The sequence below is a fragment of the Macaca nemestrina genome, chromosome 6 (assembly GCF_043159975.1).
Source record: "Macaca nemestrina isolate mMacNem1 chromosome 6, mMacNem.hap1, whole genome shotgun sequence".
Lineage (NCBI taxonomy): Eukaryota > Metazoa > Chordata > Mammalia > Primates > Cercopithecidae > Macaca > Macaca nemestrina.
This window is the reverse complement of record NC_092130.1, coordinates 30648753-30720096: the sequence shown is the minus strand read 5'-3', so window position 1 is coordinate 30720096 and position 71344 is coordinate 30648753. Positions and strand designations below refer to the sequence as shown.

Here is a 71344-nt window from a genome sequence, read left to right as displayed (position 1 = left end):
TCATTAAATACTTCAGTGTATATTTCCTAATAACAAGACTACATTTTCTTTATAACTGTAGTAATTTATCAAATTCAAGGAATTTAATATTGATACAATACTATTGTCTAATCCATAGTCCATATTCAGATTTCATTGATTGTCTGAATAATGATTTACATTTTTTACCAGTCCAGGATTCAATTCAGGATCAAACATTGTATTATTTCTTGTTGTCTTAATTTCCTTCCATCTGGAATTTTCAGCTTTTATGTTTCTTCACCTTGACATTTTTGAAAACTACAAACCAGTTTCTCTGTAAAACGTCCTTTAATTTGCATTTAGTTTGTTTGTACATGATAAGATTCAGGTTATGCTTTTTGGCAGGAATACCTCTGAAATAACATTGTGTCCTTTCCTTTGCATCACATCAAAAATTACATTATGCCAGCCCAGCATATCTCAGTATTGATAACATTAGCTTTTATCTTTTGGTTAAGGTGGTGTCCACAAAGTTATTCCACTACCATTTCCCTTTTGTTTGTTAATAAGTAATGTGTGGCAAGGTATTTTGAGACTACATAAATATGCTGTTCCACACTAAACTTTCACTGTGGCATCCGTTAAGTTTTTTCTAAATATACCACTCCTTCTATATTTATTAGTTGAATTTTATATTCTTCTTCATTTCTTTCTTTATACATCCAGTTATTTATATCAGTATGAACTTATGGATTATTATTTTACTTAATGGATTATAACCTGTTAATGTTTATTCTGATGGTTAAATTATGTCAGATTTGGTCAGTGAAAGCCCCTTCAAGCTGACTCCTGATCCTTTGGCTCCTATGTTATTTTAACATGTCCCCTTGATTCTTTGACACTTTCTTTTTGGCATAAATTGTTTCAGACCCTTCTTGCACTTTCTCTCCCTTAGCCATGGAATCAGCCATTTCTTTGAGGATCCCTGGTTCCTCTTAGTGGAGAATGGTAGTATTTTAGAAACTAAGATCTGGATGCCAAATGTGTTTATCTCTATTGGTTTGTCATTACTTCTAGGACCTCTTAGCAAACAGATATCTCTTCCTCTCTTTCTCTCTCTCATCAGTTTATATGCATCTAATTCCAGTCCAACTTCACAAGGTACATTCTAGTGTTGTTCTTTTGCACACACTTTTTCCCTCAACAGTCAGAAACCTGATTCTCATTATCTATCTATCTATCTATCTATCTATCTATCTATCTATCTATCTAATCTCTGGTTCAAGTTATCCTCCCACCTCAGGCTCCTGTGTAGCTGGGACTACAGGTGTGCACCACCACACCTGGGTAATTTTTTTATTTGTTTATTTTGTAGAGACAGGGTTTCACCATATCGCCTAGGCTGGTCTTGAATTCCTGTGCTCAAAGAGTACTCCTGCCTTGGCCTTCCAAAGTGCTGTGATCATAGGCATGAGCCGCCGAGCCTGGCCAATACACTTATGTAAGCCTAAAATGTACAGAAGATAGATTCGGAATTGCTAACCTGTACCTCTGAGAAAGCAAACCTAATTAAAATTCAGTATTTATTTATACAATGTTTTGAAGTAAAATTTACATACTGAGAAATATACAATGTTAGGTGTGCAATTCTCTGAGCTTTAACAAATGCATATACCTTGTATCCCACACTCCTATCAAGATACAGTACATTGGCCAGGCACGGTGACTTATGCCTGTAATCCCAGCATTTTGGTAGGCCGAGGTGGGCGGATCGCCTGAGGTCAGGAGTTTGAGACCAGCTTGGCCAACGTGGCGAAACCCCCGTCTCTACTAAAAATACAAAAATTAGCTGGGCATGGTGGCATGCGCCTGTAATCCCAGTTACTTGGGAGGCTGAGGCAGGGAGAATCGCTGAAACCCGGGAGGCAGAGGTTGCAGTGAGCTGAGATTGTGCCATTACTCTCCACTCTAGGCAACAGAGCGAGACTCCATCTCAAAAAAAAAAAAAAAAAAAAAAAAAGATACAATACATTACCATCACTCTAGAAAGTTCCTATAAGTCTTTTCCTAGTCAGTCACTTCCCCATTCAGAGATAACAACTGTTCTGATTTTTTTTTATCATAGATTTGTTTTCCCTGTTCTAAAAAATATGTGTGTGTATATTTATGTATATGAAGTCATATAGTATGTGCTCTTTGTGTGCAGCTTCTTTTGTTCAGCCTAATATATGTGAGATACATTCATGTTGTTGTATACATTAGTAGTTTGTTTCTTTTTGTTGTAAAGTAGTACTTTGTTTTTTGGATGTGACACAGTTTATCCTTTATACTATAAGTGGATACATAGGTTTTAAAATTTTGGCTATTATAAATAAAGAAGGTATATACATTTTTGTACATGACTTTCTGTGGGCACATGTTTTCATTTATTTTGGTCAAATACCTACTAGTTGAATTGCTGGGTCCTAATAAGAGAAACTTCTGTTTATTTTTGTTTATTTATTTTTATTTTTATTTATTTATTTTTGAGATGGAGTCTTACTCTGTCGCCCCAGGCTGGAATGCAGCGGTGCGATCTCTGCTCACTGCAACCTCTGCCTCCCAAGTTCGAGCGATTCTCCTGCCTTAGCCTCCCGAGTAGCTGGGACTACAGGCACCTGCAACCATGCCTGGCTAATTTTTGTATTTTTAGTAGAGGCGGGGTTTCACTATGTTGGCCAAACTGGTCTTGAACTCCTGACCTCAGGTGATCTGCCCACCTCGGCCTCCCAAAGTGCTGGGATTACAGGCGTGAGCTACCGCGCCCAGCCTTATTTATTTATTTTGAGACGGAGTCTTGCTCTGTCACCCCGGCTGGAGTGCAGTGGCTCGGTCTCAGCTTACTACAACCTCTGCCTCCCAAGTTCAAGCGATTCTCCAGCTTCAGCCTCCCTCCCAAGTAGCTGGGATTACAGGTGCGCACCACCACGCCCAGCTAATTTTTGTGTTTTTCATGGAGCAGGGGTTTCACCATGTTTGCTAGGCTGGCTCCAACTCCTGACCTCAGATGATCTTCCCACCTTGACCTCCCAAAGTGCTGGGATTACAAGTATGAGCCACCGCGCCTGACCATATGTTTAACTTTATTAGAACTGCTAAACTTTTTTTCCCAAGTAGGAGTACTGTATTATATTGGATGCTTTTAGTGTTTTTAATGTTTATTCATTCTAATGTGTATGCAGTAGTAATTCCCAGCCAGTACAATAATGCAAGAAAAGATATACAAAGCATAAAAATTAGACAGAATGAAGTAGAATTCTCTCTAATCACAGATGATATGATTTTGTACATAGGAAATCATGAATTTTTAAAACACCTACTAAAACTAATAAATGAATTTAGCAAGGTTTCCAGGTACAAGGTCAATATATCTAACTTAGTTATATATCTCTATGCTAGCAACAAACAATTGGAAAATTAAAATTAAAGTTTAACTTATATTACCAGGCGCAGTGGCTCACACCTGTAATCCCAGCACTTTGGGAGGCCGAGGCGGGTGGATCATCTGAGGTCAGGAGTTTGAGACCAGGCTGACCAACATGGCGAAACTCCATCTCTACTAAAAAAAAAAAAAAAAAAAAACAAAATTAGCTGGGCGTTGTGGTGGGCACCTGTAATACCAATTACTTGGGAGGCTGAGGCAGGAAAACCGCTTGAACCTGGGAGGCGGAGGTTGCAGTGAGCTGAGATCCTGCCATTGCACTCAAGCCTGGACAACAAGTGCGAAACTCCGTCTCAAAAAAAAAGACAAAAACAGTTTGGCCAGGCATGGTGGCTCATACCTCTAATCCCAGTACTTTGGGAGGCAGAGGCGAGTGGATCATGAGGTCAGGAGTTCAAGACCACCCTGGCCAATATGGTGAAACTCCATTTCTACTAAAATTACAAAACTTAGCCAGGCGCAGTGGTGCACACCTGCAGTCCCAGCTACTCAGGAGGCTGAGGCAGAAGAACTGCTTGAACCCAGGAGGCGGAGGTTGCAGTGAGCCGAGATCATGCCAGTGCACTCCAGTCTAGGCGACAGAGCGAGACTCTGTCTCAAAAAAAAAAGTTTAACTTACATTGTACACAAAAATAAAGATGTTTAATTGGCTAGATTTTGTTTTGTTTTTGTTTTTGTTTTTGTTTTTTTTTGAGATGGAGTTTCACTCTTGCTGCCTAGGCTGGAGTGCAATGACATAATCTTGGCTCACTGCAACCTCTGCCTCTCAGGTTCAAGTGATTCTCCTGCCTCAGCCTCCTAAGTAGCTGGGATTACAGGCATGCGCCACCATGCCCAGCTAATTTTTTGTAATTAGTAGAGATGGGGTTTCACCATGTTGTTCAGGCTGGTCTGCAACTCCTGATCTCAGGTGTTCCACCCACCTTAGCATCCCAAAGTGCTGGAATTACAGGCATGAGCCACCACGACTGGCCAAGTTTTGTTTTGTTTTGTTTTGAGACAGAGTCTCTTTCTGTCACCCAGGCTGGCATGCAGTGGCACAACCTCGGCTCACTGCAACCTCTGCCTCCTAGGTTCAAGCAATTCTTGTGCCTCAGCCTCCTGAGTAGCTGGATTACAGACAAAAATAAAATTTTATGGAATCAACAAAAGTTGAATATGACCTCTACACTGAAAACTACAAAACTTTGCTGAGAGAAATTAAAGAAGACCTACATAAATGGGGATACAGGGCATGTTTATTGATTGGAAGACTCAAAAAGTGTTAAGGTGCCACTTATCACCAAATTGATCCACAGATTAAATTCAGTCCTAATCAAAATCACAGTAGGCTATTTAAAAATAGAAATTGACAACCTGGGTCAGGCACGGTGGTGCACGCCTGTAATCCTAACACTTTGGGAGACCGAAGCAGGAGCACTACTTGAGCCCAGGAGTTTGAAACCAGCTTGGGCAACATAGCAAGACCCTGTCTTTATAAAAAATAAAAAGTTAGCTGGGTATGGTGGTGCGTGCTACTTAGGAGGCTGAGGTGGGAGGACTGCTTGAGCCCAAAAGGTCGAGGCTGCAGTGAGCTATAATCTCTCCACTGCACTCAGCCTGGGTGACAGAGTGAGACCCTGTCTCAAAAATAAAATAAAAAAAAGTTGACAAGCTGATTTTTAAAATTACATGAAAGTGCAAAAGACCTAGCATAGCCAAAACAACCCCGAAAAAATAAGAACAAACTTGGAGGTCTTACAATACCTGGCTTCAAGACTTCCCATTATATAAAGCTACTGTAATCAAAATAGTGTAATACTGGAATAGGAATAGATAAATTGATACATTGAACTGAATAGAGAGTCCAGAAATAGAACCATCCTTATATGGGCAATTGATTTGCAACCAAAGTATCAAAGCAATTCAATGGAGGAAAAGAAAGTCTTTTCAACCAGTGATGGTAGAAAAACTGGTTATCTATATGGAGTGAATATATAGATATATAGTTTGTTTCTTCTTTCTTTTATCCTCTTATGTAACATAGGGTATATTGACTTAATATCATAGTATGTAAATATCATTAACTTTACATGGTAGTATTTAAGTTACAGGCTATCAAGGAGACAGGTAAACATTACCCAAGGACTTTGCATTCTCTTCTGGGGAAAGGGTTGGTGCATTTTCAGTTGTATGCAGAACAGTGTGTAGTATCAGGTGGAAGTATGAACTTGTTATTGTTATTTGGAAGTATGGTTTACGGAGATGCATATGGGTACCAAGCTGACAAGTGATGGACTTATGAGGGTTAACATATCAACTTGGCTGGGCCTCAGTGTCCAGATATTTGGTCAAACATTATTCTGGATATTTCTGTGAAAGTGTTTTTGGATGAGATTAACCTTTACATCAGTGGACTTTGAGTAAAAAGTCCTCCATAATGTGGGTAAGCCTTATCCAATCAGTTAAAGGCCTTAAGAGAACAAAGACTGACCTCTTCCAAGCAAAAAGGAATTCTGCCAAACTGATTGTGTTTGGGCTGAAACTACAACTCTTCCCTGAATCTCCAGCCTGCCAGCCTACACTGCAGATTTTGGACTTACCAAGTATCTTAGTCCATTTTGTGTTGCTATGAAAGAACACCTAAGACTAGGTAATTTATTTAAAACAAAACAAAACAAAACAAAACAATTTATTTAGCTCACAATTCTGTAGGCTCGGAAGTTCAAAGGCATGGCCCTGGCTTCTGGCAAGGACTTCTGTGCTGTGTCATAATCTGGCAGAAAAGGTCAAAGCGGAAGTAGACACATGCAAAGAGAGAAAACCCAAAGGGCATCCTGGCTTTATAACAACTTACTCTCACAGGAACTAATCCATTCCTGCAAGAACTAATCCAGTCCCACCAGAGTAAGAATTTACTCACTACCTTGAGGATGGTACCAAGACACCCATGAGGGTAAAGCCTCCATATTCCACACACCTCTCATTAGGCCCCACCTCCCAACACCACCACATGGGGAACACATTTCAACATGAGTTTTGGTAGGGACAAACAAACTGTATCCAAACCATAGCATTCCAAGTCTCATAATCACATTAGCCAATTCCCCAAAATAAACCTCTCTGTGTGTGTATGTATACACACCCTGTTAGTTCTTTTTCTCTGGAGAACCCTAATACATTCCCTTACTTCATTCCAGTCACTGCTAAAATGTTCTCGCCATAGGAGCACTTTTCTTGACCAAATTATTTAAAATATCCCCTTACCCATACCCACTCAATACCCAGTTACTCTTCAACTTCTTACCTTGCTTTATTTTCCTTCATGTCATGTATTAGTATCTAAAATTGTGTGTGTGTGTGTGTTTGTGTGTGTGTGTTTACTGTTTTATTGACTTTACCTCCTTCACTAGAACATTAGCTCAATGAGACAGGAAGTTTTTCTGGCCTGTTTACTAATGTATCCCCAAAAGAGTGCCTGCTTCAATAATATCTGCTGAATGATTCAGTAGATTATACATGCACCATATATATTTACACATATATATAAATATATGGCCTACAACCTGTTTTGTAAAGTTCACAGTGTATCATATCTATAGCATAGATATCCTTACATGTCAATACTCATAGATTAACCTTGTTCTTATTGGCTGCATAGTATTCCACTGTGTGAATGAACATACTGGGATTTATTAACCAGTATCCTGTTGATAGTTATATGGACTATTTTTAACTTTCCACTTGGATGTTTTTTAAGTCGTAATAAACATCCTTATAAAAATATCTTTACACGCTTTGTGTGATAGATAAATTAATAGAAATGAAATATCTGAGTGAAAATGGCTGTATCAACTTGCATCCTTATAAATTATTTCTATCCTTGCCCACACAATGGCAGATCATTAAATCTGTAGCGACAAGACCTTGAGACTGTATTCCAAGGAACTGAATGCATGTTTCAGGAGAGGGAGTTTCCTTTTCACTAGACTTTTTTCTCATGCAGTTTCTAGCAGAGGTGCACTAACAGAGGGGACTTTCATCTAGAAACCAATAAATAAAAATTAAATATTACAATCATTCAGACAATACTTGGAAGGGTATTGATCCAGAATTTCAACTGTAATTTTATCTGATGGTATGGGACCAGACTGAAACACAGAAGTTGGAGGATATTGTCTATCCGGAAGTTCACTAAAAGGTGGGGTCTCCTCACAGGTCTATGTGACTGCTCCATCTCATTATTTGCTGGCTCCCCTTTCTTTGCCTGCCCCTTGGTTGTGTTCAACAGTCCTTTGGCCTTAGCCCTCTTCTTTTCATGCATTTACTGCTTTCCTAAGTGATCTCACTCATCTTATGGCTTCATGTACAATGGATATACCAGTGACCTCCTAGTCTATATTGCCAATCCAAACTTCCCTCTCTCAGTACCTTACGTCCATCTTCCCGTTGACACCTTCACTTGCATAGCACAGGAATCAGCTAGCCCAAAATTTATCTCATCCATCATCCATCTGACTATCCAAGACAGAAATCCCAGAGTCAGCCCAGGTACTCATCTCCTTACATCCCATAGGTCACCAAATTCTATAGATACTCCATCAACGTTTTACTGTTACTTTCTCCCCTTCTACCTCACTATCTCTGCAGCCTTAATCCTAGGCTTTGTCTCTCCCTTGGCTGAATACTACAACTTCCTAAATGATTTATCATGTCAGCCTTATGTCTTCTGGGATCCATTTTCCACTCTCTGGACAGATGATCTTTCTAGAATTAAATAATATTATGCTGTCCTCATTCTTCAATGGCTCCCCCATTACCTACAGATTGCATTTAAATTCTTGAGTATGGCACCCATGCCCTCCATGATCTGGTGCCTGCTTATGCCTCCAGTCTTGTCTATCACTGAACAATCCATGCAGATCATTCAATCCACTTATAATGAAGTGCCTGCAGTTTCTGGAAAACACAAGCTAGTTTCATATTGTTATGCCTTGTCTGTACTTTCTGTCTGATACAACTTTTCATTTTCCTGGTAAGAAATGTTTCTTTACAGACTCAGTAGGAAAGGTCACCTTACCTTTGGCTCCCTAATTTCACTGTAGAATTGCCAACTCCCTGTTGTAGCAGACACTGTTGGCTGCCTCCCTAAAAGCATTCCCCTTTTTCTTTCCTCTTACCCAACAAGATCCCAATTTTGTTAAGGCTACATGACTCCATGCTCAGGGGACTGACCCAATCTTGGGTCTTCATCCATCTAGGCCAGTGATTGGTTTAGGTATGCACACGGGATACTATCCTAAGCAATGAGACATGAGGAAGGGTCTGCTGGAGAGCTTCTTCAAGGGGCGTCCTCTCTTGAAGAGACACAAAGTAGAGATGGTCCTTTCCTCTATTGGACATTGCAGTTTTGGGATAAGTTGGATTTCCATCACTGCAACTAAAGGAGTATTTTTTTTTTTTTTTTTTTTGAGACAGGCTCTTGCCCTGTCGCCCAGGCTGGAGTGCAGTGATGCAATCTCAGCTCACTGCAACCTCTGCCTCCTGGGTTCAAGCAATTCTCATGCCTCAGCATCCTAAGTAGCTGGGCAGATTGCTTGAGCTGAGAGAATTCGAGACTAGCCTGGGCAACAAGGTGAACCCCTGCTCCCCATCCCCCAACAAAAAAATACAAAAAATTAGCTGGGCGTGTTGGCACCTGGCCAAGTGGTGGTTTTCAATAGAAAATGTGAAACAGGGCCAGACGAGGAGGCTCATGCCTTTAATCCCAGCACTTTGGGAGGCCGAGGTGGGCAGATCACCTGAAGTCAGGAGTTTGAGACCAGCCTGGCCAACATGGTGAAACCCCATCTTTACTGAAAATACAAAATTAGCTGGGCATGGTGGCACATGCTTGCAATCCCAGCTGCTCTGGAGGCCTAGGCATGAGAATCTCCTGAGCCCAGGAGGCAGAAGTTGCAGTGAGTCAACATCATGCCATTGCACTCCACCCTGAGTGACAAAGCGAGACTCTGTCTCAAAAGCAAACAAATAAACAAACAAACAAATTGTAAAATAGGGCCAGAGAGGGTATGAGACGCTGGAAGAAATGCAGCCTTTGAAGTCATACTACTGAGGTTTCAGCCCCAGTTCTGCCATTTCCTAGTAGCGAGGCCTGTGTGAGCTTCTGAATCTCTCGAATTTTCAGGTTTCTCATTTGTAAAAAGAAGATGGTAATACTTACCTTTTAGAATCATCTAGCACAATGCCTGGCTTATAGGCTCAATAAAGCAGACACTCTTGTTATAAAAATTATTGTACATTAGTAATGAGGCTGCTAAATTTGTTATGTGATAAATGTTTAATTCTGCTAAAGACACGGCAACCAATAATTTCTTTTCTTTTTATTATTAATTTTTTTAGACGGAGTCTCACTCTGTCACCAGGCTGGAGTGCACTGGCGCAATCTCGGCTCACTGCAACCTCCACCTCCCGGGTTCAAGAAATTCTCCTACCTCAGCCTCCTGAGTAGCTGGGACTACAAGTGTGCACCACCATGGCCAGCTAATTTTTGTATTTTTAGTAGAGACAGGGTTTCACCATGTTGGCCAGGATTGTCTCGATCTCTTGACCTTGTGATCCACCCACCTCTGCCTCCCAAAGTGCTGGCATTACAGGCGTGAGCCATCATGCCCGGCCAACCAATAATTTCTTGACTTGTCTTTCTTACAGATTGATATCGCAGAGCTGGGCATGGTGGCTCACACCTGTTATCCCAGCACTTCGGGAGGTGAGGCAGGTGGATCACCTGAGGTCAGGAGTTCAAGACCAGCCTGGATGACATGGTGAAAACCCATCTCTACTAAAAATACAAAAATTAGCCGGGCATGGTGGTGCATGCCTATAATCCCAGCTACTAGGGAGGCCAAGGCAGGAGAATCGCTTGAACCTGGGAGGCAGAGGTTGCAGTGAGCCGAGATCGTGCCACTGCACTTCAGACTGGGCAACAGAGTGAGAGACTCTGTCTCAAAAAAAAAAAAAAAAAAATTGGTATCTCAGGAGACAGAAGAAATAATTCTCGAAACTTATGTTCTAGACTTAGTAGAATACATTTTTCACATGGTTATAGAGATCTTTGCAGAAAGCAACCACATGAGAGACACTGTGGTATAGTAGTAGACTTGGCTTCATATCCCAGTCACCTATGAGCTATATAATCTTGGACAAGTTACTTAATCTTTCTGAGCCTCAATTTCATCATCTGTAAGATGTGAATAATATCTGTCATATAGGATGATTGTCAGGATTAGAACTAATCTATGAAACATTACTGACATGTATTAGGCACTCAATAAGTAGCACCTATTTTCATTATTACTATGGAAAGAATGGTAGATTTTACAAAGTAGAATAAAAAATTAGATATGATCCCAAGACTGAGACTCTAAAAGAGGTAGACAGCTTTTTAAAAATTTATCAGAAAAATATATTTACTTGACTCATAGCATTGCCCGTATTGTGGTGCTAAGTACACATTTGGCACAACTTACCTCTTTCTTCTCAACCTTCCTTTGCTTACCTCTGGGACTGCAAGTGATTCTAATGATTAAAAAAATGGTATGGGAAGAAAGTATTAGTGCTATAAAGAAGTTCTCTGATTAGCTAAAATTGTAAAAGGTTGAGAAACAAACATAGCACCAACTTGTCCAGGTTTTGAGAGTTCAGCTCAGTTGCTGTATTAAGCACATTACACAGATTATATTCTTCAATCCTTTTAGTTTGGGGCCTACAAATTATTAGAAGATGATTGCTATGTGGACATTTGTCATTTTCCTGGTTGCCCAGCCTCCATGTTACCATTATGCATTTGGGAAGCAGGACATTGTGTAAAGCAGGGCCCTGGATCTCATTCATGGAAGCCAAAAGAACTTGGTATCAGTTTTCTCTGATTATGATTCTGGAAAGAAGAGTGAAGAGAAGCAGGCAATGTGTAAAGTTCATTCAGTAAATTTTAGTGAATTTCAGTGGTGGTGACATTCAATATTCAGTACCAGTAACAGCAGCTAGGTCATCTATGGCATCCAGTCCCCAGGACCAGAGCCTGAATGGCAGGGCCAGTGGCATTGCCAGTGTCCAGCAGAAGCATCCTTCCTCTGGCATGGTCTCCTCTGTGGGTCTGGCCACCTGGCCTCCCATGGTGCCTGTCTATATTACTAATCCAGTTCTCTAACCTTTCTACTGATTCTTTCAGCTCCTCAATACTCTTTCAAGAAATTCCTTTTCTGCTTTGGTTAACCAGAATCAGCTTTTGTTGCTTGCAACCATGGACTCTGGCTAGTAGCTAGTCTTTAGGTAATGTGCAACCCTAAAGACTCCAGTGCTGCTTATTTTAGTAAAAATCCCTTAATAAAGTCATGGTCAAATTTGCAACTGGTCTAGGAGTTCTGTGAGGGCTCGCTTTAAGGCCCATACACCTCAGGCAAAAGAAGAAATACCAAGGAAAGGGGCTGTTGTCTCTTGACTCTCAAATATCTGCTGCCCCACCCTTATCCACCTCTTTCTTTGCCTCCTACAACGTCTTCACACTCACTCATCCACCCATTCAACAAACACTTATTCAGCACCTACTATGCACAAGGCATTATGCCAGGCAATAAGAGGAATCTAAAGATCAATAAGCTAACCCTGACAGTATACTTTTGAATTTTGAACCGGCAAATGTATTTTCTTTTCAAAATACATAAAATTTAAAAATGGATCACTCTGTCAAAGGTAGAAGTGAAAGGGAACCCTTTTGATTTGTGTCACTGAGGGCAAGGTGATGTTCATTTCTTTGTAAATGTTCTAGAAATCACATAGATTCCTTTGTTAGAGGTTTCCAGTCAAAAGCAAACCAACAGCTCTCCAGAGGATTGAGAAAATAATGCCCCTTCTAAAGTCAACAAGTAGATTGCTGCTCATCAAGATCCGTGTGACTCAGGTGAAAGATGGTGGAGTTAGTGGCAGTGCATTAGAAATGCCACTCAAAATAACTGAGTCCTAAAATAGAATCAAATAAACATCAGTTTCAAATGAAAAATATTATCCAGCTTATTTCGGTCTCCTTAAATTGCCAAATAAATACTTGGGATCCTATAATACAGCAGTTGCCCCGGGGAGTGTTGACACTTACATCTAAAACCACAGAATACTCAACACAAGCAAGGAAGATGGGCACACATTAGAAGTGCAAAGTATTCCATCACATACTTCTGAAAAAAAAAATGCAAAGTAAAACATGTAAAGCAGATTATTTCATACATTCAGGAAAAACTGGTCAGGCACATACTTTACAGGAGTGTGAACTGAGGCATTGAGCACTCACAAGACCCTCACCTGGAAACAATCAGGAAGTCTGATCTAGGAATCAGACTCAGCTTTGGGGTCAGCTCTTCACTTCCCAGCTGACTTTGGACAAGCCACTTAGCCACTCTAGGACTCGGTTAGTTTCTTTATCAGTAGGTTAGAATAGACAAAATATCAGCATTGAAGGGAACCTTAGCGATCACCTTAATCAATTTTTAACTTGCACCTGACTTTTCTTTGAAGCATCCCTAACAAGCTTCTCTACTTGAAATGTTTACTTTTAGTGACAGGATATGCTCTCCAGGCAACTGACGCTATTATTATTATGATTTTTGGGACAGTCTCGCTCTGTCGCCCAGGCTGGAGTGCAGTGGTGCAATCTTGGCTCACTGCAAGTGAAGGTTGCACTCCGTCTCCAGTGTTCAAGCAATTCTTATGTCTCAGCCTTCCGAGTAGCTGGGATTACAGGTGCCCACCACCATGCCCAGCTAATTTTTGTATTTTTAGTAGAGATGGAGTTTCAACATGTTGGCCAGGTTGGCCTCGAATGCCTGACCTCAAGTGATCTACCTTCTTTGGCCTCCCAAAGTGCTGGGATTACAGGGGTGAACCACCGTCCCCCGCCAACTGATGTGATTTTTGAAATACTCTAATTGTTAGAAAAGTTCTTCCTTACATATTAAATTGCAATGCATCTCCTTATAGTTTTCTGCATCCTGGAGGCCTCTAAGGTCATGTAGGTTAGGTCTAATCCATAGGACTACTTTTTTGAAAAGTCCTCAACTTCCCCTTCTCTTACTTTTCTTTTTTTTTCTTTTCTTTTCTTTTTTTTTTTTTTTTTTTTTGATGGAGTCTTGCTCTGTGGCCAAGCTGGAGTCCAGTGGCGCGATCTTGGCTCACTGTAACCTTTGCCTCCAGGGTTCAAGTGAGTCTCCTGCCTCAGCCTCCCAAGCAGCTGGGATTACAGGTGTGCACCACCACGCCCAGCTAATTTTTGTATTTTTAGTAGAGATGTGATTTCACTATGTTGGCCAGGATGGTCTCGATCTCTTGACCTCGTGATCTGCCCACCTCAGCTTCTCAAAGTCCTGGGATTACAGCTGTGAGTCACCGTGCCCGGCACCTTTGCTTTTTCTCTTCTGCAAGCTAAACCACCCCTCTCCCCTTCAGTTGCCCTCATCTGTCACATTCAAGAGAAGACACTATTCTTGTTTTCATGTTTTATGGGTGTAGAGTGGTGGTTAAGCACCCTGAACCCTCAGGTAGTCTGAATTCGAATACTGGCCCTGTCACTTAGTAGTTGTGTGTCATGGGCAAGTTATTTTCACCTCTGTAGCTCAAGTTTCTCTCTCTTGAAAATGAGGATAATAATGATACCCATCTCTTGGAGAAGTTGTGAATGAGATAATTGAGACAGTACAAGTAAAACATTTAGTATAGTGCCTGGCCCTTAGCAAGCAATACGACTACTACCAGCAGTAATAATAAATAATAAGCCCTAAATTAAGCCCTAAAAAAGCTTAAATAAGAATGAAATAAGAATAAAAGAAATGAAAATAAGAATAAAAGAACTGGCAGAATGAGAAAAGCTAATCTAGTCCATTCCTGACGCTACAAACAAGGTTTGGTTGCCCCGATATGAAAGTTTACATGCGTTTCATAGCAACTATCACTTTCAATGGTGGATTTAGTGTCTAGGACAAGAGCCCAAGAAGGCCAGGACTTTGTCTATCATGTTAACTGTTGAGTTCTCTGTGCCCAGAACAGTGTCTTGCTCCCAGTAGAGTGAAAGAATGGACCAACACCGTCATGTCATGTAAGAGACTGGCCGACCTGGCTAAGGTTGTGCAGGGCTCCCAGGAGAGCTGGGGCACGAACCAAGGGCTCCTCGGCAGCCAACACTCAGAATTAAATCGAGGCCCAGCCCTAAAGTTCGGTGATTCCGGCAGGAGCACAGGTATCCAATAATATCGGCGTCAGCATTCCCACCGGGTGGCCTAAATGCCGGCTCCTGTTTTCGGGATGACGGGCCAGCGGAGAAGGTGGCTTAACGAGAGGCCGCGGGAGGTTGGGTGCCGGCACGTAGCTAAACTCCGCCTGCAATGCTTCAGGTTGGCTGCCAGCCAGGGCACGGTTCCGATCCGGCCGGGACTGACTCCGGGAGCAGCGAACGGAAAACAACCTGGCTCCAGAAAGACAATTAACAAAGGCTGGGGACCAGCCACCCCCTCGCGGCGCACGCACGCAGGCAGCAGCGTGGGCATAGCTGCGCCCGCCAGCGCCCTCGGTGGGCAGAGCCGCGCGAAGCGGCGCGGTTGCGGGTAGCTGGGCGACGCACCCCTCCCGCCCCAGCTGCTCTGTCTCCCGGGCGGCCAAGCTCCGTGTGTGAGCGCCGGCAGGCACTTTGCGCGCGCGGGTGAGTCCGCCGGGCGACTGGGGCCTGGTCAAGCAGGATGGGGCTGGGGAGGGGTGGAGGAAACAGCTGCTGGTAGGATCAGAAAAGGGAGGTGGGTCAGAGAAAGGCAGGATGCGACGACCTCCTGGGTCCCAACTTGCTTGGTAACTAGCTTTGTGTCTTGAGCCTTATGGGAATGTAAGCCACCTGGTCCATGTGGCCTACCTTAGTCGTTTTACAGGTGGGAAACTGAGGCCCAGGGAGGTAAGCTGGCCAGGAAAAACATTATTATTCTTTGTTCCTGTTTCTGCCTTCTTCCGTGCGGGATTTGAGACAGCTTTCAGTAAGAATGCATACATTGTAACAGTGGAAAATTACAAACAATGGTAAAGAATCCTTGCCAAGCAAAATATAATTTTGAATAGACAGTCAAGGCCAGGAAAAAAGAGAACAGAAATCCGTGATCCATAGGTGAGGTGACTTGGCTAAGGTCCCTCAGAAAAGTGGTGACAAAGCTGGGACTAGAAGTCAGAACGTCCGGCTTCTGAACGCCAGAAACTTACAGTGGGGAAGCGGACAGCCTGCCCAGGCACTGGTTCTTAACCTTCTGGGGGTCCCTGACCCCTTAGAGATCTGTGTCCACTCCCCGTAGAAGGGTTCACAGAAGGCCTTGTACGCAGTTTGAGATTTGACATGAATTCCTGCAGGCTGGCACCCAGGCACGGTGGTTTCAGAGCACTTTCTTTGCTCCTTTGAAGGGAGGCAGCTGGTGGAGGAGTACTTGCCGTGCGTCCAGACAGCTAGCTGTGTAATCCAGGAAGCAAAGTTTAACCTCTTCAAGGCACAGTTTTATGTGTAGACTGGGGATAAGAGTATTTGCTTCATCCTCCAGGTTATTGTCAGACTTAAGAATGAAAGTAAAGGCCAGTGCCTGACATAATATATGCTCAATAAAAGTGCTGAAGATTATGGGGTGACTATAGTTTACAATAATCTGTTGTATATTTCAAAATAGCTGGAAGAGAATAATTTGAATGGTTCTAGCATAAAGAAAAGACAAATATTTAAAGTGATAGCTATCCCAAGTACACTGATTTGATCTTTATAAATATATTAAAGTATCACAGGTACCCTGAAACTATGTACATCTGTTATTAATTATTATTTATGCATTAATTTTTTAAAAAGTGATGACACACAAAACCCAGTGAATCAAAACTGTGCTAGTTAGGAAAGGGTAATGACCTGGAAGAAATTGGGTTGTATCTGAAATAAAATACAATTAAAAAAATTATAAACATGAAAAAGTAAAGTCAGCCCTATTATGACTTGTAGACCACACCACATACCTTCGTGATGGTATCCTAAATAAGGGTGCGGCAAGACACTACCCTCAATATTTGACTCCAAGTCAAAAGCTGAAAGTAGAAACTACCAGATACTATAACAAGGAGTGTTTATTGGGCTTCACTGGCCTCTTTCAAATGGGGTCAACACCTATAGAGTTTTGTTTTGTTTTGTTTTTAGACGGAGTCTCGCTCTGTCTCCCAGGCTGGAGTGCAATGGCATGATCTTGGCTCACTGCAAACTCCACCTCCCAGGTTCAAGCAGTTCTCCTGCCTCAGCCTCCCAAGTAGCTGGGACTACAGGCACACGCCACTACGCCTGGTTAATTTTTTGTATTTTAGTAGAGACGAGATTTCACCGTGTTGCCCTGGCTGGTTGCAAACTCCTAAGCTCAGGCAATCCACCCACCTTGGCCTCCCAAAGTGCTGGGATTACAGGCGTGAGCCACAGTGCCTGGCCTATAGAGTTTGTTTTTAAATGAGAAGAAAGAGGACGTAAACTGGGACCTGAGCAGCACCCACCCTTGCCCAGCAATAGAGCCTCAGCTGAATTTCTGCCAGGGAATAGGAGTTGCTGGCAGTTGGCTCACATCCCTCTTGGATCAGCAGATCACTGTGGTAAACAGTGCCTTGGTTGATTCTGCCCTAGATCAAATAAATGGCTTTTTATTTAACTAATGAGGTAGGGAATGTGTTTTCGTGTGCTGTAACAGAAGCAAAATGGCCTTTGTAGAGCTTGACGGTCCAAAGCCTATTGCTTGTTTATTGATAGGCTAAATAATTTGTTTATTTATTTGTTTATTTCGAGACAGGGCCTCCTTGCTCTGTCACCCAGGCTGAGTGCAGTGGTGCAGTCACAGCTCACTGCAGCCTCAACCGCCCAGGTTCAAGCAATCCTCCTGCCTCAGCCTTCTGAGTAGCTGGGACTACAGGCATATGCCACCATACCTGGCTAATTTTTTACATTTTGTAGACACAGGGTCTTGCTATATTGCCCACGCTGGTCATGAACTCCTGGATGCCAGTGATCCTCCCACCTCAGCCTCCCAAAGTGCTGGGATTACAGGTGCAAGCCACTGCACCCAGAGAATTTTATAATTCAAATAATTGTTATTATTTTCTTAATTCCCTAATACTGGAAGGCTCGAGAACTTTAAATCTATGGATCCAAACTTGTGATGACAGAGCCTGGGCAGGCCCACTTATCTGTAAAAATGACTGCTTTAAAAAAGATACTGTGTTGTCTCCCTCCTCTTTTGAAAGAACTTTTTAGACCTTCCAAACAGAGCTGGGGAAATAAGGCTAAGGACAAATAGTTGCTATTTGATTTGAGTTAAGACACATGTCCTCTCCATGTATTTATAAAGGGGAGGTTTTCCTCCAAGAAGGAGAGAGAGAGAATGTGTATGGGGCAAGGGGATGTCTGTTGCTCTCTTTCCGCCTCAATTGCAATCATTTATTTCTCAACACAGAAAAGTCCTTTTCTGTAAGCACAGTGACTTGGAAAATTCCTTCCCTTCTTGGCTCTGTGGCTCTATTTTGTTTCACAGTAGTTTCTAAAATATTAGAATGTTTTTTCTAATTTGACTATGAACTCTTCTTTATATGTTTCTTTTTCTTTTTTTTTTTTCTTTTCTTTTTTTTTTTGAGATGGAGTCTTGCTCTGTTGCGCAGACTGGAGTGCAATGGCATGATCTCTGCTCGTAATAACCTCCACCTCCTGGGTTCAAATGATTCTCCTGCCTCAGCCTCCTGAGTAGCTGGGATTGTAGCTGGGATTACAGGCATGTGCCACCACATCTGGCTAATTTTTGTATTTTTAGTAGAGACAGGGTTTCACCATGTTGGCCAGGCTGGTTTTGAACTCCTGATCTCAGGTGATCTGCCTGCCTTGGCCTCCCAAAGTGCTGGGATTACAGGCATGAGCCACCATGCCTGGTCTTCTTTACATGTTTCTATATTGTTTACCTAGATATATAATGAGCAAGAGCCTCTTTCATTGTTTAAACAATTTTTTAAAAATGTTGTCCAAAGAATATATATGGGTGGCAAATAACCACTTGAAAAGATATTCAAGATCATTACTCATTAGGGAAATGCACATTAAAACCACAGTGAAATATCACTTCATAACTATTAGGATGGATACAATGAAAAGATTGGCTCTACCAAATGTTGACCAGAAGGTAGAGGAACTGGAACTCTTATATACCACTGGTTGCAATGTAAAATGGTATAACCACTTTAAAAAAGACCTTAAATACAGGCTTAACTTATAAAGTTAAATATACACTTATCATGTTATCCAGAAACTTCACTCGTAGGTCCAGCTTTATTGTAGTAGTGAAACAGGAAACAAACAGGTGTTTATTCAGTGTATGAAGAGACAAATTGTGGTATATCCATATAACAGAATTTTGCTAAGCAATGGAAAGTAATGATATATTGATACATGCTTCCATGTGAATGGTTCTCAAAATAATTTTTCTGAGAGAAAGAAGCCCCAGGCAAAAAACACCACAGTGTGTACTACTACATAGTACATACTGTATTATTTATTTAGAGATGGAGTCTTGCTCTGTTGCCTAGGCTGGAGTACAGTGGCGTGATCTCGGCTCACTACAACCTCCACCCCATGGGTTCTAGCGAGTCTCCTGCCTCAGCCTCCCAAGTAGCTGGGGTTACAGGCGTGTGCCACTATGCCCAGCTAATTTTTGTATTTTTAGTAGAGACAGGGTTTCACCATGTTGACCTGGCTGGTCTCGAACTCCTGACCTCAAGTGATCCGCTTGCCTTGGCCTTCCAAAGTGCTGGAATTACAAGTGTGAGCCACTGTGCCTGGCCTGTATTTTTCATTTTATATAAAATTCAAAGGGAGTTGATATTCCATACCTGACCTCAAACTTTTTGATGGCTTGCAAGAAGAACCAAGAGTCATGTACAATCATATCAGTCTAACTCCAGTTGCAACAATGTCATTGACAATATGATCTTTATTCTGCCAGTGTTTGCCCATGTCATTCATTCATTAATTCAATTAATTGAGCACCAACTATATGCTAGATCTACAGTGAACACTAGGTAATGCACATGATCCCTGCCCTCATGGAGTTTACATTATATTGAATGAAACTCTGAGTAATAAAACAAATAGAATAAACAAAACAATTATCACGGGAAAGGAGTGGTTCTTTGAAGGATGATGAAAGTCAGGGGTAGACTTGTCTGGGTTTCAAGCAGAGAAGTAAAGTGACCAATTTCATGTTTTTTTGTTTTTTGTTTTTGTTTTTGAAATGGAGTCTTGCTCTGTTGCTCAGGCTGTGCAGTGGCACTATCTCAGCTCACTACAACTTCCGCCTCCCAGGTTCAAGTGATTCTCCTGCCTCAGCCTCCCGAACTGGGACTATAGGCATGCACCACCATGCCTGGCTAATTTTTTTCTTTAATCTTCAGTAGAGATGGGTTTTTGCCGGTGTTGGCCGGGTTGGTCTCGAACTCCGGACCTCAGGTGATCTGCCCACCTCGGCCTCCCAAAGTGCCGGGATTACAGGTGTGATCCACCATGCCCGGCCCAATTTTATGTTTTTGAAAGACCACTCCACTCTGATGCTGTGTATCCAGTCAGGAAGCTGTTGTACCAGTCCAGGAGAAAGGTGGTGGAGGTTTAGACCCAGATGGTCTCAGAGATGGAAAGAACAAATTAGTAGACACCTTTAATAAAATAAAACAGAGCCCAGAGGTGGACACTGATCAACACTCTTTGAATTTAGTAGTTTTATCAGATTTTAGTCCTTATTACTGTCCTGTCTCTGCCCTCTATGCCAGCCTCCACCACTCCCTCTTATTCCATATGTATAAGTATGTCACAAGAGACTGACAACACCTTCCTGGATCAGATACACTGGACTACAGCATTCCTTTGATCTACTGATCTAGTTGACTGTCAGTAAGAGAATGAGGAAACTCTGGCATGACCAGTGTTTATTAAATTAACCTATGCTGACTCCAAGTGATCTCTGTTTCCCTTTCTAAGGGCTAATGAACTGTTTGTTTTAATCAAGTGGCAGAAATCCAGCTCCGAGTGGCTTAGGCAAAAGGAGGATGAGGAATAAAAATGTATTGGCTCATATGAAAGAGGGAATCTGTCTCTATCATGGCTGAAATGAATCATGCCATCATTTCAGTCTCTCTCTCAGTCTCTCAGTTCTATTTCTATGGTATTAGCGTTATTCTCAGTAAGGCTCTGATATATAGTTCTTATTATGACGATTAGCTGTTCATGGCACCTGCTTAAATATTATGCATCTAGATCAGCCACGTTCTTTAGACAACTTCATACATCTGATCAATGGTAATGCTACCCTTTCCAGTAATAGAAGCACAAAACCATGGCTGCTATAATTGAGAGTTTACCATGTATCAAGCACTCTATTAAATATTTTACTTGAATTATCTTAAGAAATCTTATAACAACCCAGTAAGAAAGGTTATGTAAAAATCCTAGGAAAGCCAGCTAATGAATTGCAGAATCAGCATTTGAAATGAGGTTTTTCTGGCTCCAGGGCCTGGGCTCCTAACCTTCACCGTACCTCTCACACTCAATCTTTAGGACTAAGAAGAGGAAAACACTGCCACCAAATAGTGTGCGTCTCTCTTACTTTTTCTGAACATCAGTCTTAAAATATGCTTGGCAGTGATAGTAGGGATGGGACTTCAGAAGTTATCCTTCTAATTCTGTTGATTCCAGCTCTTTCGGGGGTTTGAGAGTTCTGGAAGCTCTTTGTACAGGATCCTCCCTTCTGACTATGATTTCTATCTTTATAAACCACACTCAGTAGCCAGGGTCCCTATGTGCACATTCTTGTTTCTGTAGGTGTTCCCTCCCTTTATTTATTTATTTTTTTGGAGACAAAGTCTCACTCTGTTGCCCAGGCTGGAATGCAGTGACATGATCTCGCTCACTGCAACCTCTGCCTCCTGGGTTCAAGCGATTCTCCTGCCTCAGCCTCCTGAGTAGCTGGGATTACAGGCGTGTGCCACCATGCCCGGCTAATTTTTTTATATTGTTAGTAGAGACAGGGTTTCACCATGTTGGTCAGGCTGGTCTTGAACTCCTGACCCTGTGATCCACCTGCCTTGGCCTCCCAAAGTGCTGGGATTACAGGCGTGAGCCACCACGCCCGGCCTGTTTTGTTTTGTTGTTGTTGTTGTTGTTTTCAGTTGTCGTTTGTTTGTTGTTTGAGACAGAGTCTTGCTCTGTCACCCAGACCGGAGTGCAATGGCGTGATCTCAGCTCACAGCAACCTCTGCGTCCAAACTTCAAGCAATTCTTGTGTCTCAGCCACCCAAGTAGCTGAGATTACAGGTGTGTACTACCATGCCTGGCTAAGTTTTTGTATTTTTTAGTAGAGATGGGGTTTTGCCATGTTGGCCAAGCTGGTCTTGAACTCCTGGCCTCATGTGATCTGCCCGCCTGACCTTCCAAAGTGCTGGGATTATGGGCATGAGCCACCATGCCTGGCCCCTTTATTCTTCAACAAGGTCCTTTGCTCTCATGATGTCTGAACTTCACCTTTGACAGCTTTCTATGAATCATTTCTGGAGTCTGAGACCAGATGGTTTTCCTTTTTTTCCCCTTCCTTAAATGTTTAAATTGGCTCCTCCCGGGAGTAAGAAAGGGAAAGAAAAAAAAATTTTTTTTTAAAATATAAAATGGCTCCCCTTTAAAGCCTTGGGTAGGCAGCTGATGGATCCTCAACTTTCCCTGCCCTGACATTTTATCTTCTGAAAGAACTTTTAAATGATAGTTTCACTTTCTCCAGCGATCTGCTTAGTTCCATTTTTCCATTCAGTTCCTCCAATTGGTCAAAACTAGGCCAGGCTCAGTGGCTCATGCCTGTTATCCCAGTGCATTGGGAGGCCAAGAGGAGAGGATCACTTGAGTCTAGGAAGAGACCAGCCTCAGAAACAAGTGAGACCCTGTCTCTACAAAAAATTAGAAAATTAGCTGGGCATGGTGGCACATGTCTGTAGTCCCCGCTACGTGGGAGGATTGCTTGAGCCCAGGATTGCATCACTGTACTCCAGCCCTGGGTGACAGAGTGAGATCCTGTCTCTTAAAAAAAAAGGTTTGGAGTATCGTTTCCTCTTGTTACTTCTTCTCTCTTGAAAGGAATTAAATAATCAGGATGTCCATATCATTTTTTAAAAGTTTTATTATGTTTTTAATTGACATATAATGTTTTATTAATTAATTAATTAATTAATTTATAAGACAGGGTCTCACTCTGTTGTCCAGGCTGGAGCGCAATGGTATGATCACTGCCCACCATAGCCTCAACTTCTGGAGTTCAAGCGATCTTCCCACCTCAGCATCCCAAGTAGCTGGGACTACAGGCATGCACCACCATGCCTGGCTGATTTTCTTTTTCTTTTTTTTTTTTTTTTTTGAGACAGAGTTTCCCTCTTGCTGCCCAGGCTGGAGTGCAGTGGCAAGATCTCAGCTTGCTGCAACCTCTACCTCCCAGGTTCAAGTGATTCTCCTACTTCAGCCTCCCAAGTAGCTGGGATTACAGGAACTCACCATCACGCCCGACTAATTTTTGTATTTTTAGTAGAGACAGAGTTTCACCATGTTGGCCAGGCTAGTCTCGAACTCCTGAGCTTGGGTGATCCTCCCGTCTTGGCCTCCCAAAGTGCTGGGATTACAGGTGTGAGCCACCACGCCCGGCCGCCTGGCTAATTTAATTTTTTTTTTTTTAGTGGAGGTGGGGTGTCACTGTGTTTCCCAGGCTGGTCTCCACCTCCTGAGCTCAAGCAGTCCTCCCACCTTAGCCTCACAAACTGTTGGGATTACAGGTGTGATCCACTGTGCCCAACCTACGTCATGTTTTAATTTAAATAGTTTCTCTGCTTTTAGTGGAGTGAAACCTGGAACAAATAACCAGATATTTTAAATACCGTATCCTAATTGTAGACCCACTTTTTCCTGATCTTTGTATTTCTGGAATCCTGCAAAATGCTTGTCATGTAGTAGCTGCTCCAAATACTTGTTGAATGAATGTGTGAATGCCCAAATCCCTCTGTGCCAGTGTGAACAGAAGATAGAGAAGAGAATTAACTCAGTTTTATTCTATTCTAGAGTCAGAAGCAGCAGCTTGCTGCATAAGTATTAACTGCAGATCATTCAACTTTTTTTTTTTTTTTTTTTTTTGAGCCTGTAGCCCAGGCTGGAGTGCAGTGACACAATCTTCGCTCACAGCAATCTCCACCTCCCAGGTTCAAGTAATTCTCCTACCTCAGCCCCCTGAGTGGCTGGGATTTACACCACCATGCCTGGCTAATTGTTGTATTTTTAGTAGAGATGGGGTTTCACCATGTTGGTCAGGCTGGTCTCAAACTCCTGACCTCAAGATCCACCCACCTTGGCCTCCCAAAGTGTTGGGATTACAGGTGTGAGGCACCACATCTGGCCTGGCTATTTTATTCTTGTTGCCCAGGCTGGAGTGCAGTGGTGTTATCTTGGCTCTTGGCTTACTGCAACCTCTGCCTCCCAGGTGGAGAATGGCTCCCACCTCAGACTCCAGAGTAGCTGGGACTACAGATGTGTACCACCATACCCGGCTAATTTTTTTTTGTATTTTTTATAGAGGTGGGGTTTCTCCATGTTGCCCAGTATGATCTCAAACTTCTGAGCTAAAGTGATCCTCCTGCTTCGTCCTCCCAAAGTTTTGGGGTTATGGTTGTGTTCTGTAATTTAATTGAGGTGGTGGCTACACAAATCTACACGTAATAAAATGGAATAGAACAATCAAACACAAACATGTGTTATACCAATGCCCATTTCCTGGTTTTGATGTTGTGCTATATTTAAATAAGATGTAACCACTGGGGAAACATGGGTGAATGGTACAGAAGACCTCTTTTAGTTCTTTTTTTCTTTTTTGAGACAGTGTCTCTCTCTGATGCCCAGGCTGCAGTGGCACAATCATGGCCATGCCGTGCATGGCTCTCTGTGGCCTCAACCTCCTGGGCTCAAAACAATCCTCTTGCCTCAGCCTCCTGAGGAGCTAGGACCTTTGTATTCCATGTCAAAAAAAAAAAAAAAAAAAAAAAGTTGAATGTTCTAGAGTTAATACTTCTTCAGCAAGCTACTGCATCTGCCCAGGCTGGTCTCAAACTCCTGAGCTCAGTCAGTCCCCCCACCTTGGCCTCCCAAAGTGTGAGGATTACAGGCGTGAGCCGCCGTGCTCGGCCAGCCTTTGTCTTTTTTTAAGAGATGGGGTCTCTCTCTGTTGCCCAGGCTGGAGTGCAGTAGTGGCTTCATAGCTCATTGCAGCCTTGAACTCCTGGACTCAAGTGATCCTCCCTCCTCAGCTTCCTGAGTAGCTGGAATGATAGTTGTGAGACCATTTGCCTGGCTTCTCCCAGGCTTTTAAGCTGCATTTGTCCTGAGACTATTTCTAAGATATTGGATAACTTAAGCTATACAGACAGTCCCCGACTTATGATGATTCAACTTTATGAATTTTTGACTGTAAAATGGTGCAAAAGTGATACACATTCAATAGAAACCGTACTTTGAGTACCCATGCAACTATTCTATGTTTCACTTTCAATACTGTATTCAATTAATTACTCTAGATATTGAACACTTTGTTATAAAACAGATTTTTGTATTAGATGATTTTGGGCAACTGTAGGCTAACATAAGTGTTCTAAGCACGTTTGAAGTAATCTAGGCTAAGCTATGATGTTCACGAGGCGTCAGGTATATTCTATGCATTTTTTACTTATATAATTTTCAACTTATAATGGGTTTATCAGGACATAACCTCATTGTAAGTTGAAGAGCATCTGTATAATATTTTGCTTTTAAATTTTTATTTTGAAATAATTCTAGATCAAGGTGAGGTTGCAACAGTAGCACAGGGAGGTCCTCTGTACTGTTCATACTGTTCACCCATATTTCCCCAATGGTTACATCTTATTTAAATATAGCACAACATCAAAACCAGGAAATGGGCATTGGTATAATATGTGTGTTTGTGTTTGATTGTTCTATTCCATTTTATCATGTGTAGATTTGTGTAATCACCACCTCAAATTAAATTACAGAATATTCTGTTGTAGGCAATAGCACTGTCACCACAAAGTTCTCTCTGTTGCTGTTCTTTTATACTCACACCCACCTGCTGTCCATCAGCATCTCTAACCAGACAGCCACGCATCTGTTCTCTATCTATACAATTTTCTTTGTTACTAAATGGAATCACACAGTATGTGACCTTTAAAGATTGGCTTTTTTTCACATAGCATCATGCCCTCTAGAGCCATCCAAGTTGTTGTTGTATCAGCAGTTCGTTCCTTTTCATTTCTGAGTATTCAGTGGCATGCATGTACCACTGTTTGTTTAACCATCATCTATTAAATGAAATTTTGGTTGTTTCCAGTTTTTGAAAATTACAAATAAAGTTTCTATGAACACTTACATACAGGTTTTTGTACATAAGTTCTCTTGCTGTGGGTTAGATGTCCAGACGTGCAATTGCTGAGTTGTACAGAAAATGTATGTTTTGTTTTTGAAGAAACTGACAAACTGTTTTCCAGAGTGGCTGTACCATTTTACATTTTCTTGTTTTTTTTGTTTGTTTATTTTTGTTTTTGTTTTTTTGAGGTGGAGTCTCGCTCTGTCATCCAGGCTGGAGTGTAGTGGCACAATCTCAGCTTACCACAACCCCTGCCTCCCAGGTTCAAGCAATTCTTCTGCCTCAGCCTCCCAAGTAGCTGGGATTACAGGCGTCCACCACCAAGCCTGGCTAACTTTTATATTTTTAGTAGAGATGGAGTTTTGCCATGTTGGTCAGGCTGGTCTCGAACTGCTGACCTCAGGGGATCCACCCGCCTCAGCTTTCCAAAGTGCTGGGATTACAGGCGTGAGCCACTGTACCCAGGCATTTTATATTTTCACCAGCAGTGTATGAGAGATCCAATTTCTCCATATTCTTGCCAGCATTTGATATTCTATAAAATTGTTTTAGTAACAGCTTTATTGAGCTATAATTCATGTCATATAATTTGCCCATTTAAATCAAATGTACAAATCAATGGTTTCTAGTATATTCACAGACTTGTGCAACCATCTCCACAATCAGTTTAGAACATTTTCATCATTTCCCCAGAAAACCTTGCACCCTTCAGCTCCAAACTCCCAATTCTCCATCCCCTCAGCCTTAGGCAACTGCCAATCTTTCTATCTGTTTCTATAGATTTGCTTATTCTGGTCATTTCGTATAAATGCAATAATAAAATACTTGGCCCTTTGTGATTGCCTTTTTTCACTAAGCATAATGTTTTTAAGATTCATTTATGTTGTAGGACATATCGATACAATTGATCCTTGAGCAACATGGGGGTTGGGGTACCAACCTGTGCAGTGGAAAATCCACCTATAACTTCTGACTCACCAAAAACTTAACTACTGATGGCCCACTGTTCACTGGAAGCCTTACTGATAATATAAACAGTTGATTCACACATATTTTATATGTTATCTGTATTATATACTATATTCTTAAAGTAAGCTAGAGAAAAGAAAATGTTATTTAAAAAATCATGGAGAAGAGAAAATATGTTTACTATTGACTAAGTGGAAGTGCATCATCATAAAAGTTTTCATCCTTGTGGGCTTTGTGTTGAGTAGGTTGAGGAGGAGGAGGGGTCGGCCTTGCTGTCTCAGGGTTGGCAGAGGCAGGAGAAATTCTGTGTGTAAGTGAATCCATGCGGTCAAACCCATGCTGTTCAAGGGTCGATTGTACTTCATTTCTTTTATTGCTGAATAATATAGATATTTTTCCTTTAAACAATTATTAGTTTATTTTTCATGCTATTTTAAATGGATATATAATAGTTGGGGAGTATACGTGGTATTTTGATACCTGTATACAATGTGTAGTGATCAAATAAGGGTATGATGTTTTTAAAGAAATAACAATGTGGTTTTTTCCATTACACAGGCTATAATCTAAGGGATAACACATGCTGCTACAGAGAGGTTTGGCCAGGCCTGCTAGGAGGTCTAGACTACAATTAACCTAAGTGCAAATTAATGCTATTTTAAGTCTTTAGTAGTTCTCTGTAAAGTATTTCTCATAATTTTATTTATTTAGCAACAGTTTTGAGTTGTGGCACCTGAATAGCTTTCCTGAAATTCTATGGGGATCTTTCTAGAGAAGCTGCACAGGTAGTGAATGTTGCAGTTCAAGCCAGGGACAAATCAGCAGATTACGGGGTGTGTTCAGGAGCTAGAATAGAGCTGTGCATCAGACAGATTTGTTCCAGGATCTTTCTGGGCCTTTGCCCTCTGTACATCCCTACCCTCCCCAAACACCCATTTATGTACTCTCCAATCCATGGGACAATGCTTTCGGCCTGAGACAGAAACTTCAACAACTACTAATACAGCCACAGGAACCTTTTATGTAGCAAATAGTGTTAATCACTGGCATAGTGAGGCACAGAGGAGAATACAAGATGAATAGGTGCTCATCTTGCCTCCAAGAGCTTAGTGTCTAGCCGGGAAAATGAGCACCCTGAATATAAGGTTACACAGGATCTGTGCCATTTTAAATATTATGAAGTATTTTAACCATCCAGAAAATAACAAAGCACAAAACAACAAATACCCATGTACTTACCTCCTAGCTTTAACATTTTTGCCATGTTTCCTTTGTACTTTTTTTTTAAACAAATAAAGCATCTCAGCTACTCAGCAATAAAAAGGAACTACAACTATTGATACCCACAATATACATGAATCTCCAGGGAATTATGCTGATTGAATAAAGCCAATCCTAAAAGATTACATACTGTGTGATTCCATTTACATGCATTTCGGGAAAGGACACAATTATAGAAATGGAGAACAGATTTGTGGTTGCCAAGGGTGAGGATGGGATGGAGACTGGAGCGAATTAGGTGAAAAGGCAACATGAGGGACGTTGTGTAACAATTGTGTATCTTACTGTATTCACAGTTTTTTGTTTTTTGTTTTTTTGAGACAGGGTCTCGCTCTGTCACCCAAGCTAGAGGGCAGTGGGGCAATCTTGGCTTACTGCAACTTCCACCTCCTGGGCTCAAGCAATCCTCCTACCTCGGCCTCCTGAGTAGCTGGGACCACAGGCATGTACCACCATGCCTGCCTAATGAAAAAAAATTTTTTTTTTGTTAGATGAAGTCTCACTATGTTGCCCAGGCTGGTCTTGAACTCCTGGGCTCAAATAAGCCTCTCGCCTTGGCCTCCCAAAGTTCTGGGATTACAGACATGAGCCACTGTGCCCAGGCATATTTGGTACTTGTAAAACATTATACAGGTCTCTATTTTTTGTCCTAGTGCTTTCGTCTTTCCCCATTTCTGTTTTGGCCTGTGAGTGACTGGTTGGTTATCTGATACTCTTGGGGTCTACTCCTGCTCTTGTTGTTTCTGCTGGTTCTCAGTCACAGGGGCATTCTTACAATTTTGTATTGTAAACTCATCTTCAGGACATGGTTATCTGTGGCCTAGGTTCAAGACGGGTCCTTCTGGAAACATTTTATTTTGTTATGGCCACTCAGAATCCAGGATTTCTTTTTGTATAAATTTCTTAGCTTTGGACCACCTGGACCACATGTATACCATTGATTTGGACTTAAACCCAGTGAAGGCAGATGTGTTGTTATGAATTTATGTTATGGAGACCTTTTCTCCTCACCCAGAATCCAATTCCTCACCCAGAACTGGGATGAACTGTCTTTGTCATCTTCTGTGTGGATGGCTGCATGTTGTTGGGTTTTTTTTTTTCCTGATCCACCATTTCACAGAAGTCCTTGTGGTAGGGGGTCTCAGTTCTGTGACGGAGCTTGTCTCCTGTTCCTACCTGGCCCTAATGCCCAAGTCTCTGGTTCACTGAGTTTCAAATGATGTCTTCCCTACCCACCCCTCTACTTTGGGCCACAGCTGCATCAGGTCAGCTGCTCCCCATCCTGGTTTTCAACTCCCTGTTTGAGGGCCCTAGTGATTTCTTTTCGTCTCTTACATGATCTGTCATGCAGTTAAAAAGTTTATTTAAAAGTTTATTATAGCTGATCTAGCATTCCTAAGTGTTTTGTGGTAGGAAAGTTTTTCAGATCATCTTGTCCATGGTATTGCCCTTGACACATTATTATTATTATTATTATTATTATTATTTTGAGATGGAGTCTTGCTCTGTCACCCAGGCTAGAGTGCAGTGGTGCAATCTCAGCTCACTGCAACCTCCACCTCCTGGGTTCAAGCGATTCTCTTGCCTCAGCCTCCCGAGTAGCTGGGATTACAGGTGTGCATCACCACACCCGGCTAATTTTTGTATTTTGAGTAGAGATGCATTTTTACCATGTTGGCCAGGCTGGTCTCTAACTCCCGACCTCAGGTGATTCGCCCACGTTGGCCTCCCAAAGTGCTGGGATTACAGGCATGAGCCACTGCACCTTGGCCCTTGATACTTTAAAAGTGAGAGAGAAAGGACTGTAGGAGTTTCAGAGAAGAAAAGTGCAGCTGGTGGGAGTGAGAAATGAGGGGAGGATCAAGAGTGGCTTTAGAGAAATGAATATTGGGGGATAGGAACACAGGAGGGAGCATGGCAGGTACAAAAGCAGGAAATGCCAATGCAAGTATGGAGAAGAGCGCTCAACTCTCTTTCCACTGCAGTACCACCTGTGAAGAGGAAATATAGTTAGAGCCTGGAGTGCAGTCTGTGAAGGGGAAATGAGGTTGGAATCAGACCACTGAGCAGCAGGAAGCTACTAAAGTCTTACAGCAGGGCACACCATGTTCACACGTGTTGTTTCAGGGAGTTTAACCTGGAAGCGAGTCCAGAAAGAATGGGTGTGGTGGTGGCAGGAGAGGAGTGTGGATTAGGAAGGATGACTCTGGGGGCTGTAGAAATAGCCCAGGCGATGGGTAGTAAGGCCTGAATGGGGTAGCTGGTAGGATGGGGTGTAGGGGGACCACTGGGAGAGGGTGAAAGAGATTAAACTGCACTAGATAAAGAAATCTAGGTCAAGAGCTGAATTGGAAATAGAAGAAAAGCCAGGCAAGCACATTGTCTGAGTCCTGGGAAATGAATTTAAAATGTCAAGAATTATCTATTTTGAAACTTTTTTTTTGAAACAGAGTCTTGCCCTGTTGCCCAGGCTGGAGTGCAGTGGTGTGATCTTGGCTCACTGCAACCTCTGCCTCCCGGGTTCAAGTGATTCTTCTGCCTCAGCATATCTGAGTAGCTGCGACTACAGGTGCGCCTGCCACCACACCTGGCTAATTTTTATATTTTTAATAGGGACGGGGTTTCACCATGTTGGCCAGGCTGGTCTTGAACTCCTGACCTCAGGTGATCTGCCCACCTTGGCCTCCCAAAGTGCTGGGATGACAGGCGTGAGCCACTGCCTAAAATGTCAAGAATTATCAAAGCTGTTATATACCTTTCAATATTGTGCAAGTACTGCCTACAAATGCTAATAAACAGTTCATCTGGACTCTGTTTGCAGCTTAAGATGTTTTTAGGCCTCTTGATGAGAAATTGTCATTGAATTAGAGACAGCATGTCCCAATAGTTCTTCCCGGAAGTGAGTGGGGATGGTTTTGCTTTTCCCAGAACCTGCTGACATGGCCAAGCATGGAGCCGATGAGCCGTCCTGCAGGTCAGGGAGTCTGGATGGGGAAGGTAGGGCCTCCGAGGACAGATCGCTGCTTCGTCAGAGGTTGGCTGTCCAGGAGCTCATCGACACTGAGGTCTCCTACTTGCACATGCTCCAGCTCTGTGCCTCTGACATCAGGAGCCGCCTCCAGCAGGTACTTGGGTGGGGTCACATACAACCTGTCTCTATGGGGGCAAATGTGGGTCCCAGCTTCTGAGATTTCCCATCCATTCCTGGGGCAAGCTTGATAGAAGGGAAGCATTGTGGATGTGAAGTACAGACCTGGATGTAAGCCCCAGTGCTTCCATTTATTGGCTGTGCAACCTTCAGCAAGGTCTTGCATGGCTTAGAATCTTAGCGTATTCCTCGGCTAACTGGGGAGCGGAATAATCACTGGGAGAACTATGTGAGCTAATGAACAAGCCCTTTTCAAGTTTGCAACAGATTGCTTAAACTGACTCTTCTTTTCTTCTTCTTCTTCTTCTTCCTCTTCCTCTTCCTCTTCTTCTCCTTCTTCTCCTTCTCCTTCTCCTCCTTCTCCTTCTCCTCCTCCTCCTTCTCCTCCTTCTCCTTCTCCTCCTTCTCCTTCTCCTCCTTCTCCTTCTCCTTCTCCTCCTTCTCCTTCTCCTTCTCCTCCTCCTCCTTCTCCTCCTCCTCCTTCTCCTCCTCCTCCTCCTTCTCCTCCTCCTCCTCCTCCTCCCCCCCTCCTCCTCCTCCCCCTCCTCCTCCTCCCCCTCCTCCTCCTCCCCCTCCTCCTCCTCCCCTTCCTCCTCCTCCTCCCCCTCCTCCTCCTTCCCCTCCTCCTCCTTCCCCTCCTCCTCCTTCCCCTCCTCCTCCTTCCTCTCCTCCTCCTTCCTTCCTCCTTCCTCCTCCTTCTTCTTCTTCCTCTTCTTCCTCCTCTTCCTCCTCTTCCTCCCCTTCTTCTTCCTCTTCTTCCTCTTCTTCTCCTTCTTCCTCTTCTCCTTCTTCCTCTTCTCCTTCTTCCTCTTCTTCTCCTCCTCCTCCTCCTCCTCCTTCTTCTTCTTTCTTCTTTCTTCTTCTTCCTTTTCCTGCTTTCCCTTCAAGGGTCTCTTTATTCGATCTGCAAAGTCACTGTCAGCAACTTGGCCTGCCCCTCTATGGCTTCCAACAAGGAAATGCTTAAAAGTCAGGAAATGCATTTGGTGCCTTTCCTAGTACCAAAAATTGACTACAGCCTCTTTGGGCACCCTGAGATAAATCAATAGCATTTGCTTTTTCTTTACTTTTCTAACAGAATTCCGGAAGAAAATAGATCATATTTATATTTATATTTATATTTATATTTATATATACACATTCATATATAGAGAGACCCTTCAACCAAGAAGAGGCAAAGAACCCAGCATACCTCTGAGGTACCTCTTGGCCTGGTGCAGGAAGGCCAGGAGGCACCAACAATCTTGGGAATCACCTCTAGATGTGCAGTGCTGAGCTGGTGTGGCATGGATGGGGGGTCTGCAACAGCCCTCTCCCTCTAAGGAAGGTGGAGCTATGACAAACCAGGGGAGCCCTCACTCAAGCTTTCCACCCATCCTGAGATGCGAACTGTACCTGATGGAGCTTTGAAGCTAAAACCCAAAGTGTAGATACAAAAGGATTCCCTAATAGACCTCTAGGGGACTGACTCCTACCCACAGCCCCCAGGTCCCCCAAAGGCAGGTGTCATGGACACAGAGGCCTGCTCAGCCACAGGAGAGGGGCTGGGCTCTGTCCCCTCCTCAGGTCTCCAACCACAGCTCCTGCAGGCCCTCAGGCAGGGGAACCCAAAAGGCCAGAGCAAGACTCGGGCTCGGATCACCCAGGAAAGTCCAAGGTAAACTTTTTTTTTTTTTTTTTTAAGAGACAGGGTCTCACTACATTGCCCAGACTGGTCTCAAACTCCCAGGCTCAAGTGATCCTCCCATCTCACCCTCCCAAGTCAGCCTTCTGATTAGCTAGGATTACAAGCTCGTGCCACCACACCCAGTCATGACCTACATTCTAACTGTCTCATTTGCAGGGTGGTGACATGGAGAAATTATCACTGTGAGAGTTACTATTATAGTGCTTATTTTTTACATTTTCTTTTTCTGGTTTCAGAAATAATGCAGGCTCTTGCTTGCTACATTTCAAGCATCCCCTCGCATTTGAGGTCCATAAGGGCAAAGATTTTGTTTAGTTGAGTATATCCCAGTCTTGACAGATAAATACTGGACTTAAAAATAGTTTTTCTTCATTGAATGAAATACCAAAGTAGATAATGTAGAAAGTGAAGTGCTTCTTTTATTTTACCCTCCAGAAATTAGGATTTTTCTCTGTAGACATTAAACAAGCAAATACAGTCATGTGTCACTTAACACCAGGGATATGTGTTGAGAAATGCATAGTTAGGCAATTTCATCATGTGCAAACACCATAGAGTGCACTTATACAAACCTAGATAGGATAGCCTACTACACACATAGACTGGACGGTATGGCCTATTGTTCCTAGGCTATAAATCTGTTCAGCATGTCACTGTCCTGAATACTACAGGCAACTGCAAGACAATAGTATTTATGTATCTAAACACAGAAAAGGCACAGTAAAAATACAGTATTATAATTCTATGAGATCACCCTAGTATATACAATCCATCATTGATTAAAATGTTATTATGCAGTGCATGACTCTGTATGTTGTTATTTATTTTAACAACAACAAGAGCAGACTCTAGATATTGTTCTGCAGTTAGCTTTCCCACTTGAGTGTGTGTCCAGCACATCCTTCACTGCTTGTGCATTTATATAGATGTCCTGCATCTTTTTAAACAGCGGTATAGCTTGGTTAATAGGGTCCAGAGAATGCATCTTGAGGTCATGGTGGTAGGTGCCAAGTATGTCAGAGCTGGAAAGAAGTCTAACTTCTCACCCTTAAATGACAGATGGGGAAACTGAGAGAAGACAGCTGGCAGCAGACCTAGGCTAAAACCCTGATTCAGCTTTCCTTCCACACTGAGTACTCCATCTGTTCCTCTCTTCTCGTAGAGTAATGAAAATACTCAATTTTTAACGTTTCAAAATCCTTGCAGAATGTCACTGGGGCAGCCAGTCTTCTCAAGAGTGATGGGAATGGTGTGAGTGTTCTGTCCTAATCTCGAAAGTCTGCAAATACACTCTGTGGAACTCTTAACCACCTCCCATGGCTTCTTTGTTCCTTCCAGTTGCCACAGGGAGATCTGGATGTCCTGTTCTCAAACATTGATGATATCATCAAGGTGAACAGCAGATTCCTTCATGATCTGCAGGAGACAGCCTCCAAGAAAGAGGAACAAGTGCAGCTAGTTGGTAAGCAAAAAACCTAAGGAGCTGTCAGCCTTAGATTCTTGTGCAATTGTTCTCAGTGAGTGGTCACTGCTTAACTGTCTCCAGAGTTCCAGGGAAATGTAGCTCAATGGCAGTCTGTTTTGGGGATCTCCAAAACACAACCTATCAGAGCCAGCAGGGCCCTCAAATAACAACTAGTCCAGTCCCATTGCTTTACAGAGACTGAGCCCCAGAGACAGAGAGGAACATCCTCACAGTCACAGAATTGTTAGTGATGCAGCTAAATGTTTAGTCTATGTCTGTTTCACATTCTTTCATCCAACAGTTATTTACTGAGCATCTGCAGTGTGCAGGCAAAGCATCAGCAAGAGAGTCTGAGCTTCTATTCTCATGGAATTGACAAGTTAGTGACAGAGACAAGTTAGTGACAGAGACAGACAAACAACAGAATTGTAGGTAATAATTTATAATTTTTTTTTTTTTTTTTTTTTTTTTTTTTTGAGACGGAGTCTCGCTCTGTCGCCCAGGCTGAAGTGCAGTGGCCGGATCTCGGCTCACTACAAGCTCCGCCTCCTGGGTTTACGCCATTCTCCTGCCTCAGCCTCCCGAGTAGCTGGGACTACAGGCGCCCGCCACCTCGCCCGGCTAGTTTTTTGTACTTTTTAGTAGAGACGGGGTTTCACCGTGTTAGCCAGGATGGTCTCGATCTCCTGACCTCGTGATCCGCCCGTCTCGGCCTCCCAAAGTGCTGGGATTACAGGCTTGAGCCACCGCGCCCGGCCCAATAATTTGTAATTTGAAGGCGATAAATAGTTGTGGTAACTTCTGGGTGTGAGGGAAGGCCTCTGGAGGAGTGAATATATGACCTGAGATCTGAGTATCAGGAAGGAACTAGCCTTGAGAATATCTGAAGGGAGAGTAGAGAGCATAGTTGTGCAAAGGCCCCGAGGCAAGGATGAGTCCATAACGTTTAAAGGACAGACGGAAGGTTGATGTGGCTCCAGGGAAATTAATGAGGGGAGACTGTCAGGGGATAAGATAGAAGAGGCGCACAAGGACCAGATCATGCACAATTTTATAGGTCATGGCAAGGAGTTTGAAGTTTATTCTAACTGTGATGGGGAGCCATTGGACAGTTTTGAGTGGGGAAGTGACATGGTTTGATTTATGTTTTTCTTTTCCTTTTTTTTTTGAAACGGAGTCTTGCTCTGTCGCCCAGGCTAGAGTGCAGTGGTGCAATCTTGGCTCACTGCAATCTCTGCCTCCTGGGTTCAAGTGATTCTCTTGCCTCAGCCTCCCAAGTAGCTGGGACAACAGGTGCCCGCCACCATGCCTGGCTACTTTTTGTATTGTTAGTAGAGATAGGGTTTCACCATGTTGGTCAGGCTGGCCTTGAACTCCTGACCTCTTGATCTGCCTGCCTTGGCCTTCCAAAGTGCTGGGATTACGGGCGTGAGCCACCACACCTGGCTGATTTATGTTTTTCAAAGATCTCTTTGGCTGTTGTGGACAATGGATTATGAGGGGGTGGTGAGAGTGGAAGCAGCGAGATCAGTTGTGGCCCAGATGAGAAATGAGGATAGTCTCCTTTGGTTTAATTCTTTTTTTTTTTTGAGATGGGATCTCACTCTATTGCCCAGGCTAGAGTGCAATGGAGCAATCATGACTCACTTGCAGCCTCCACCTTCCAGCCTCAAGGATCCTCCTGCCTCAGCCTCCTAAGGAGGATAGTCTTCTTATTCTGAAATGGTTAGGATAACCACAGCAGAAAGAAAGGAGGAGTGGGTGCAAACCTCATACCTGTCTCCTTCTGTCTCATCCCATCTGCTGCCAGGATTCCCATGGTGAGGGGTTTCCTAGTGGAGTCAGGAGATATAGGGGAATGGGTGGGTGCCAGATTCACTACAGTGGCAGAAAGGAGGAGGAGATGAAGGTACCCAGTGCTGTGGCCACCCAAATGCCCCTGGCTTTTATACCACCAATCTTCTAACCTTTCCCGAACATGAATGATGAGGATGGGGATTAAAAACAACAAACATGCAAAAAAAGCTTTGTGGGTTTTTTTTGTTTTTTTTGAGATGGAGTCTTGCTCTGTCACCCAGGTTGGAGTGCAATGGCATGATCTCGGCTTACTGCAACCTCTGCCTCCCAGGTTCAAGCGATTCTCCTGCCTCAGCCTCCTGAGTAGCTGGGATTACAGGTGCCCGCCACCACACCTGGTTAATTTTTGTATTTTTAGTAGAGATGGGGTTTCACCATGTTGGCCAGGCTAGTCTCGAGCTCCTGACCTCCGGTGATCTGCCCGCCTTGGCCTCCCAAAGTGCTGGGATTACAGGCGTGAGCCACCGTGCCTGACCTAAATACACAAACAAATCTTAAAAACCTACTTTCTGAGTGTTTACAAAAGGCTAAGCACTGTTCTTATATACATATATTAATTCACTTCATCTCAAAATAACCCTGAAATGTAGATACCATTATCTCATTTTACAGTTGAGGAATCTTGGGCACAGAGAGAGGCAATAACCTGCTTAGTCATGCAGCTAGGGGCAGAGCCAGAATTTGAATGCAGGTAGTTGGCCCTGAGAGTCAGAGCTCTCAACTGCTACACTGAATTGCTTCTGCATGGTAGCAGGTGAGACTAAAGCCTGTGTATTGTGTGTTTATCATTCCTTTGAAAATATAGTTCTTTACTAAAATAGCAATGTGAGTGAGTTACTATTCCCTATAAATGATAAGGGAATGCAACATTAAAGAACGAGATTTTTAAAAGTATCTGTAGGCCGGGCATGGTAACTCATACCTATAATCCCAGCACTTTGGGAAGCTAAGGCGGGTGAATCACCTGAGGTCAAGAGTTCAAGACCACCCTGGCCAACATGGTGAAACCCCATCTCTACTAAAAATACAAAAATTAGCCAGGTGTGGTGGCACACACTGGTAATCCCAGCTACGTGAGAGGCTGAGACACGAGAATTGCTTGAACCCGGGAGGCAGAGGTTGCAGGGAGCTGAGATCCTGCCAGTGCACTCCAGCCTGGGTGACAGAGTGAGACTCTGTCTCAAAAATAAAAAAATTTAAAAAGTACCTATAGATGTTCTCACAGGTACTTTCTCTTTTATCATTTGATCATTATTTCTGTTAATAATTAACACTTATTTGAATGGAAATTGATATAGCCCCAGGCTGAAAACAGTCTAAGGTCTAAGGACTTTGAGCTCGGGCTCTTCTATAGCTACATGTTTGAGATCTGATGAGGTTCCTTGTAAAGGTCTTCATTTCTCAATCTGCCTTCCTGCTGGACCCACAGAGCCAAAAGGCTACTTGTCTCCTGATCACACCTGGTGACATGTCCATGAGCTGCCCTCACTGCTTCACTGTAGGGTTTCCAGTTAAGATATGGGACATGCTTATGCTAAAAAATTATTCATTGTTTATCTAAAATTCAGATTTAACAGAATTAATCTGCAAATTTGGCAGTCCTGTTCCCTGGCCTTTACAGAGTCTGCAGAAAATACCCCTCTCATCCCTTGTCTCTTGTGGTTGCCAAAAAGAGGCCCAAATAACCCACATGGCTTTTCTTCTCAGTGCAACTATGTGCTAGGTCAGGCTGCTCTGGCTCCTGCCCACTGTCTCTCTATTCCCCTTCTAGCTCCTAGGCCTTCCTATGCAAGGAGAGCCCTTTTCCCAGTAGGGCAGCAACAGCATTTTTTTTTTTTTTTTTTTTTTTGAGACAGAGTCTCTCTCTGTCGCCCAGGCTGGAGTACAGTGGCGTGATCTTGGCTCGCTGCAACCTCTGCCTCCTGGGTTCGAGCGATTCTCATGTCTCAGCCTACCAGGTAGCTGGGATTACAGGCGTGTGCCACCATGCCCAGCTAATTTTTGTATTTTCAGTAGAGACTGGGTTTCACCATGTTAGTCAGCCTGGTTGCAAACTCTTGGCCTAGCAACAGCATTTTGAAAGATTTTGGGGAGGCTGGGCATGGTGGCTCACGCCTACAATCCCAGCACTTTGGGAGACTGAGGCAGATAAATCACCTGAGGTCAGGAGTTCGAGATCAGCCTGGCCAACACAGTGAAACTCCATCTCTACTAAAAATACAAAAATTAGTTGGGCATGTTGGTGGGCACCTGTAATCCCAGCTACTTGGGAGGCTGTGGCAGGAGAATTGCTTGAATCCAGGAGGTGGAGGTTGCAGTGAGCCGAGATTGTGTCACTGCACTCCAGCCTGGGCAACAGAGCAAGACTGCATCTCAAAAAAAAAAAAAGAGAGAGAGAGAGAAATATAATGTTAGCTACAAATATTTAAAATTTTCAAGTAGCTACATTAAGAAAATTAAAGAAGCAACTGAAATTAATTTTAATGATATATTTTATTTAACTTAATAGATCCAAAATAATATTTCAACATGTAATCAGTATAAGCATTCATCATTCATTACTTTTGTTTTGTATGAAGTCTTTGAAATCCAGTATCTTTTACACTGACAGCACATCACATTTGGGGTTCACCATATTTCAAATGCCTAATAGCCACGTGTGGCTGGTGACTACTGTATTTGAGCACTGCAGGTTTAGTGGTTATAGCAGAAGCTTTGGAATCCGACTAACAAGGTCCTGCCACCCACAAGCTCTTTCCTTTCTGAGTCCCAGTTACTGCCACCTTAAAATGAGCTTGAAAACAGTATCCATCTCTGTTCTAACAATGATGCCAAGTACTTAACCTGATGCTCTTTGAATTCTCATGGCACCATTACTTGTTGATTATTATTAATAACCTCCATTTTACCAAAAACATCTCTGAGGCTCAGAGAGGCTAAGTAACTTTCCCAAGGTCACACAGCTTGACCAGGCAGTTAGTATTTGAACCCAGCTCTTCTAGAGCCCTAGGTCTTGACCATGCTGCTTCCCTTTCTCTCCTTTCCAACTAATCCCAGCTAGAGATAAAGTGCCCCCTTTGACGCTAGGAATAAATTGTTTGCTAATCTGTGACTGGAGAAGGACAAGCAGGGAGGAAATAAGCCTTTCCTTTGGTGTAATTGGCATTCTTGCCTCTTTGGACCACTCTGTTCTCTGGGAGTTCACTTTCCTCCATCCTTTAGTTACTGAAACACCCTTGCCCCCGGCCACACTGGTATGACAGTTTCCTTGGCATGTCTGTCTCATTCCTGAGGACACACCCATGTTGAGGAGAGTGTGGGAACTGGCCTAGCTTTCAAGGCCACACCCAACCTATCTCCTAGCAGGGCGGTCTCTGCAGTTGGCTGATCTCTCTCTCACACAGCTTCTTCCTGGCTGCAGTTTCGGGTGGTCATGTTCTGTCCGGCTCTAGGGGCTTCTCCTGGGAGTTCTTGCTAGGCATCAGCTGAACCGACACTGGGAAAGGGTAGGTCCAGGGATGGCGATCTCCCCATGGGGATCTTTGCTGAGAACTTGCACCTCTGGCCACCAACTGATGTGTCCCAACACAGACCTTGTCTAGGTCAAAGGTCTAGCCCGTGGCTTTGGCAGGCAGTAGGGTCAGCTGGGCTTCCTGTGGTCCCTGGTTCCCCACCTGCCTTCTTGTGGTTAATATATTTTTCTTCACCCTCACTACTTCCTCTCAAGTGCGTCCACCTTCTCTAGGTCACTAATCTCATCAGTTTCTGTTTTGAAAATATGGAATGCTTAGCAAATTTGCATGTCATTTTTGCAGAGGCGCCATGCTAATCTCTATATTGTTCCAACTTTAGTGTATATGATGCTGAAACTGAGCACCAGCGTCATCCTTTTAAGCAGAAATCAGATCCTGTCACCGCTGCTCAAAGCCCGCCAGTTGCTTCCTGCCACCATTAGAATAAAACCTGAATCCCTTACTGCACTTCACTGACTTTGAGACCCTACATGATCTGGCTTCTGTTGCCTGCTTATTTCCTCTACTTTATTTTTATTTTTAAAAATTAATTAATTTATTTTTTGAGACAGTCTTGCTCTGTCACCCAGGCTGGAGTGCAGTGGCACAATCTCAGCTCACTGCAACCTCCACCTCCAGAGTTCAAGCAGTTCTCCTGCCTCAGCCTCCTGAGTAGCTGGGATTACAGGCACCCGCCACCACGCCTGGCTAACTTTTGTATTTTTTTAGTAGAGACGGGGTTTTGCTATGTTGGCCAGGCTGGTCTCAAACTCCTGGCCTCAAGTGATCCACCCGCCTTGGCCTCCCAGAATGCTGGGATTTCAGGTGTGAGCCACAGCACCCAACCTATTTTATTTTTTGACACTATCCACCTGGAGATTAATTTCCTCTACTTTATGCCCTTGTTCACCCGCTCCAGCCACACTTGCCTTCTTGCTATTGCGCTTGTGGCCAGCACTTTCCTGCCTCAGGGCCTCTGCAGGTGTCCTTCCCTAATACTGGGTGCTGCTCTTCCCTTGCTTGTTCCCAGGGCTGGTTACCTCTGCCTCTGTGGCAGACATTTACATCTTGTGAGAGGCCTTCCTCAGGTACATCCCCCAGCCTTTTCTAACTCTTTATTTGGCTTCGTTTTAATTCATGGCACTTATCATATGTATATAATAAATATATTACATATGTAATATGACATATGAGGATGGGGATTAAAAATAACAAGTATGCAAACAATTTTTTTTTGTTTTGTTTTGAGATGGAATCTTGCTCTGTTGTGCAGGCTGGAGTGCAGTGGTGCGATCTTGGCTTACTGCAACCTCCGCTTCCCAGGTTCAAGTAATTCTCCCTCAGCCTCCCAAGAGTAGCTGGGACTACAGGAACACACCATCATACCTGGCTAATTTTTGTATTTTCAGTAGAGACAGGGTTTTACCATGTGGGCCAGGCTGGTCTGGAACTCCCGACCTTGTGATCCACCCTTCTCGACCTCCCAAAGTGCTGGGATTATAGGCGTGACCCACCACACCCAGCCATAAGTACTGTTTCTATTTGCATTCCATAGATGAGAAAACAGAGAGCCAGAGGAGTGAAACGCTTGCCTCAGGTTACAACTGGGAAAGGATTGCTGGAGATCTGGCCCTAGTTCCCTCGAATCCAAGCCCATACCATAACCAGTTGTGTTATGCTGCAGCATGTCTTTGTAAATTGGGGATTTATTGTTGTGCTTGTCACACGTTTTGTCTTTAATTGTAAAGATAAAATGAGCGGCTGGGCGTGGTGGCTCATACCTGTAATCCCAGCACTTTGGCAGGCCGAGGGAAGTGGATCACCTGAGGTCAGGAATTCAAGACCAGCCTGGGCAACATGGTAAAACCCCGTCTCCACTAAAAATACAAAACTTAGCCGGGCATGGTAACATGTGCCTGTAACCCCAGCTACTCAGGATGCTGAGACAGGAGAATCGCTTGAACCCAGGAGGTGGAGGTTGCTGTGAGTCAAGATTGCGCCACTGCACTCCAACCTGGGCGACAAGAGCAAGACTCCGTCTCAAAAAAAAAAAGAGCTGGCCGGGCGCGGTGGCTCAAGCCTGTAATCCCAGCACTTTGGGAGGCCGAGACGGGCGGATCACGAGGTCAGGAGATCAAGACCATCCTGGCTAACACAGTGAAACCCCCTCTCTACTAAAAAAATACAAAAAACTAGCCGGGCGAGGTGGCGGGCGCCTGTAGTCCCAGCTACTCGGGAGGCTGAGGCAGGAGAATGGCGTAAACCCGGGAGGCGGAGCTTGCAGTGAGCGGAGATCCAGCCACTGCACTCCAGCCTGGGCAACACAGCGAGACTCCATCTCAAAAAAAAAAAAAAAAAAAAAAAAGATGAAAAAACCCAGAAAGTCAGGAAGATGAGGTCATTTACCCATGGTAACATGCTGGTAAACCCAGCAATCTCACTGGAGAGCTGAAGGGGTTTACTTACTGCCTCTATGTTCGAAGCTAGGGGACACACAGACATGCCCTTGATGATTCTTTGTTGCGTCTTCACCCTCAGGTAACTTATTTCTGGAATTCCAAGAGGAGTTGGAGCAAGTCTATAAGGTCTACTGTGCCAGCTACGACCAGGCCTTGCTACTGGTGGACACGTACAGGAAGGAGCCGGAGCTGCAGCGGCACATCCAGGGCATCATTGAGGCGGTGGTGTGAGTAGAACGGCCAGTGAGCGCTCATTCCTGCCCCACTGACCCAGGTCAGGGGCAGCTATGGTCTCACCCCTTTTTCATGCCATTCATGCTGCTTCAGGAGTGTTGCTCTGTCAGCGCCTGTGTTAGTCAGGATAGGGCAGGCTGTGCTGCAGAGACAAACAGCTCCCACATCTCAGTGGTTTCAAACAACAAAGGTTTATGTCTTCCTTTTGCTCCATTGAAGGCTGACTTGGGGTTCTGCTCTTTGTCATCCTCACTCCAGGACCCACACAGCAGCCACTGTCTGGAATGTTGCCAGTAACTGTGGCTTAAGAAAAAAGAGCTCTGGAGAGTCTAATGCTGGCAATTGAATGCTCTGGCCCAGAAATAATATTAATCACTTCTTGTAATTCATTGGCCAGGACTCATCATAGCTTCATTCAACAACCAGGAGGCAGGGTGTGCCATCCTACCACATGTCCAGAGTTGGAGAAGTAGAAACATTTGGGAACAGTGCTCATGACTAGCACAGGAAAGGGCAGTAAGATGAGGGTCCCATGTGTTCCCATAGTGATGAGAAGCAGGTGGATGTCACCTGAGGATCCCTCTCTACCGGTGGCTGACGTCCTACCACATGGAAAAGGGACAGAATCACCAGTCCCTGGTGGACTCATAGCCTAGAATTAACACCAATGGGTAGAAGCCCCAGGTAGAAAAATGTAGAGAGTATGTCTTCAAATTTAAATTTTCGAATGGGTAACATGATTACATGATTCAAAAACTTTAAAACATCAAAATTTTTACAGTAAAAAATATCTGGCTGGGCTCGGTGGCTCACGCCTAAAGTCTCCTTTTCAAGAACCCATGTCCTAGTCCCTCTCTGCTTCCAAAAAAACTGTACTTATTTTCTCCTTTTATTCATCCTTCATGGGTCTTACAAACAGGCTTCTGCAAGGGTCACTAAATATATTTCTATAGTTTACAGATATAAAGGGAAGCAAGGTGCCAGAGATGAGACAAAAGGGAGAAGTGGAGGCTACGCAAACTAGAGACAACGGACCCCGTGTAGCATGCAGCTGCAGCACAGCTTAGCTGATTGTTGCTCTATCAAGTGGCTTTTGCTAGATAACAACCCTCAAAATGTAGTGGCTTAAAACAAACATTTATTTAGCTCACACTTCTGCATGTTAGCAATTTAGGTGTACTCAGTAAATGATTCTCCTGGAGTCATTAGCAGCCTCAAATATCTGCAGTCACCTGCAGGTCAGCTTTGCTGATCCTGGCTGGGTTTTTTCATGTATCTGGGACACAAGAGCTGCCTCACCTGTGGTTCCATGGTCTCTCCTCTTCCCGCAGCTAGCTTATTCACATCGTGGTCTAAGGTTCTAAGGGCAGTGGGGGAGGGCTTGGCATCTAGAGGTCTGAGCTGGGAACTGGCACATCGTCATTCAAATGAAGTCCTAAGGCCAGCCCATACTTAAGGGGTGGGGAAATAAACTCCATTTCTTGGTAGTAGGAGCTTCAAAGTGACAAAGGCTTGTAGGGATTAGGAGAGGAATAATTGCAGTGATTTTTTTGCAAACCATCTGCCGCAGCTGCCAGGTAGAAATGAGGGTCTGTTGTGGCCAGAGCCTCCGATTTTTTGAGAGACGCCAGAGACTGAGATGTAACATCTCTCAAGAGTTCAGTGCTGGCATCTAGCTCAGACATTTAATAAACATGGTGTGCGGGAGCCCCGGTTGCTCAGAAGCTGCTGTTTACTACATCCTATGCGCTTTGGTCTTTTCTAGCCAGGTCATCTGCGTTTTGCTCATGGGCTCTGGAGCTGGGCTACATGGTGGTGGATGTGGCTTGGCCTCTGGACATGAGAGAGCCATTTTATGTCTCAAGACCTAGTTTCCTTATGTGTAGGGCGGGAGGAATAACAGCCCTGCATGGGGCATTGATTCATTGCACATGAGTGACACTCAATGAATCCCATGTATTATAGTTATCTCGGCTAGGCAGGGATTCTATTTTCTCTGAGACCACACTGTAGTTCTCAATTTTATCAGTGCCATGCTCCCTTGTTATAACAAATATTACATAAATTTACTATCCTGAGACATATCCTGAAATATATGTATAAATAAATATATCTCTCCTACCTATATGTGTAACTGAAAAAAATCAATATAATGACTTCACTATAAAGAAGAAATAAAAGGAAAATCATTCCAATACAATGCTATGTAGTTCAGTGTGCATATGCTTGGACACCACTACTAAAAGATATAAGAAAGCCATCAGATGCTTGCAGTGACTTATAATAAATAAGTCTGGATTTAAAGAAAGAGATATCTGAAGCTGTTCTGTACAAAAAGTACAAAAAAAATGAAAGAGCACAGAATGACAGTGACAATAAACCTGACTTCCTTGTTTATGATAAGAGAAAGAACGAAATAACATCGTTGAAATGGGGATTTATAAAAGGTAGTGTCCTAGTAATTCCCAGTATTATGATATATGACTGGATGGAATCCAAGAGTGATAAACATATTTAGGGTTTTAGAAGCGTAGCACATTTCAGGGCCTTTGTTCAGTCTCTGAATGTTCAGGGGGACACGTGAGACATGGAACAATTCTCTGTAGTTCAGGACTGTCCTTGCAAGACATCCAGTGTACCTGGTCCCTGCCTGTTAAATGCCAGGCATTACTTTCCAGAGCCTGGCCAATAAGAATCACCACGCCAGCCATAACTAGTTCTTTCTCAGTCTGCTAGGATAGATGGCACCAGGTTATTAGATTCCTTGGGATTCCAAAATGCACGCTGACCCCACCCTTTATTTGGGTGGGATATTCATTCTGTCTTTTAAGGCAACCCTTCCCATCTAAGAGCCAAGGGAATAAAAAACTCGCCTTGGCAGTGGGCAGGAAGCTCTGCCCCAGGTAGGACTGTCCTAGTGGTAGAGCCCTCAGGGTGGAAAAGGCAGCCTTGCAGAGATGGGCCTGTCCAGCACAGAGCACTGCGGGCTGTCCAGCACAGAGCACTGCAGTTCCGGAATGATGGCGGAGGCAGCAGAGTTTGCAGAAGGCAAATAATCTTTGCTTTCTTTTTTTTTTTTTTTTTTTTTTTTTTTGAGACGGAGTCTCGCTCTGTCGCCCAGGCTGGAGTGCAGTGGCGCGATCTCAGCTCACTGCAAGCTCCGCCTCCCGGGTTCCCGCCATTCTCCTGCCTCAGCCTCCTGAGTAGCTGGGACCACAGGCGCCGCCACCTCGCCCGGCTAATTTTTTGTGTTTTTAGTAGAGACGGGGTTTCGCCGTGTTAGCCAGGATGGTCTCGATCTCCTGACCTTGTGATCCGCCCGTCTTGGCCTCCCAAAGTGCTGGGATTACAGGCGTGAGCCACCGCGCCCGGCCTTCTTTGCTTTCCTTTATCAGCTAGGTGTGTGTTTTTTTTGTTTTTTGTTTTTTTTTGAGACGGAGTCTCGCTCTGCCGCCCAGGCTGGAGTGCAGTGGCGTGATCTTGGCTCACTGCAAGCTCCGCCTCCCGGGTTCACGCCATTCTCCTGCCTCAGCCTCCCGAGTAGCTGGGACTACGGGCGCCCGCCACCTCGCCCGGCTAGTTTTTTTTGTATTTTTTAGTAGAGACGGGGTTTCACCGTGTTAGCCAGGATGGTCTCGATCTCCTGACCTCGTGATCCGCCCGTCTCGGCCTCCCAAAGTGCTGGGATTACAGGCTTGAGCCACCGCGCCCGGCCAGTTTGTTTTAAATATATAAGCAACATACGCTTATTGAACAAAAGGAACGTTCCAACAACACACAAGTATATAAAGTAAAAACGTAAAAGTCCATTCCCCTAGTAATGTTTTCCATCCAAATTTTCTACTGTATATTTATAGATAGAGAGAGAGATAGATGAACAGACAGATAGATGGTTAGATAGATAGATGTAATTTTTTTTTTTTTTTTTTTTTGAGACAGAGTTTTGCTCTGTCTCCCAGGCTGGAGTGCAGTGGTGCAATCTAAGCTCACTGCAACCTCTGTCTCCCGGGTTCAAGCAGTTCTCCTGCCTCAGCCTCCCAAGTAGCTGGGACTATAGGAGTGCGCCACCACGCCCAGCTAATTTTTGTATTTTTAGCAGAGACAGGGTTTCACCATGTCAGCCAGGATTGTCTCGATTTCTTGACTTCATGATCTGCCATTCTTGACCTCCCAAAGTGCTGGGATTACAGGCGTGAGCCACAGCTCCCGTCTGACAGATAGAATTTTTATGAGGCTTCTTCTGTACATGCTGTTCTAGAACTTACATTTATGCTTAACCATAGTAATGAATATCTTTTCGGGATAGCATGGATATTTCTACAGTGTTCTTTTCTTTCTTTCTTTTTTTCTTTTTTTTTTTTTTGAGACGGTCTCACTCTGTCACCCAGGCTGGAGTACAGTGGTGTGATCTCAGCTCACTGCAGCCTTGACCTCCCAGGCTCAGGTGATCCTCCTACCTCAGCCTCCTGAATAGTTTGGACTACGGGTGTGTGCCACCACACCTGACTCGTTTTTGTAGAGATGGGGTTTCACTATGTTGCCCAGGCTGGTCTCAAACTCCTGGACTCAAGCAATCTGCCCACCTTAGCTTCCCAAAGTGCTAGGATTATAAGCATGAGCCACTGTGCCCAGCACAGTGTTTTTTTAATGGCTGCAGAGTTTCTTTCCTGGACTGCTCTTAGACTATGGCTTATTTGGCCATTCCTCTATTGAAGGATATTTGGGTTGTTTCCAATTATTTACTAACTCAAATAGAGTCGCTGAACAACTTGTACCTTTATCCTTGCTCACTTGAGTTTGGATTTCTGTGGGTATATTTCTAGGATGGGATTGATGGAAGAAAGAGTTTGTACCCTTTACAAATTGCCGAACTCCTCTGCCTCTCCAAGGTCTTGCCAGTTGATACTCCCACCGAGAGAATACACGAAGGCCTGTTTTTCCACCCTTACCCAGCTCTGTGTATCATCTTTCAATTTCTGTTGCCTATCTGAAAAGCTGCATAAAAAAGTATTGTCCAAATTACCTTAGAAAGTCTGTAAATGTGAGCGGATGCTCTCATTCTTTGGTAATCCCCTCATGGTTGTGAGGAAAATACGCAATCATCTCTTTCAGGACCGCTTGCACTCTAATTTGTGAGTTGACAGTTGTCCCTGGGAGACAGTTGGCTCTTTCCCATGGAAAGGAAGTCCAGAGGATGGAGTTTTGCAAATACCTGGCAGTGGTTTCCACCTCCCCTGCCCACAGTCAGCCAAGCCCCTGGACACCCTTGGTGAGAGCAGATGGCCAGCGTAGGCGTCTCCTGATGGGTAATCCCGCCCCCTGCAGCTTCTGAGGGGCTCCCACCTGCTGTGCCTGTTCTTAGCTTCATGGCTGATCTTTCCTGGACATTTGGTCTGGAGATTTTCCTAAGGAAGGAGAGCCAGAGGCACAAGTATCATCAGGGAGGGCCCAGAGAAAGGTCCTGAGCAGTACTGGTTGAGTCTTCAAGGAGAAGGCACACTTAGATGGCTGAGATTTGAAACCTTCGTGGCCTTCTCCATGCTGGGCCTAGGGGCTACTGGTCATAATCTTTTAAAAAAAGACTGTGGAGCCCCTTCCCAGATGCCATTCACTTGGGGACTCTTGATGAAGTTCCAGACACCCTTAAGAAGGAGACTATAACTAGTCATCCATGCATCAATGGTGTATCTGGAAGGGACCTTGGCACCATTAGTTCCAGAGTTTTGTTTTGTTTTCACTTTTTTTTTTAAGATGAGGTCTTGCTTTGTTGCCCAGGCTGGAGTACAGTGGCATGATCACAGGTCAGTGTATCCTCGTACTCCTGGGCTTAAGCAATCCTCCTGTGTCAGCCTCCTGAGTAGCCACTATGCCTGGTGAATTTCTTTTTCTTTTTTTTTTTGAGACAGAGGTCATGCTATGTTGCCCAGGCTGGTCTTGAACTCCTGGCCTCAAGCAATCTTTTTTTTTTTTTTTAACTTTTTTTCATAAAAAGTTTCAAACTATAGAAAATAGTATAATGTAATAGATACATACCCACCACCTAAAATTAACAAGTGTTAACATTTTGCTGTTTGCTTTATCTACTTTTATGCTAATTTTAAGGAAATTTTAGATATTATGACTTTTTACCCCTAAATACTTTAAATACATCTCTAAAAATTAAGTTCCTGTGATTTTTAAGAACTTTTTTTGGCCGGGTACGGTGGCTCATGCCTGTAATCCCACCACTTTGGGAGGCCAAGGCGGGCAAATCATGAGGTCAAGAGATCGAGACCATCCTGGCCAACATGGTGAAACCCTGTCTCTACTAAAAATACAAAAAAATTAGCTTGGTGTGGTAGTGGGCACCTGTAATCCCAGCTACTCGGGAGGCTGATGCAGGAGAACCACTTGAACCCGGGAGGCGGAGGTTGCAGTGAACTGAGATCACAGTGAACTGAGATCGCACCACTGCACTCCAGCCTGGTGACAGAGTGAGACTCCATCTCAAAAAACAAAACAAAAACAAACAAACAAACAAAAACAAGAACATTTCTTTAAGGCAGCAGACGATTCTATTAAATAAGATATCATGTGGATACCCAACACAGTTGAGTTGCGCTCGGGACATATCTGAGCAGAGATGTCAAGGATCCAGTTGTATGTATCAGTCTGGAGCTCTGGAACAGAAGTTGGAGGTGGAGATCTGGGCCTGGGATGTGTTTAAAGCCATAGGACCAAATGAGGTCACTAAGAAAAAGTGGAGAGAGAGGGAGGAGAAGACACCCAGGACACTCCGGCATTGGAGAGAGACCAGCAAAGGAGGCTGAGAGAGCTGCCTGCAGAGTATGAGGAGAAGCAGGACAGTGGGTGTCTCTGGGGCCAGAAAAAGAAAGTGTTTCAGGAGCAAGGGTGTCAGTCGTGTCTGCTGCGGAGAGGCCGAGCACGCTGAGGGCAGAGAGCTTGAACGTTGGATTTGGGACAGATGGGAAACCAAGGCCCAGAACTGTCACTGCCTGCCTAACATCTAGAATTCACAAGTTACAGGTGAGGAACTGGAGGACCACAGAGGGAGGGTGACTTGCCTGAGATCACACAGTGAGCTAAGTGGTAGAGTGAGGACTAGAGCCCAGGTCCCCTGGTCCTCCAAAGGGTGGGCTTTACCTGCCTAATACCAGCCTTCTCCTTCAGGCCACAAGCTGGATCTTCAGGCCTCAGTTTCTTGCTGGTAATTCCTCTGCAGAGGATCACCAGGTACCCATTGCTGCTGCAGAAAATCCTGGAGAACACAGTCCCTGATGCCAGTGCCTACCCTGTCCTTCAGAGGGCTGTCTCTGCCCTCCAGGACGTGAACACCAATATCAATGAGTACAAGATGCGCAAGGAAGTGGGTAAGGACTTGGGCATTTAAGAGGGCACATTAGTGGGAATGCTTCCAGTTACAGAAAATTTATCTAAAATCGGCTTCACCAGTAAAGAGAGTGTAGTGGCTTATGTAACTATAAATCCAGAGGTAATGCAAGCTTTAGGTAGGGTTCGATCAGGGTGCTGGCTCCATTTCCCTGTAACTCCCTTGTCTCTGCTCTTTACTCTGTATCAGCTTCATCTTCAGGCTGGCTTGCCTCATAATAGTAAGTTGTGGCTGTTCCAAGACTCACAGCTGCACACCATACTTACCAGAGTGAGGCAGGAATGTTTCCCCCTTAGCCACAAAAATTAAATCAAAGTTTCTCTTTGATAGGACCCACCTGGGTCATGTGCTTACCCTGAACTAATCATCATAGTTAGGGTGTTGTGAACTGATTGACTTAGGCCTAGGATATGTGCCCTTCTTTGAATCGATCACTGTTGCCAGGGGGTTGGAATTATATAAATTGGCTCGTGTCAGTCAGCAACCCACCCCTTGAGCTAAAGTGAGATCAATCTCATCCAAACCACATGACTGCCACACTGTGGAGGAGAAACCAACACTGGGGAGGTAAAGAGCTGTGCATCTATCTGGGGAGAGGGGAACCCCTGCCCCTCAGGTTATTAAAACAGAAAGGTTTGGAAAATGAAGCAGTGTCCCAAGTGAAGAGAAAACTCAATTACATGACTGAGACAATATACAAATGGCAATTCAGCTAATGTTTACTAAGGGCTGTCTGTGTCGTGCTTTTTCCTTCATCATCACATTTGGTCTTTGAGAGCATACATCACTTGCTTCCTATCACAGAACTGGTAAGGGACAGACCAGGTTTCACACTCAGGCCTGGAGTCTTCACCGCCATGCTGTACTATATTTAGCAGCTTTGGATTTCCTCCCCACCTGCTTCTCCATCCTACGACAGGTCAGTAGGAAGCACTGAGTCAGGACCAGGAAGCATGGCTCCCAGCTGGCCTGGCTCAAAGTGGCTGAGGGACCCCAGGCAAATCTCTTCTCCCTGGGTTCTTCTTTAGAAAGTTCATTCAGACCCTCTGTCTTAGGTGACTCTCCCAGCAATCCTGCAAGGTGGCTGGTCCCATTTTACAGATGAGGAAACTGAGGCCCCAAGGAGTGGTGACTTTCCAAAGTCAAGCAGGCAGGAAGCTCTACAGCTAGGGCTCACACCTCGGATACAGGACCCTGTGCTTTTCCTGCGTGACTCATCAACCTGATGAATGTGACCCTGATGGAGCAGAGGGCCCAAGCAGGTGCCCAGCCAGGCATGTCCATGACACTTGCTTTCCTGAGTCAGCTTGATCACCGTGCTTCCCCTCTTCTGTGTCATTGCAGCCTCCAAGTACACCAAGGTAGAGCAGCTGACCCTCCGGGAGCGGCTGGCCCGCATCAACACGCACACCCTCTCCAAGAAGACCACCCGGCTGAGCCAGCTGCTGAAGCAGGAGGCGGGGCTGATCCCCAGGGTGAGCGTGGGCCTGGGAGGAAGAGTCACACCCAGCCACCCCCAAGGCCAGGCCCTGCACAGTGGGTAGACAGGGGGCTTAGGCTCCTTTCAGAAATGAGGCAACGGAGGTTGAGAGAGTGAGGTGCTGGGAAGAGGCAGAGGTGGCACCCCATTTGATTCTGAAGAGCCAGTGGAGGGGTTTCTCCAGGGTCTTGGGCCACTCTCTTTGGGGCCTGTTTACACAGATAGGAGAGCCGGTCTCTGGGTTTGGTAAAAGAACCAGCCCTAAATAGCTGCTTCTAGCAGCTCAGCAGGTTGGTGGAGTGCCTGCTCTGAACCAAGCATGCTCACACGATGAAATAGGTGTTCCCACTATCCCCATGGGAAAACAGAAGCTCAGAGAGGGTAAAACACCTGTCCAGGGTCACACGGCTAGGAAGCCAGTGAACTGGGGTTCATGCTTGTGTATCCGATTCCATGCTCTGAATGCAAAGCCACCGAGCTACACTGCCCACTCAGCTTCGGGGTTGCCAGAACCGGCTCTGGTGGGCGAGTCTGTGGAAAGGTTGTCCCAGGGAGGACTTGGGACACTGGAGCCGGTGTACACTGCCCCCATGTGGATATTCTCAACCCTCACACACATTGCTTTCAGACAGAAGACAAGGAATTTGATGATTTAGAAGAGAGGTTCCAGTGGGTGTCTCTGTGTGTGACTGAGCTGAAGAACAACGTGGCTGCTTACCTGGACAATCTGCAGGTGAGGACCTTGCAGGGTTCATAAGGGGCGAGTCTGGGCTGGGTTCCCCTGGCAGGAGGCTTGCGGGGCGCAGCCTACAAGCTGGGAAAGGCACCAGCCTCAGAAACCAACCAGATGAGGTCATCCTGTCTCTGGCTGCCTCCAGAAGAATGCTGGCCAGCACTCCTCAGCCCCAGGTCATTATACTGGGGGCAGCTCTGAGCCCATTGGAGTTCCTGCCACATAGGGCCAAAATTCACTGGAACCAGAGCCCTCCAGAGCAACCCTGCCAGACCAGCACCTACAGCAGGGGAGACAAACGCAGGCGCCTAAAGGGGCCAGGCAGGTAATGCTACTGAGTGAAGTGTGCAGGTAATAGGCAATCCAATGCAATAGGAGCCTAGTGTCTAACAGGCTGTTTATGAGGCTTTTCAGTGGACTTAAATATAAAATAATATTTGGAATTTGAAGGGCTGAATGAATGAATACATGAATCAAATCTAAAGGAGCAGCTATTTCTTAGCTCTGGGGGATTGTTGCTGGGTGAGAATATGGGCCCAGCTCTGCTCTTCTGACTTTAAGAGAAACATACCTGGACATTCAGGTATTTTTCAGATTTTTAATGACATCTCCTGATGCGTCAATGTGAGCAACTAATTAAATGAAGATTTAAATGCTATGAAGGCATGTTTATTTTTACGGCATTGATGTAAATAGGAAAAGTTAGCTGATTTAGAGAAAAGTATTAATAGAACATGTGGAATATGGACATGGGAAAGAAAAAAAAAAAAACCACTGCCGGGTGCAGTGGCTTACGCCTGTAATCCCAGTACTTTGGGAGGCTGAGGTGGGCAGATCACTTGAGGTCAGGAGTTCGAGACCAGCCTGGCCAACATGGTGAAACCTCATCTCTACTAAAAATATGGAAAAATTTAGCCGGGCATGGTGTCACGCGCCTGTAGTCCCAGCTACTCAGGAGACTGAGGCAGGAGAATCGCTTGAACCTGGGAGGTGGAGATTGCAGTGAGCCAAGATCATGCCACTGCATACCAGCCTGGGTGACAGAGTAAGACTCTGTCTCAAAGAAAAGAAAAGAAAAGAAAAGACCCCACAAAGGTGGCTTGTAAATATGTGAAGTTCAAGAAGCACTGGAATGAGGAGGAAGATATTGGCTCAGTCTAAGGCAGAACTGTCTGATCACTGAAGCTGTGTGAGGACAGGATCAGCTCTGTCTGTCCCTCTCAATGGGGGAGTGTAGAGGGCCTGGAAAACCTCTTCAAGGAGGTGTGGTGGAAGGGGATTCCAGCCTAAGATGGCCACGACCGGCCATGATTCAATGTTTCTCCTTGGTACTGGGTCCAGACTTTCCTCTGCTTCAGGCCGCACGAATACAGTCTGGACATCCCCGAGGGGCCTGCAGTGCAGTATTGCAATTTGGCAAGAGACCTTCAGCTCGAGGCCTTCCTGACGTTTGTGAGTTTCCTTTCTCCTTTCTTTGTTAGGCAGGTGGTAGAGCTTACAAAAATACTATTTAGAAATCAGGCACTTTGGCCAGGCGCGGTGGCTCACGCCTGTAATCTCAGCACTTTGGGAGGCCGAGGCAGGTGGATCACCTGAGGTCAGGAGTTTAAGACCAGCCTGTGCAACACGGTGAAACCCCGTCTCTACTAAAAATACAAAAAATTAGCCGGGCGTGGCAGCGTGCGCCTGTAGTCCCAGCTACTCAGGAGGCAGAGGCAGGAGAATTGCTTGAACTCGGGAGGCGGAGGTTGCAGTGAGCCAAGATCATGCCACTGTACTCCAGCCTGGAGACAGAATGAGACTCCATCTCAAAAAAAGGAAAAAAAAAAAAAAAAAGAAAAAGAAATCAGGGACTTCGCACAATTGCCACATCTATAATCTTCCTGAGTGGTCAGCAGCATAGTGATTATTATTAGTGCCCTTTACTGATAAAAATAGCCCCCACTAGCATTTACTGAGCCTCACTATCTGCCAGGCTCTATGCTAAGCCCTTTATATTCCTTACATCGTTTAATCCTCACCATATGGTTTTCGGGGTGGCTACTATGAATAGCCCCATTCTGCAAATGAGACCTTGAGGCTCAGAGGGGGTGACCTCCTGGGTCATTTATACAGATGGTCAGTGGTAAGCTGGGATCTGAGCCCCAAAGACTCTCGACCACCACTCTATACAAAATCTTTCCTAAGGCTGGGCAAGGTGGCTTATGCCTGTAATCCTAGCACTTTGGGAGGCCAAGGCAGGAGGATTGCTTGAGCCCAGTTGTTTGAGACCAGCATGGGCAACATAGACCCTGTCTCTACAAATAATAATAATAGTAAAATTAGCTGGGTGTGGTGGCATGTGCTAAGGTGGGAGGATCGCTTGAGCCTGACAGGTAGCCTGCAGTGAGCTGTGATTGCGTCACTGCACTGCAGCCTGGGAGACAGAGTGAGACCCTGTCTCAAAAAAAAAAAAAAAAAAAAATTTCAAGATCTTTGCATAATAATGATTCAAAGTGCTATATAAGATTGAATGCCTACTCTGTGCTAGGCACTCTGTTAAGCTCATTACATGCATCGTCCCCATTTTTCAGATGGGCAGATTGAGGCCCAGAGAAGTTAGATAACATGCTAAAGGCCCCAGCTAATCAGTGGAGATTAGACTGGAGCCCGGGCCTGCATGCTTCCAAAGTCCCTTCTCACAGCCCCTGCCCTTTGCCACTTCCTTTCCTGACTCCCACGCTCACGTCTCCCCACAGAAGCAACGGCTAGAAGGCCTGGTGTGGCAGCCACTGTGCAGCCTGGCCAAAGCCCTGCGTGGCCCTCAGAACCTGATCAAGAAGCGTCTGGACAAGCTACTGGACTTTGAGCGGCTGGAAGAGAAACTGCTGGAGGTGGGCAGCGTGACCTACCAGGAGGAGGCCGCCCGGCACACGTACCAGGCACTCAACTCCCTCCTAGTGGCTGAGCTCCCGCAGTTTAACCAGCTGGTCGTGCAGTGGCTGGGCCAGATCCTGCGCACATTCGTGACCCTCCAGAGGGACCTTGCAAAGCAAGTGCTGCAGAGGGCAGAGGGCAGCATGGCCCAGGTGAGGCCTCTGGGACTGGGACACCTGTGGGGAGTAGCCAGGCAAGGCCCTGCAGCCCCATCAGCCAGCTGTGTGTAGGGGCTAGGATGGAGGGAGGATGGGCCTGAAAACAGGTCATCAGGCACGTAGGAGGAGGTGGTGGGAACCTTCTAGATCTCTCTCATGCCCAGTCTCCCTCTATTAGTGAAGTCAGACCATGAAAGCAAGGATAGGACTGAGATTCCAGACCATTCCCAAGTCCTACAACTCAGAAGCAGAAGAAGCTTTGCTGGTACAATAGCAGATCTTGGGATTGATCTCTGGAGTGTACTAGAAGTTGATGACAGAGGCCGAAGGTCATTTCTACACAGTAAGGAGTAAATGTGAAGCCAGTGTTATTATTATGACTTCTAGCAGCCATCTTCTCATGAGTACTTAGGATGTACCTGTTTGGAGCACTCTCCATGCGTGATCTCATTCAATCCTCACAACAACCCTACAGAGGAGGAATAATGATCCTCATTTTAAAAATAAAGAAGCCAAGGCTTCTTTAAGTAGAGGTTAAGTAGCTTGTCTAGGTCCACAAGGCTAATAGCAAGCTTTGAACTCTTGACAGTTCAGCTCTAGGGCCTGGGCTCTCAACCACAACACTTAAGAGCCTGTAAAAGGAGTTACCGGCTGAAAGCATAAATAGGTTCCACAGAGGTTTGGATAAACCTCCAAATGCAAACTTTGATTTTAGAATTTGGAAGACTGGAGTTGATATAGGAAGGAATACCCAACTGTTTCCAGATCTTGCTCTCAGATGTCAACATCAGAGCTGAATTGCTGTTGGGTCCATCCTTGGGAGCAATTTCTTTTTTTTTTTTTTTTTTTTTTTTTGAGACAGAGTCTTGCTCTGTCGCCCAGACTGGAGTGCAGTGGCACAATCTCAGCTCACTGCAAGCTCTGCCTCCCTCAGCCTCCCAAGTAGCTGGGACTACAGGCGCCCGCCACTACGCCCGGCAAATTTTTTGTATTTTTAGTAGAGATGGGGTTTCACTGCGTTAGCCAGGATGGTCTCAATCTCCTGACCTCATGATTCGCCCGCCTTGGCCTCCCAAAGTGCTGGGATTACAGGCATGAGCCACCACGCCCGGCCAGGGAGCAATTTCAATATTCCTCATATCACACGCTGTTTCCTGTGTGTCACAGTTTCCAGCTCAGCTTTTCCCCATTCAATTCTTTGCATGAAAATTCTACTAAGATTTGCCTTCCCCACCCCATCTCCTTTCCAGCCGACAGCCCTGCCCTCCAGCACACAGCTGCTGAATGTGGCCACTCTGCACAGATGCCTACCTCAGCTTAGAATGCCGCTCTCCATTGTCCCTCAGCACTTTCACTGTCTGGCATAGAGTAGGAGCTCCCCAAACAGGTAGCAGATGAATGAGTCTCTCCATGAAGCTCTCAGAGCTCCCCATCTCCCTGGGGGAGAGAAGTCATCTCCCTATTCTCTGTACTCCAGCAGCCCTGTGGATGGAACTGTGCCCAGTACTTTCCAGAGCCTGCCTTTTGCTGCAGGGATCCATGAATGTGTTTCCTCTCAAGCAGGGGGACTGGGACTGCAAGCTTTTCCTCTTTTTGGCCCTCACAGAATTCTGTCCCAGACACTCTGTGAATTGAATTAGGCCTGAACCATCAGTAAAAGAAGTGTTTCTCTTCCTTGAGGGCAGAAGAGCAAATCGGATGAAGTGATCTTTTCCCTCTCCTGTAGCCTAGAGATTTTCTCTCCTGAGCTGCCCCAACCCCTTGCATTAAAGCTGGGATGTGCCGAGCTGGGGAGTGTTTGGGGATGCCAGTAGAGAGGTGGTCATGTTTATAAAAGCAGAAAGTAAGGGTGCTTCCTGATCGGCCTGTCAGAGTCTACTGGTGACAGCTGCCAGCCTGCCTTATCTATGTCCTGTGGTCCATGCACCCGGCCTGTCTGTGTGGAGCCTGGGAAAGGCCGCAGCCAGAAACCTCAATCTCTCTCATCCTGGTGGGAGGAAGGCTCTAGGTCAGCACTGAGAGCAGTGAGTCTGGTGACAAGCTGTGAGTCTGGTGACAAGCTGTGAGTCTGGTGACAAGCTGTGGGGTCTCACTCACTCCTAGTTTGTCTGATGAAAGTGCAAGTGATCCTGCACAGGGTCAAGGTCTCAGGACAGAGTGTCACTCAGAACTCCGTGGGTTGAAAGTAACGTAAACCCAAACCAAGCCAGGGATCTCCTTGTCACCTCTTGTCCAGCTCTGTTGACAGTGTCTGTCCCCACTTAGCTGCCCCACCACCATGTCCCAGAGCCTGCCTTCAGGAAGCTGGTGGAGGACGCATTGGGCCGGACTAGTAACCAGCTTCGTTCCTTTCAAGAGACCTTTGAGAAAGTGCTGCCACCTCCCACCACACAGGTAAGCATCCTTCCTCCACCCCAAAGACTGTCCAGTTCTTCACTGGCCAGTAGGGTGAGGCTCCATCCATCCCCTCTTTCCTTTCCTTTTTTGTCCCCCAACATTTCCTGTTATCCATGGAAATATGTTCTCTTCTCTCTCCTTTCTCTTTGAGCTGGGGGTCAGGGGCATACCCAGATACATACATACTCTTTACATCCAAGAAGTAGAAGAACAGCACAGAACTTCTGAGTCAAGAAAAAGAAAACCCAAACATTAAGTGAAGTTAGACATAATGATGGGCAACTGGCATTGACATCCAAAAAGCTAGAACTTCTTCAGATTGTCATCAAAAGGTATCCTTGTCCGGGCATGGTAGCTCACACCTGTAATCCCAGCACTTTGGGAGGCCGAGGTGGGTGGATCACTTGAGGCCAAGAGTTCAAGACCAGCCTGGCCAACATGGCAAAACCCTGTGTCTACTAAAAATACAAAAATTAGCTGAGCGTGGTGGTGTGCACCTGTAATTCCAGCTACTTGGGAGGCTGAGGCAAAAGAATTGCTTGAGCCTGGGAGGCGGAGGTTGCAGTGAGCCAAGCAAAGGTATCCTTTTCCTTCCCTGCCTTCTAACGCCAGCTTCAACATGAGCATTCAACATATATAAAAATTTTGGATATGGCCGGGCGCGGTGGCTCAAGCCTGTAATCCCAGCACTTTGGGAGGCCGAGACGGGCGAATCACAAGGTCAGGAGATCGAGACCATCCTGGCTAACCCGGTGAAACCCCGTCTCTACTAAAAAGTACAAAAAAAAAACTAGCTGGGCGAGGTGGCGGGCGCCTGTAGTCCCAGCTCCTCGGGAGGCTGAGGCAGGAGAATGGCGTAAAAACCCGGGAGGCAGAGCTTGTAGTGAGCTGAGATCCGGCCACTGCACTCCAGCCTGGGCGACAGAGCGAGACTCCGTCTCAAAAAAAAAAAAAAAAAAAAAAAAAAAATATTTTGGATATGTCATTTAAATTTCCTATTGCTATGGTATTTTTTATTGTAAAGAACAGTATTTCAGCTGCACGATGGTTTACAAAGCTTTGGCTGACCAAATGCTTTTGTTTTTGTTTTTGTTTTTTTGAGATGGAGTTTCACATTGTCGCCCAGGGTAGAGTGCAGTGGTGTGATCTTAGCTTATTGCAACCTCCACCTCTCAGGTTCAAGCAGTTCTCCTGCTTCAGCCTCCCGAGTAGCTGGGATTACAGGCTCCCACCACTACGCCTGGCTAATTTTTGTATTTTTAGTAGAGACAGGATTTCACCATGTTGGCCCGGCTGGTCTCGAACTCCTGCCCTCTGACCTCAAGTGATCCGCCCACCTCGGCCTCCCAAAGTACTGGGATTACAGGTGTGAACCACCACGCCTGGCCCCAAATGCTTTTTTAACAAATGTATTTTCCTTTAAAATATAAGGAGAGGTTATCTGTTCTAGTCACTTGAAAAGTGTACCCAGGGGCTCTGTGTTTTAAAAGTAACTGAAGCAGCTGTAGGGAGAAGGGTCTCCTCAGACTGTGGCAAGACCTGGATCTGAGAAATTGAAACTGTCCCTTCGCATGCATCATGTGAACTGAAGAGTCAGGAGACAGCCCTGAGATTTCCCAGAGGGAGAATGGGGCCCCAGGGACACAGAGAAACAAGAATGGGAGACCAGCAGAAGAGGACAGATAAAAGTGGCCCACACCTGACCCACACCTGGCCGCAAGCATAGAGACCATCACAGCCTGATGTCCGCCACGATGCTGCAGGCTGACTCCTCGTTGGCCCCACCTGTCCCTCCGCCTACCCTACATGAAGAGCTTTGCCCAGCAGAGGCCTCACTGACTAGGGGTGTGCCATGGGCCCCGAGACTTGGAGAGAGAGCATGGGTGCAGAGGATAAACAGCAAAGCAGCCACTTGAACGTGTCATGGGAACCTTTTCTCTCTTTTTACTCAAAACAAATTACAATGACATGTTTCTTATTGGGAAAGCAATCCATACTTATTGTGGAAAAGTTAAAAGACACAGAAAAACAAACAAGAAACAAATGGAAACATCCAGAATCCCAGTATGTGTTGCACATTGGTAGGAAGAGTCACCCCTTCCCACCCTCCCACCTCTACACACACACACACACACACACACACACACACACACAAACCTCCTGCACATTCCTGATGTATTTGGCTGAAGGTATAGAATCCAGCACAAGTGACGTGGTCTCCCCGGACAGGAGCAGCCCTCATGGGATCTTTGCAAGCCCTCCTTGGGTGCCCTCCCACCCTTGGGGGTGACGCTGTTCTCTGCGTAGGGAGGGCCGGTCAGTGTTGAGAAAGAAGCCCAGCGTTTGTGACACCACTGTGAGTGGTATGCATGCACTCACATGCATACCACTGTTCTAAAAGAATTGACCCACAACACCACTGTTCTCAAAGAAAACTACCTCGTCTCTACACTCCTGTTTAAGGACCTGTTATAGAAACATTGGGACCTCCTGGTTCTAAATCCTGAGACAGCATCCCCTTTGGGGCAAGGATGTGGCAGAGTCTGTGGCCAAATGTTCCTGAAGGGCATCTCTGCCTGCCTCCCCACGCCCAACACCTCCCAAGAAGTAACCACATAGAGCATGGTGAACACACACACACACACACACACACACACACACACACACACTCCTCTCTTAAGACAGAAAGTAAATATGTATTTAGCATATTTAGTTTCTTATTGATTTTACAAAAAGGGGACAAGCATCCCTGAGTCTCTCCTTGTTGATACTCTTCTGGAAGCAGTATCATGGAATGGAAAAACAGAAAATGCCAGGAGATTTTTGGATAAACTGGAAGTGCCAACGAATCATGCTTTCCAGCTAGATGGCGATTTTCATCTAGCTAAAACTCTCTCCCATGTTTCTGCTACACCATTCACCAAGTTCTCCACCGTGCCCTGTAAATGGCAGGTGCTCCATAAATGCCTGTGGACTGAAAACCCATGGAATCAAAGGTAAATCCGCCATGTGCGGCCCTGGCTGGCTATTTAAGAAACCAGATGAATCAGGTCTGGTGCCCACACGAAAGCTCACATTCTGATGGAATTGAAAGACCTGTCCAAGGCATTCTGCTGTGGGATAACTTAGCCTGATGCTATGGGCAGAATTTAGGGCCCAATCCTAGGAGTTCAGTAACTGAGAGATTTCAGAACTTGAATTGGAATTTTAGAGAATCCCAGAAATTAGAATTTTCTTCCAAAATGCCGTTGGTTGCTAAGAGCCAGCCATCTGCTAGTGAGGGCCCTGTTGCCCTGATCAGGGTGGGCCCTTCAGTGGCAGAGTTAGGATCAGGCCCAGTACTCCTGGCTCTCAAAATGTGAGCAAATGTTGGTGCCAGCTTTGACAGGTTTATTCAAGAACTTGTGTCTGTCTCTTCTCCTCCTCTCCCAGCCGCTCCTTCCAGGGTCTGAACGCCAGGCGCAGGCTCTCCTGAGCAGGTATGGCCCTGGGAAGCTGTATCAGGTGACAAGCAACATCAGTGGGACTGGGACTCTGGACCTGACTCTGCCTCGGGGCCAAATTGTGGCCCTCCTTCAAAACAAGGACACCAAAGGCAACAGCAGCCGCTGGCTGGTGGACACCGGGGGTACGTGGGCCTTTGTGAGCCCTTCTTCTCCTTCTGGAAAAACCACCCCACAGAAGCCAGTGCAGAGACCCGGGCACTCTTGTGGGCCAAAGTCGGGCTGTGCATTCCAGGATGGGAGTAGGCACAAGTGATACACACAGGACTCAGGGCACAGTCAGCTTAGAGTGACTCCGTGGGGCATGAAAAGCCAACAGGAGAAATTCAGGCATTCATTGCAGGGTCTATCATGAGGCACCTATGGTGTGCTGGGCGCTGAGCTTATGAGACAAGGCCCTGCCTGGAGGGCCTTGCAGACCACTGGGGTCAACAGGGCTATATGGAGAGAACTCCAGACCACCCTGAAAGATGGAGATGGGCACAGAGATAGAATGCTCGGACCCTGGCTACACTGCGAGAAGTCTGATGTGCAGAATGAGGGGAGCGGTCATCCTGTGCACTCAGTACTGGTCATGGCCTCGGGGAGTGCTGCTGAGGTCTGGGTGCCCCACTGTAACTGGGAACTGGGCTGGAGGGAAGTGGCACCATGAATCCAGGTGAGAGGGCCCAGGAGAGCATCTTCCAAAGAGGGGTGTGTGACCCACAAGATGAGGGGTGCATGAGATTATTGTCAGGGGATCCACAAACAGTTTTTCCTATAATACACTTCAGACAGTGTATTATAATTGTTACTGAAGCATTTTAATGTGTATTAGAAAAAATATAAGTAGTCCATAATTCCATGATTCTAATCATATTATTGTATAGTACAAGATGAAGTTTTAAAAAGTGAATCAATTAAAAAATTAAGAAAGCGGTACAAATCAGACAGAAATCATGAAACAGCACTTCCATGACTTAAGGTGGGAACAACAGAACGGGTATTAAGCAAGGCCCCCGGGGCCAAGAGGACTGGATTTGGATTCCAGCTCCACCACTTTGCTGACTGTGTGATCTCAGGGAAGTCGTGGAACCTGTCTGAGCTTGCCTGGTTCAACGTAAAATGGAGATGATATTACTGGCTGCTCTCAAAAGAATTGATGTGAAGACTATGTAATGAAATGCTGGCTCTGTAGTTTGGCACGCCCTCAGGAAGTGATAGCCATTCATAACGACATCGATCAGAACAGCACTGGACTAGTTGCTACACACGAAGGAACTGGGGTCACGTGGAGAGGAGAAAGGCAGTCTCTGCCTCCTGGGAAAGGCAGTCCTGGGGAGAGGAAGCAGCTCTTGCTCTGGGCAGACACCAGAGGCGCATGGGAGCTGGCAGCTCATCAGGAGAGCAGTTTTCATGCCAGTCCAGGGACAAAATTTTATTTATTTATTTATTTATTTTTTTTTGAGACGGAGTCTCGCTCTGTCGCCCAGGCTGGAGTGCTGTGGCCGGATCTCAGCTCACTGCAAGCTCCGCCTCCCGGGTTCCCGCCATTCTCCTGCCTCAGCCTCCCGAGTAGCTGGGACTACAGGCGCCCGTCACCTCACCCGGCTAGTTTTTTGTATTTTTTAGTAGAGATGGGGTTTCACCGTGTTAGCCAGGATGGTCTCGATCTCCTGACCTCGTGATCCACCCGTCTCGGCCTCCCAAAGTGCTGGGATTACAGGCTTGAGCCACCGCGCCCGGCCTAAAAATTTTAATCTCTCTCATAGTTGATCAAATGGAGTGGGCTGTCCAGTAGGGAATGAGCCCCCATCACTGGCGTGTGTAAGCAGAAACCAGAAACAGTGAGTGTGGGGCAGGGGGGTTCAGGGTTCCTAGATGACCTTTTCAGGTTCTCTTGGGTGTTGAGAAGCTGTGTTGGAGACATTTACATCCATTGATTTTCTTCCCCATTAAAAGGGACGGGAAGGTGGCCCGCAGTCCGCTAACCTTCTGCATGCTCCCTAGGACATCGTGGGTATGTGCCAGCTGGGAAACTGCAGCTGTACCATGTGGTCCCCAGTGCAGAGGAGCTCAGAAGGCAGGTGGGGCTGAACAAAGATCCCCGATGTCTAACACCGGAGCCCAGCCCAGCTCCAGCGCCCTCTATTCCCACCGTGAACCAGGTGAGTATGGGAGAGGGCTAGGGGCTTGCCTCCCCTTGGCCGTCTGGACTGTGGCTTGGATTTTCCTTCTCTCTCAAAGTCTATGCCCCTCCTATCTGGTGGAGCTGCCATTCTGTGAGACCAAGGCCTTGATCAGTGGCCATGCCAGTGTCCCAGCCAGGATTGGGACCTGAGGAAAGGGGCCTCCCGCCCCTACCACAGCAACCACAGAGAACTAACTCCTCGTTCCCGATCAGCAGGGCAAGTGAGATTCATTCATTCATTCATTCATTCATTCATTCAATATTTGCGAGGCACTGTACTAGATGAGAGATACAATGATGAGCAAGACTAAATCATGGTCTGTGCTTCCCTCAAACTTCTAATCTGAGAGTAGGGAAAACAGTGATTAATAAAATAATTGCGTGACTAACTGAAGTTAAAGTGAATAGTAGAGAGAACTACCAGAGCCCTAGGTGTAGAGAGGTCCAGGAAAGGTTTTGCTGAGAAGAACCGTGCTTTTTCTCAAACAGGAAGGGAGAAAGAGAATTAATTGGATAAAGAGGGTGTACTGGGGTGCGGACGAAAAGAGCTCTGCAGAAAAGGCCTGGTGACAGGAGAGGGTAGGAGGTGCATGAGGAACCAAATGCAGCCCGTGGGGCCGGAGAAGAAAGGGGACAGACTGGGTGTCATCCTGCTGGAGAGGTGGGCAGGGACAGGCCAGCAGGGCCTTGTGGCCTTGGCGAGAGTGTCAGTCTCAGTCTTTCTCTGAAGAGCAATGGGCAGCATGTGTATGCATGTTCATGGTAGCATTATTCATTGCAGCCAAATAGTAGAAACAACCCACAGGCCCATCAACATGAATGGATAAACACAACGCGAGCTCTTCGTACACTGGAATATTATTCAGCCATAGAGAGGAATGAAGCACCAGTACATGCTGCAGCATGGACAAGCCTCGAACACATGCTGCTAAGCGAACAAAGTCAGATGCAAAAGGCCACATAGGATTCCATTATGTGGTTGTCCAGAATGGGCAAATCCGTAGAGATAGAAGCTGAATGAGTGTTTGGCAGGAGCTGGGGGTGGGAGGTGGGGAACGGGGACTGCCAACTAGTATGAGATTTCTTTTTGGGAGTGATGAAAATGTTCTGGAATTAGATAGTGGGGATAGTTGCATGTATCTGTAAATATACTAAAAACCTCTGAATTGTATACTTTAAAAGGGTATTATAGAATGAGAATTATATCTGAAAGATAAAGTGTTTGGAAGCCATTAAGTGATTTGGCTTTGCAGGGATGGAGTCCATGAGCGGGGAAGAAGTTCAGTGGGATGTTGGAAGGATGGGATGAGACAGTAAAGCTGGGCTGCATGTATTGTGAACCTCCCTCAATGGTGGCTGCTCTCACAGTGATTGGCAGTTGAGGGTGGTGGGGGGTGCACCACAGAGGAAGCAGGAGCGACAGAAAGGATCTGGATGAACTCAGATGCCTCGGGCCAGGGTGGCTGGAGGAGCCTGCAGCAGGCTGTGAGTGCTGCACAGGTGTCTGGGGACCCTCTGCTCTAGAGCTTGTGCCACACCCACCAGGAAGGCTGTCAGACCAGCATCCTCCAGCAGTAGCCAGAAGTAAAGCACTGGGGGCTACAAAGGACCCACGAGAGCCCCACTGGAGGGCCTGACCGCCCAGCTCAGCTTCTTCCCCAGTGCCTCTGGTGAAAGGAATGAGGTTGCCCCTGCCGCCCAGCTCCAGTCAGTGTGGGTGGTGTCTCAGGGAATCCCTATCCAGGGGCTCATTTGGGTGAGCTCAGCTGTCTATCTACACAAGCACACCAACTGCTTCCTCTGGGATTTTATGGGACTTGCCCGGGATCATCCCAGCCCTTCCATGGTGCTTAATGTTCCTGAGGCCTGACCATCAGTACTAACAGTAATTGTAAAAACAAAAAACAAACAAACAAAAAAAACCAAAGCAGCCTGCGTAAAGCCCTATACATATATTCCTTCATGAAATTCTCTCAATTACCTGAAGGGGATGGGACCATTCCCTCCATTTTGCAGATGGTAAAACAGGCTCAGAGAGGTTAAATATTAGCCTAATAAATGCCATCCTCGCCAGTTGTTTTCTCTAGTTCAATTTCTCTCTTTCTCTCTCTTTCTCTCTTTTTTCTTTCTTCCTTCCTTTTTTTCCTTTCTTTCTTCCTTTTTCTCTTTCTTCTTCTTCTTTTTTTTTTTTTGAGACAGGGTCTGGCTCTATGGCCCAGGCTGGAGTACAGTGGTATGATCTGGGCTTACTGCAGCCTCAACTTCCAGGGCTCAAGCAATCCTCCCACCTCAGCCTTCTGAGTAGCTGGGATTACAGGTGTGTGCCACCATGCCCGGCTGATTTTTGTATTTGTAGTAGAGACAGGGTTTCACCATGTTGGCCAGGCTGGTCCCAAACTCCTGATCTCAGGTCATCTGCCCCCCTCTGCCTCCCAAAGTGCTGGGATTACAGACATGAGCCACCACGCTTGGCCCAGTTCTATACTTTTCTGTAAAAAGTAAACAAGTTACCCAAATCCTTGTCTCCACTTTCAGCTGGCAAACTGGCCTGGGCAGCTCAAACCGTTAGATCTGGAGAGGGATAGGGTGCTGAGTCTGCTCAGTGATGTGGCAACAGTGGATCAAAAATCTCTGTTTGGAGGTCAGACAGGCCTAGATTCACTGCTGTGCAATTTTGAGTAAGTTCCTTGATCCTCATTTTTCTTATCTGAAAAATGCAGCAAATAGAATGATAGAATTATTGTGAAAACCCAAACCCAATAGAGTGCCAGGACAGTGCCAGTCACATAGTGTGGGCTGTGGTACTAGCAGATGCAGTCATTGCCTTTAGCACAAAAGATGTACTTGGGAGGTGATGAGCATCCAGCAACGGGGATGAGAGCCAGTTGGTTGGGAACAGGATAAACAGCCTCTCTGGATTGAGTCTGTCTACCTTCTCACCCTAACCATTTCTGTGTCACTCCCCATGTGTTTCAGGTCATAGCCGTATACCCTTTTGTGGCCAGAAGCAGCCATGAAGTGAGTCTGCAGGCAGGCCAGCCCGTGACCATCCTGGAGGCCCAGGACAAGAAGGGGAACCCAGAGTGGAGCCTGGTGGAAGTGAATGGACAGAGGGGTTATGTGCCTTCTGGCTTCCTGGCCAGGGCCCAGAGCCCAGTTTTGTGGGGCTGGAGTCTGCCCTCTTAGGGTACCCTCCGTGGAGCCCACATTGCCAAGTGGTGGGGGAGGCTTAGAGGCTCTGACTCTGGAGGGAAAAGAAGCAAAGGAAAGGTGGAGGAGGAAGGGAAGACCAGGCCAGGGTGGGGGAAGCGCACTCAGGAGGCAGCCAGAAGACGTGGGCAGGCCCCACAGAGTGCTTGGTGTGGCGGGGGCACAGGAGGCTCCAGCCAGGACTGCGCATTATGTCTGCATAAAGAACTCATTCCGACCTGGGGTCACAATGCACTTGGACAGCAGGTCACAGCTGATTGGCCAGGACTCTCCATCGCTTATGGCCTGTCTTAGCTCTGCCTCCATCCGGGCCTGCCTGTGGGCATGGGTCACACAGGAGAATGTTACCTGCGTGCTGTGTGGTTGCAGGAAGCAGGTTCTGGAGGAGTCCAGAACTGTCTGGTCAGACAGTTCATTTCCTACACATGGTATCAGGAGACATCATAACCAACGAGTCAGCTTTTATTCTCTATGCTGGAAGCTGAGTTTATCTTGGGCAGCGACCCACCGGGAGCCCTCTCAAGTGGGGAAGCCGTGGATTCATCAGTGTGGCAGAGAGGTTCCCAAGACCCTTGACTGGTCCTGGGAGTGGGTGTGACCAAGTCATAGTTCTGGAATGTGTGTAGGCAAATTCAGAGGCCGTTCCAGGGAAGAGGGGATTTTGATGCTGTGTTAGGTGGGGTGTGTGAGGCTGTTGGCAGCAGGTGAACAGCTGCTGCTGTGTTCTCTGGACTAGGGAACAAAGGGGTATGCAAATCATAGGGGAAATTCTGGGAAGGTGGTGAAAAGGCCTGGTGCGTGGGGAGGTTGGGGAATGGCTTGCTTTCCTGTTTCTGGATAGAAGGGGAGCCAGGGGGAACCCCCGGTGGTTTTGGGTGGCCCCGGAAGTCCTGGAGGCAGCCGTGGATGTGATGCAATTGCCTGTGGGACCTTAGATGTAGGACACAACTTCAGTGTTCCATCCAGAAAGACCCAACTCACAGGGTTGTGCTGAGAATGACGTGAGGCTAAGCATGCAGAGCTCCCTGTAAACTGTGAAGTGTGATACAAATGTAAATGGCAGCAGTGATCTCAGGGTGGCCCCCACCTTGCAGCCCTCCCTCATGCCCATGCCCGTGGCAGCAAACCTTGTTCATCAGTATGGCTTTCTTTCCTGTAACCCGAGATCTAGCTTGGGAGCCTTCTCAGTACTGCATTCTACGTAGCCAGCCTCTTCAGCTTGGTAAGTGAGCCAGTCCATTCTGGAACCTGGAAATTGGAGCCTCTCAAAAACAGTTCCTGTTCAAGGAAGACTGACCCGCTGGGGCAATGTTGGGTGCAGTGCAGTCACTGCTTGGGGTTGTCATATCTAGGCTATTGCTCTGGGCAAAGATAAACTGCAAGATTCACAGAAATGGGAAAAGGTGACCAAGTGTGATCTTATACAACTGACAAAGTTTGTAACCCACCCAAGATAGAATGCGTGTCGAACAGGAGGTAGTTTATTTATTTATTTATTTATTTTTGAGACGGAGTCTTGCTCTGTCGCCCAGGCTGGAGTGCAGTGGCGCGATCTCGGCTCACTGCAAGCTCCGCCTCCTGGGTTTACGCCATTCTCCTGCCTCAGCCTCCTGAGTAGCTGGGACTACAGGCGCCCGCCACCGCGCCCGGCTAATTTTTTGTATTTTTAGTAGAGACGGGGTTTCACCGTGGTCTCGATCTCCTGACCTTGTGATCCGCCCGCCTCGGCCTCCCAAAGTGCTGGGATTACAGGTGTGAGCCACCGCGCCCGGCCAGGAGGTAGTTTAGTATATTTCCAAGAACGTGTCTATGTTATAACCATAGTGCCTAAGCAGTGAGCTCTAGGTTTTGAAGGGCTTTTAAGAAATATATACATGTCTGTGTCAGACAGTCTATAACTTGCCTCCTCTGGACCTGTTAAAGCACGAAGACTGCGTGATACAAGAGAAATGCAGCCCCTACAGTTCCTTTCTCAGCAGCAAATTCACTTTAGAGGATGCTCTTGACTCATTCTCCCTGCTCTTTCCTGCTCAGATTTCTGATAAAAATAAAAAGCATAGGGGAACATATAATGAAATAGGAAACCCACTCGTGGGTTCCACAGCTACCTACCAAGGGCCTACTGTGTGCTAGAATTGTAGCTCAGGGGTTCTCAATGTAGCTGCTCACTGAAGTTACCATGGCAGGTTTCAACTGGCAGAATCCATGCTCCCTCCCACCCAGAGATTCTGATGAAATTGGTTTAGGGTGTGGTTAGGCCTCAGGAATTCAGAAAACTTCCCAGGTGCTTCTAATGTGCAGCCAAGGTTAAGGACCTCTGCCCTAGACACAAAGTATTGGACAGATAGACCTGGGGCCAGAGATGGCCATGAGCTGTAAGCTAGGATGTGCCCCAACTGAGCTCTGAATTAGCTAGTTCAAACAGGCGCTTTAGAGGCAGTGTGAAAGGGGACAGCCTGTTCTGTCAGGTCTCAGAATGTATATCTATTAAGTGCCATTAAAAGGGACCTGAACAAAATTGGATGTCTTGTAGGCAAAAGGGAGGAAAATAAAATATACTTGGAACCAAGTCTATGTCATGAAGGGAAAATAAAAATGTATTCAGTAGCATGTGGGTTATGGTTTCTCATAGACCAGGGGATAAGATTAAAAGTCACTGAAGGTGGGAAAATGCATATTGAGAAGATGAGAATGGCCTGTATTGTCTCCAGGGGAATCTGTGTAATATGCCTTTTCCCTCTCCAAATGCCTAGAACCACGGCACTGTGTCTTATTTATTTCACTGTTGGGCTGTCACATAATAAACTTGCAAAGATGTTTGCCTGTGAACTGAACAAGACTTCCAGGAGTTGAAGTCTGATTCACAAGGGTACCCCTTGCCTCCCATGATGGAGTGAGAACTCTTAAACCCCTCAGGCCCCAATTCAGTTGTGGACATGAGGACAAGATTACAATATCAAAATAAAGATGAATGAATGCTTGGTTAATATGATGAGCACCAGCTCAACGAGTAACTGATGTGAACTGCCGGGAATAAAGGACTTCAAAGATGGAAAGTCTCTGGAATTTGTGTGACTCTAACCACTGGGTAGCCAGATACCCTGCTGTGCCATTTGTTTGCTAGACACTTGCTGTATATAAAAATGACATCTTGTTTGCTCAAGTATCCATTTAATGGACACCCTTCATACCTCAGGGAGCTGGCGAGCTGCTGGGGGATACAGAAATAAATTAGACAGATGAGGCCCTGTCTTCCAGATCCCAGTCTCTAAGGGAGGCAGATGGGGCAACCATCAATTAAACGCTGTGTAAGTGTCAGGATGAAGTAATGGCAGGTGCCACACAAGCCAGGGAAGAGGCCTGCCTCTGACTCAGACTTGGCGGCCAAGGAAGGCTTCCTGGAAGAGGTGAAATCCAAGCTGAGGCCCAGTGGGTGGTTAGGTGAAGATGGCAGACAGAGCACATCTGGAGGCCCAGAGGTGCAGCAAACATGGCAAGGAGCCTTGGATTTTATTCTGAGGGCAGTGGGGGAGGCATGAAAGGGTTTGAAGCAGAGGAGTGACGTGCTTAGGGTTGTACTTTGGGAAGATCACTAAGCTCTGGCTGTGTGCCTTTGTGCCCAGAGGCAACTGCATGCTCCTTGAGGCTGTAATCCCAGCACTTTGGGAGGCCGAGGTGGGTGGATCATGAGGTCAAGAGATCGAGACCATCCTGGCTAACACGGTGAAACCCTGTCTCTACTAAAAATACAAAAAATTAGCCGGGTGTGGTGGCAGGCGCCTGTAGTCCCAGCTACTCAGAAGGCTGAGCTTGCAGTGAGCCAAGATCGTGCCACTGCACTCCAGCCTGGGGGACAGAGCGAGACTCTGTCTCAAAAAAAAAAAAAAAAAAAAAGGAAGAAAAAGAAAAAAATCTGAGTCCAAGACCTACTTGGCCATAGGCAAGCAGCAAATGCCTTGACTATGGATGGACAGTGGTTTCTATGTATGAAGACATCTGCTAATGGCTCCCAGGCTGCTCTGTCCTCTCCACTCAGACTCAAAAGTACTCACTGCAGAGTTCTGGCCCGTCTCAAGGGATCCCTGGCCCCCTCCACCAGGACTTAACTTCTAACATGAAAGAGTCATTTTAAGGCCTCTTGTGGCAGGAAAGAGCCTAAAATACCCTGGGCTGGGGCAAAGGAAAGAGCCGGATTCCTCTCCTGGCAATATCATGGAAGCTGGGATCCTGAACGATTTATTCACTTAACCTTGCTCATTTGTTTTTTTCTTATCTATAATTTCCCAACTTACCTTTTCTGTTTTCTCATCTGTAAAATGGATACAATAATTCCTGTTCTCTCAGGGTTGGTAAAAGGATTAAATGAGAGACAATCAGTGTGCCTGGTGGTAGATGTATGAGGAATATCACTGACATGCATCGATGGCACAGGAGAAAACTAGGACCACCAGGTGGCAGCAGGGCTTTTCTGATCGGCTAAGGGACGGCTGGGAAGCGCCTTTGGGACCAATCTGAAATGCCCATGGTGCCAGGCAGTTAGTGGAGATGAGAGGAAGGGCCAAGTAAAAGGTATTAGGGGATGATAGGGGCTGTGTTGACCAGAGCATCCACACTCGGTCTAAAGAGCTGTAGCTTCTTGGCTCCAACCAACTGTTCCCACATCAGAAGGAGGGCACCATGGTACCATTCTGATATTTCTTTTTTTTTTTTGAGACGGAGTCTTGCTCTGTGCCCCAGGCTGGAGTGCAGTGGCGCGATCTCGGCTCACTGCAAGCTCCGCCCCCCCGGGTTCACGCCATTC

The 71344-nt window shown here is 45.6% G+C and overlaps 1 protein-coding gene and 1 non-coding gene across 4 annotated transcripts; one reads left to right on the top strand and one right to left on the bottom strand.

The window, feature by feature from the left end:
* Positions 1–14761: 14761 nt before the first annotated feature.
* Positions 14762–69717, top strand: LOC105466883 (Rho guanine nucleotide exchange factor 37). Of its 3 annotated transcripts, XM_011716034.2 has the most exons (14): positions 14762–15161; positions 31153–31349; positions 34398–34521; positions 42432–42579; positions 49757–49956; positions 51321–51451; positions 52085–52189; positions 53531–53641; positions 54928–55257; positions 57529–57657; positions 61093–61288; positions 63153–63310; positions 65533–65650; positions 66310–66415. In XM_011716034.2, exons 2-13 carry the CDS (start codon positions 31164–31166, stop codon positions 65632–65634), a joined length of 1920 nt encoding a protein of 639 aa, XP_011714336.2. In that variant the 5' UTR covers positions 14762–15161; positions 31153–31163; the 3' UTR covers positions 65635–65650; positions 66310–66415. The 3 variants fall into 3 exon arrangements, with proteins under 3 accessions (XP_011714336.2, XP_011714337.2, XP_011714335.2); XM_011716033.2 differs by lacking the exon at positions 65533–65650 and having other exon boundaries at positions 14765–15161; positions 66310–69717; XM_011716035.3 differs by lacking the exons at positions 65533–65650; positions 66310–66415 and having other exon boundaries at positions 14763–15161; positions 63105–63295.
* Positions 40154–40258, bottom strand: LOC112424129 (U6 spliceosomal RNA). Its single transcript, XR_003014800.1, has one exon. It is a non-coding gene; the product is annotated as a U6 spliceosomal RNA (small nuclear RNA).
* Positions 69718–71344: the final 1627 nt, after the last annotated feature.

Coding starts and splice junctions, on each gene's coding strand:
- LOC105466883 (XM_011716033.2), top strand. CDS start 31,164: ATGGCCAAGCATGGAGCCGATGAGCCGTCCTGCAGGTCAGGGAGTCTG. Junction 51,452..52,084: donor AGGCGGGGCTGATCCCCAGG/GTGAGCGTGGGC, acceptor CATTGCTTTCAG/ACAGAAGACAAGGAATTTGA. Junction 61,289..63,152: donor CTGGCTGGTGGACACCGGGG/GTACGTGGGCCT, acceptor CATGCTCCCTAG/GACATCGTGGGTATGTGCCA.